Raw genomic sequence first — 72089 nt, 5'->3', positions numbered from 1 at the left:
CTCCATTTCTGTGATTATGTTCCTGTTTGCTTAGTTTGTTTTTGTTTTTTAGGTTCAATTGTTGATAGTTGTGAGTTTGTTGTCATTTTACAGTTCATAATTTTGATCTTCTTTTTCTTCTTATATAAGTCCCTTGAACATTTCATAGAATAAGAGCTTGGTTATAATGAACTCCTTTAATTGGACCTTATCTGGTAAGTACTTTATCTGGTTTTCCATTTTAAATTATAACTATATTGGATAGAGTAACCTTAAATGTAGGTCCTTGCCTCTCATGACTTTGAATACTTCTTTCCAGCCCCTTCTTGCCTGCAATGTCTCTTTTGAGAAATCAGCTGACAGTCTTATGGGCACTCCTTTGTAGATAACTGTCTCTTCTTCTCCTGCTGCTTTTAAGATTCTCTCTTTATCTTTGATCTTGGGAAATGTAATCATGGTGTGCCTTGGTGTGTGCTTCCTTGGGTCCAACTTCCTTGGGACTCTCTGAGCTTCCTGGACTTCATGGAAGTCTTTCCTTTGCCAGATTGGTGAAGTTTTCCTTCATATTTGTTCAAATACGTTTTCCATTTCTTGCTGTTGTTCTCCTTCTGGTACCCCTATACTTTGGATATTGGAACATTTCAAGTTGTCCTAGAGGTTCCTAAGCCTCTCTTTATTATTTTTTTTGAATTCTTTCTTCATTCTGTTCCAGTTGGATGTTTATTTCTTCCTTTTTTCCCCCCAAATCATTGATTTGAGTCTTGGTTTCCTTCCTGTCACTATTGGTTCCCTGAATATTTTGTTTTATTTCACTTTGGGTATCCTTCATTTGTTCTTTCATTTTGTGACCAAGCTCAATCAGTTCTGTGAGCATTTTGATTACCAGGGTTTTGAACTTCCCATCAGATAGGTTGGCTATCTCCTCATCACTTAGCTCTCTTTCTGGAGTTTTGCTCTGTTCTTTCACCTGGACCATATTTCTTTGTCTTGGCACACTTGTTAAGTTGTAAGGGGGCAGGGCCTTAGGTATTCACCAGGGCAGGGCAACCCTCCTGGCAGTGCTGGGGCACTGTCTGTGGGGGGAGGGGCCAGAGAGGGAACAATGCATCTGGCTTGCTCAGCTGTAGCTGAGGTCTACTTTCCGACGGACTCTTTTGTGAGACTGGGAGTTTGTACCACCATGGCAACCCCCACTGTAGTCCACAGTCAGCTCTGAGTCTCAGTTTCCCATTCAGCCAGCCCTGACCACATGGTCCACTGCCTTTCCTTGGGTTGTCTCCATTGGCCCTTCTTACCAGTCTGGTTGATCTGGTTGACTATTTCTTTTTTTTTTAATATTTTATTTATTTATCTTTAGAGGGGAAGGGAAGGAGAGAGGAAGAGAAACATCAATGTATGGTTGCTTCTCCTGCATCCCCAGCTGGGAACTGGCCCCTGCCGGGAACTAGCCTGCAACCCAGGCATGTGCCCTGACTGGGAATCGAACTGTGATCATCTGGTTCGCAGGCCCGCGCTCAATCCACTGAGCTACACCAGCCAGGACTCCTGGTTGACTATTTCTTGAATTTTTTGGTTGTCAGAGTTCCCTGCAGTTTGATTTTCTGGTACTTCTGATTGTTTATTGATTTTAGATTGGTTGTTATCCTCCTTTTGGTTGTGTAGGAAGCAAAGGGTTTCTACCTACGCCTCCATTTTGGTCGGAACTCCCCAGGAGTCTTTTTGTGTTTTTTTCTATGTATTAAGTGATCTGCAAAGTCTCTGGTCTGCATTTATGTCACACACTGCCTGTGACTGGCCCTAGGCTACCTGTTTGGAGCTATCAGTGATCCACAGCTTTTAGCTCCTTCTGCTGGGCTTGGGTGTGTGCAGAAAGAACCAAGCTGCACACCAAGGCTGGCTTTTACCAGCACCACATCCATGGGAGGGTCAACTAAAGTTTCAGAGCTCCCAAGATTTACCTCTACCTGCAGGCTTTTTGTTAGGCTTAATTACCGAAATAGCCTTCAGCTCTTTTCTTCAGCATCCTGGCTTGAGCTCCCAATTGTAGGGCAAGAGGGATTTCTGCAGGTGGGCTATTGCTTCCCCTCTAGGCTGATGCCACATGAAATGGAGTGCTCTGCCAGAGAATGATGGTTTCTGCAATATGGAAAATGACTCAGCACAGGGATCCTGGTAGCTGACCCTTCCACCAGCCCCAGACCATCTTCATGTGTTTCTAGTCTGCTCTGCCCTCCCTCTGCTGGAGCCCAGGGTAAGTGCCTGCAAAATAATTTTTTTGTGTGTTGGCCCTTTAAGAGGATCTCTGCATCTCTGGCCATCTCTCCCTGGTGTACAGAAACCCCACTGCTTTTCACAGCCAGATGCTCTTTTGGCTCCTTTCCTGGCACTGGTCCTCTAGGATGTGGAACCCATCTTGGGGTTTAGACCCTACACTTCTCAGGGTCAACTGAAATATCCCTCCAGAACTTCAGACGCTGCCTGTGGGAGCTCTCTTGTGCTTTCATACTTCCTGCCGGTCTGTCTTGTTGTGTTGTGGTATCTTCTATAAGTCCTTGGTTATGTCTTCTCTTCTGCTAGTGTTTAGTTGGTTATTCAGGATGATTTTTCTATAATGTAGTTTGGTCCTGGGAAACAGTTAGTGTAGTTTTCATCTATTCTGCCACTGTGTTAGATCACAGGTTGTGATTTTTTAAAATTGCTTTTTATAAAGTTGAGAAAGTTCCTTTTATTCTATTTTTTTCTGAATTTTTATCATGAATGGGTGTTCAATAAAATCAAATGCTTTTCCTGCATTAGTTAATATGATTTATTTTCTTCTTTAGCTTAATAATATGGAAGATGACATTGTTGGATTTTTGAATATTGAACTAGCCTTGCATCCTTCAAAAAACCCAAATGATTGTATATACACTGTTTTTTATATATTGTTAAATTGTATTTGCTAATAATTTGTTAAGGATTTTTGTGCTGCCCTAAATAGTGTAGCTCAGTGTTTTGGGCATTGTCCTGCAAACCAAATTGTTGTCAGTTTTATTCCTGGCCAGGGTACATACCTCGGTTGCCTGGCAGGTCCCCAGTTGGGGGTGCATGAGAGGAAACCAACTGATGTTTCTCTCTCTCCCTCCCTTCCCCTCTCTCTAAAAATAAATAAATATTTTTTTAAAAAGGATTTTTGTGCTTGTTCATGAAGGCTATAAGTATATAGATTCTCCATCTTTTTTGGTATCAGACCCATGTTACTTTCATAAAATGAATTGAGAAATCTTTCCTTCTGGAAGAGACTGTGAAGAATCGGTATTAATTCTTCTTTAAATGTTTGATAGAATCTTTGAGTGAAACTATCTGGACCTGAGATTTCCTTTTACACAGTTTAAATTTCAGATTAAATTTACACAGTTTAAAATACCTTAATAGTTATAGGGCTATTCAAATTTCTTGTTTTATAGTGGGTGAATTGTAGTAATTTGTCTTTTTTTAAGAAAGTGGTACATTTTGTCTAAATTGTCAAATTTATGTTCACAGAATTGTTGTAGTGTTCTCTTATTATTTTATTAATCTATGCAGGGTCTGCAGTGTATTCTTTGTTTCATTACTGATATTGCTAATTTCTATCTTGTCTTTTTCTCTTTTTCATTCTTGCTAGATGTTCATTAATTTATTCACCTTTTCAAAGAACCATTTCTTTGTTTCATTGATTTTCTCTTTTGTTTTTTTTTGTTTTCAATTTCATCAATTTCTGCTCTTATCTTTATTATTCCCTTTCTTCTGCTTCCTTTAGATTTTGATCTTTTTCTAGGTTCTTGAGGTAGGAGCTTAGATTACTGATTTGAGACTTTTAATCTTTTTTAATGTATGCATTTAATGTTGGGAACTGCCCTGCCTGATTTCAGAAGCTGAAAACCTCATGGCTAAGGCTGAGTAAAAAGACCTTGGGACCATAAGCCACTAAGGAGACAAAGCTTATCTTCCTTGTAAGGGCGCTGCCTTTGCCCCCTTTCACCTTACCCTGCTTGGCCCCAGGCAGATGACTGGTTAGCCAATGACAGGTAAAATTCCTCAAAGGAGGGATGATCTAAGACAGTCATGGTCATGAAGGGGCCCTCATGGAAGGACTTGGGGGACTATAGAAAAGGGGGTGATGGACCCTCTCTCCTCGGCTTTAACATAGCCTGAGTCCTCATTCTGTCTGCAAGAAGTCTCCTAATCTCTTGGCTGCCTTACTTCCCCTGCCTGACTTAAGCCTGAAACAATGCTGGAGGTAGGTGTGGCCCTGTGCTGTAAGGGGTGGGTGCCCTGGGGTGATCAGGCCTAAGAAAGAATTCATAAAATCCTGTGAAACCTGCTTTGCTAATACCCTCAATATAAATGATAAGGGTCCCAGCAGAAGTGAGTTTGTTTCCTCAAAGTTTTATGGACTTTTAGCTATCTGACCCTGACTCTAAATAAGCCCTCATAGAACTCTGAATGTTATCTATGGTTTGATCACTACTGCCTGACAATGATTGATGAGCTTTAGTATATGCCCCGTATTCCTATGCAAATAAACCCAATAAAAGTCCATTGAGGAATGGGTTCTTGGCCCTTCTTTGAGAGTTTGGCCACCTTTCCTCCCCAAGCAGATCATGTCTTGGTAGACTTATTTTCATCCATGGTGAATGGGGGGGCTCTGCGGGCAAAGCTCCCCCACAATTTAATACTCTGAATTTTCCTCTCAGCATTCCTTTGACTATGCTCCATAAATTTTGATATACTGTATGGTCATTTTTATTCAATTCAATGTGTTTAAAAATTTTTGAGACCTTCTAACCAATGGATTATTTCAAAGTAATCGCTTACTTCACAAACATTTGGAGATTTTCCTGTTATTACCTATTTCTAGTTTGATTTCATTGTGGTCAAAGAACACACTCTATGACTTCAATTATTTTAAATTTATTGACATTTGTTTTATGGCTTCAGATATAATCCATCTTGATAGATGTTCCATGGACCCATGGGCACTTGAAAAGAGTATGTATTCTGTTGTTGGGTGCAGTGTTTTTTTAATAGTTCATTTTCATTGTATTTTTCCATTACTATTTATCCTCCTTATATCCTCTTCCACCTCTACCCACCCCCCACTCCCACAATCGCCACACTGTTCTTTTTCTTTTTTGCTCAACCCCTCCACCCCCCAAGTACCTCTCCAGAGTCGTCAGTCTGCTCTCTAACCCATGAGTCTTTCTCTATTTTGCTTGTTAGTTCAGCTGTAAAAATAAAATCTAAAAAAAGAAAAATTTGACGCTTTGCGACAGCATGGATGGACCTGGAGATCATTATGCTAAGGGAAATGCACCGGTCATAGAATAAGAACCACGATTTCATTCAAATGTAGATTAGATACTACTGGTTGATAGTATTGCTGTGTTCTATATCCTTGCTGATTTTCTGTCTAATTGTTCTATTACTTTTTGAAAGAGTTACGTTGAAGTCTCTAACTATTATTGTGGATTCATTTATTTACTTTTTCAGTTCTATTAGTTTTTGCTTCACATACTTTACAGCTCTGTTATTGGTGCATAAACATTTACGATTGCTAAGTCTTCTTGGTGAATTGGCCCTTTTATTATTATAAAGTGTTCCAATACATCTCTGATAATTTTCTTTACTAAAAGTTTATTTTATCTAATAGTCATATACTTAGTCATGTTTTCCTTATGATTGATTGCATTGTATATATTTTTCCATCCTTTTACTTTAACCTATCTATGTTATTATAGTTGAACTGAGTTTCTTGTAGGTAGCATATCTTTGGTTCATTCACTTTTTAAAACACCACTCTACCAATCTGTCTTTTAATGGACACATATAGACAATTCATATTAAATGAAATAACTGATATGTGTTTTAGTCGACTTGGGCTGTTATAACAAAATACCATAAACTGGAGGCTTTAAACAATGCAAATGAATTTTCTTATAGTTTTGGAGGCTGGACATCTGAGATCAGAGTGCCAGCATGATCAGTTCTGGTGAGTGCTTTCTTTCTGGTTTGCTTCCTGGTTATGTCCTCACAGGAGGGCACAGGGTAGAGAGACAGAATAGTTTTTCTTCTTCTTACAAGGATGCTAATCTTGTCAGATCAGGGCCATACCCTATGACCTCATTTAACCTTAACTACTTCCATGAAGGCTCTATCTCCAAATACATTAGGGGGTTAGAGAACTTCAATATATGAATTTGGGGGGAACATAATTTAGTCCATTGTAATATGGTAGGGCTCTTCCCTGACATTTTTTTCCTGTTTGTTCTTTCTGTTTTTCATTTCTGTTTACTTTTTTTTCTGCTTTTCTGTGGCTTACTTGAACATTTTTTATAATTTGATTTTTATTTATCTATACTGTTTTTGAGCACATCCTTGTATCTTTGTATATCAACTTTAGTGGTTTTGTTTAGATATTACATTATACATACATAATTATCAGAGTCTACTGGTGTCATCATTTACCAGTTTGTCCCTTTATGTCCCTTTTCCTTCCTTTATTTATAATAGCCTTAAATATTTCCTCTACATACATTTAGAACCACAGCAGACAGTATTATAATTTTTGCTTTAACCACTAAACATAACTTAGAAAACTAAAAGACATTTTTTGCATTTATCTGTATTTTTTGCTTACCTTGTTCTTTCTTTTTTGGTATTACAAGGTTCACATTGTATCATTTTCATTCCACTTAGATAACTTGTTTTAGCCATTATCATTATTGCTGGGTAGGTGTGGGAGATCTCCCTTGCCCCTACCCCCCATTTCCTCCACCACTGATATCTTGGGGAAGGATCCTCATTACTGGTCTTAAGAAATGAAACTCTTGGCATCCAAAGTAGACCATTCTTGGTCTACTCAGAAATCACTGCAGGGTGACGTTGGGATGCCCTATTAAAACATCGAAGGAGTGGAAGTTTAGGGTTCCCATTAGGGCTTTCCAGGGTGAGTAGGAGTGGGGCTACAGTTATTTCTATGATGTTTTCCTGGAATAGAGCAGTTATTTTCTAAGTTTTCTGTCTTATTAAGCTGCCTCTGTCCTGGTCTTCAGTTATTGATATCAGCAATTTGTGTGTGCATGTATATCCATTGGCCTTTCCAAATTGCCCGTTTATTCAGCTCCACGTCTGGGATACATGAGTCAAAAGGAAAGCCCAGGGAACTCACCACTGTGTCATTTTCAGATCCTGGCTTCCTACAACGTCTGCCTTCTTATCTCTAACTTTCAGAGTTTTCTTATGTTTGTTTCATACCCAATGTCCAGTGTTTTTAGTTGTACTTAGTGGGAAGAATAGAGAAAAGTATGTTTATCCCATTTGCCCAGAAGCAGAAGTTATTACTATAGATTTTTATGTACAAGTTTTACCAAATTACATAGGTTTTCTTTTATTCTTGGTATTATTTTTAATAAGATTTTATTTATTTATTTTTAGGCAGAGGAGAAGGGAGGGAGAAAGAGAATGAAAGAAACATCAGCCCTGGCTGGTGTAGCTCAGTGGATTGAGCACAGGCCTGCGAACCAGAGGATCAAGGTTTGATTTCCAGTCAGGGCACATACCTGGGTTGCAGGCATATTCCCTGCAGGCCATTTCCCAGCAGGGGACACATGAGAGGCAACCATACATTGATGTTTCTCTCCCTCTCTCCTTCCCCTCTAAAGATAAATAAAATCTTTAAAAAAAAAAGAAAGAAAGAAAGATCAGTGTGTGGTTTCCTCTCACATGTCTCCACTGGGGACCTGGCCCACAACCCAGGCATGTGCCTTGAATGGGAATCAAACCAGTGACCCTTTGGTTCACAGGCTGGTGTTCAATCCACTGAGCCACACCAGCCAGTGCTCCTAGTTTTCTAAGATTTAAAAATCAAACATAAATAAATGTTGAAATTTAAAAAATAGTTTTCTGGCATTGATTTATTTTATTTGTATTTTTGTATTTCCCCTCTTAATTTCTTTTTTAAAAATTTATTTATTTATTTATCTTTAGAGGGGAAGGAGAGAGGGAGAGAAACATCAATGTATGGTTGCCTTTCGTGCATCCCCTGCTGGAAACTGGCCTGCAACCCAGGCACGTGCCCTGACTGGAAATTGAACTGCAATTGTCTGGTTCGCAGGCCTGTGCTCAATCCACTGAGCTACCAGCCAGGGGTTCCCCTCTTAATTTCTTAATAATGGTGGGTTATATTGCAAAACTTTTTGATGTGGAACATCTTTGCATTCCTGGATTAAACCCAATTTGATCATCCTATATTTTCATGTTTTCTGTTGGTTTTATTTAATTAATATTTTAGTTAGGGTGTTGTGTTTGCTTTTACAAAGCATGGACAGAAAACTTGCTTTTCTTGTATTTCATTATTTGTTTTTGCAATAAAAATTCTTATGAGCAATGAGCTGGGTAGATTTTGTTCTTTATTCTCTTTTCTGGAAATATATATATACATATACACACACATATATATCTTAGTATATATATATCTTTATTTTTAGTTTTATTTTATTGTTTATGATCTTACAATTATTCCCACTTTTTCTCCCTTTGCCTACCTCCACCCAGCCCCTCTCTCCCTCAGGCAATCCCCACACTGTTGTCTGTGTCTATGAGTCATGCATATATTTTCTTGAGCTAAACAATTATTTCACCTTTGTTCACTCAGTGAACAAAGGCCCCCCCACCCCTGCCAAAGGCCATCAGTCTATTCCATGTACCTTTGCTTCTGTTTGCATTTTGTTCATTAGTTTGTTTATTTTGTTCATTAGAGTCCACATATAGGTGAGATCATATAGTACTTGTCTTTCACTGACTGGCTTATTTCACTTAATGTAACAGTCTTCACGTCCATCCATGCTGTCACAAAAGCTTAAGAGGGTTGCCTTGGCTGGTGTGACTCAGTGGATTGACCACCAGACTATGAACCAAAGGGTTGCTGGTTTGATTCCTGGCCAGGGCACATGCCTGATTGCAGGCATGTCCCTGGTAGGGGGTGTGTGAGGGGTAATCACACATCGATGTTTCTCTCCCTTTCTTCCTCCCTTCCCCCCTCTAAAAATAAATAAACTCTAAAAAAAATGTTAAGAGGGCTTTCCTTTTTACTGCTGCGTAGTAGTATTCCATTGTATAAATGCATCACAGTTTTTTTTATCCATTCATCTCCTGATGAGTACTTAGGCTGTTTCCAGGTCTTGCCTATTGTAAGTAAGACTGCTATGAATGTAACAGTGTATATATTCTTTTGTATTGGTGTTTCCAGATTCTTAAAATATATTCCCAAAAGTGGAACTGCTGGGTCAAAAGGCAGATCCATTTTTAATTTTTGGAAGAAACTCCATACTGTTTTCTGTTGGGAACAAGAAAAATAGTCTCAGCCCCAAGGAGCCTGCATCCCTAGTAAGCATCCTGTAATTTGATTGCAATCTGTTTAGTTTCAAAATTTTCCTTTCAGTTGAGACAGACCCCACCCTGTTCCCCGCATGCGGGCTCTGTAAGCCAATAGCTAACCGCCACATCTGCTCCTGTGTAACGCTTGCTTGCTTGCCTCTATATAAGGACTTAGCTATAAGCGCTGTGACTCTCGTTTGCAGCCCTTGCGGGCACTGTCGCTGGACACTTTGAGAGTTCACCCCTGCGCAGGTTAACCTTGGCCAATAAACTAACATCTTTGAAACCCTGAAAGTCTCCGACATTTGTTCTCGCGGTTGGTGGATGCAACATTTTCCACAGTGGCTGCACCAGCCTGCATTCCTACCAACAGTGTACTGGGATTCCTTTTTCTATATATTCTCTGCACGAGAATCTTTAAAACATGCATTACCTGACAATTTTAGTCAGGGGCACTGACCTCCTTTCCCTTAGGTTGTCAAATAAAAAAAAAAAACAAAAAAAACCCAACATAACAATAGCTGTCTAGTGTGAATGAATCAAAAATATACCTATTTCTGTGTGCCACAAGATGAAAAAGGTTGGAAATCACTGGGTTAGATAATGAAAATTGCCAGCAAAGGGAAGAGCCAGAATTCAAACTTATGCAATCTGGCTACTACATCCTACTGCTTAAAAATGGCAATACCCTCATACATTGGTAAACACTCTAGTTTAAGAGAACTCTCCCCTATACTAGACTTATGGGGGATCACTTCATAAGTGATGTCTAATCAATTAATGTCTAACTGATTTAGACATAAATGTCCAATTATGGTACACCTGAAACTAATATAGAATGTCAACTGTAATTGAAAATTCAGAAGAAAATGTTAAACTAGCCCTGTCTGACGTGGCTCAGTGAACTGAGTGCTGGCCTGTGGACCCAACGGTCACAGGTTGCTTTCTCCTCAGGGCACATGCCTGGAGGCCAGTTCCCCTGCAGGGGGACTGGGGGAGTGTGGGAGGCAACCCATGCATCTTTCACACATGAATGTTTCTCTCCCTCTTTCTCTCTCTTCCTCTCTCTAATATAAATAAAATCTTTTTTTAAAAAAGAAAATATTAGCCCTGGCTGGTGTGGCTCAGCGGATTGAGCACTGGCCTGCGAACCTGAGTCGCAGGCTTGATTCCCAGTCAGCGCACAAGCCTGGGTTGCGGGTCAAGTCCCCAGTGTAGGGGGCAGGCAAAAGAGGCACCTACACATTGATGTTTCTTTCCCTTTCTTTCTCCCCCCTTCTCCTCTCTAAAAATATATAAATAAAAATCTAAAAAAAGAGTAAATATTAAACTAATCTGCTATCCCTTATTCTGCCAAGCAATTCTTCCAAGTTTGTTTTTAACTATAAATATTCCTGACAGATTAAAATTTAAACTTGTGTGGTCAAAAATATATCTGTATGTCTATTCTAAATATAGTCAGTGACCACAATTTTAAAACCAATAGCAAGGCACACACAGTCTACCGAGCAGTATTATGCAATCATTCATTTTACATTCAATTGCTTGAATGCCCACGTACTGTACCAGTTTCTGGGTATACAATGATGAACTAGAATCACACAAGGTGATCACAGAGCAGAACATTTAAAACTGAAACTACCTCAGACGATCCAGACTGTTGTAATTATACATCACAATTTATTGGATATTACCAATAAAAATAAAACACAAAGAGCATCATTAAATACTCCCCACAACCCGTGATGGGCAGAGAGGACTAACCCCACTTTAAATGAGGAACCAGAGGCCCAGAGAGATCGCAGTTTAAGTCCAGAGTGCCTAAGTGACCCCTTCCGGCTGCCACCAGGCAGAGGTCGGGAAACTAATGAAAGGTAAAGCGGGCTCCTGGTGGCCTGAGCGAGCACAGGGTTTCGTCCGCTTCTCTTCACCCCCTCGGCGCAGGGCTGGACCTTAGGACTAGCTCGACCCAGCCTAGCCTGCGGTGGGCACAGCGAGTCACGGAAGGGCGGCGAAGCCATAAACCCACCAGCGCTCCTCGGCAAACTCTGGGCCAAATGTTCGCACCGCGAGCCCAGCTACCCTTCCCAGCATCCCGCGGGTCCCGGAAGTCCCGCCCCCCACATACGTGCGCTGGCCCGGCCGGTCGCCACCTCCAAAATGAGTGTCCATTTGTGCCGCGCCTTTGTATTCTGGGCCTCGCTGGGGCCCTGTGCTCTCTGTACACACCGAATTCTCACTCGGTTCAGGCTCGCGGGCCCTGCAGCACCGCAGCCATTCTGTGAGGTGGGGAGGGGCCGGAAAAGGCGGAGCTGGGCTGGACCGTGCNGCGCAGGGCTGGACCTTAGGACTAGCTCGACCCAGCCTAGCCTGCGGTGGGCACAGCGAGTCACGGAAGGGCGACGAAGCCATAAACCCACCAGCGCTCCTCGGCAAACTCTGGGCCAAATGTTCGCACCGCGAGCCCAGCAACCCTTCCCAGCATCCCGCGGGTCCCGGAAGTCCCGCCCCCCACATACGTGCGCTGGCCCGGCCGGTCGCCACCACCAAAATGAGTGTCTACTTGTGCCGCGCCTTTGCATTCTGGGCCTCGCTGGGGCCCTGTGCTCTCTGTACACACCGAATTCTCACTCGGTTCAGGCTCGCGGGCCCTGCAGCACCGCAGCCATTCTGTGAGGTGGGGAGGGGCCGGAAAAGGCGGAGCTGGGCTGGACCGTGCAGCCGCCGCTGGAGGGGAGAGGAGACGAGACCAAGTGTGATTGTGGCGGTTGAATAGTAGAGTCCCAGATGTATATATAGGGCAGGGTGGAAATTCTCACAGAGGCAGGAGCAGAAGCGGCTGTCCGCAGTGGGATTTCTTCTTCTTCCCCATATGTGTCTTTTTAAGGGCCAGCTTTTGTTTCATTAAATGTTTTATTGCTTTTAGTTCTCTTTGGTTTCTACCCATGTGTTTCAATTCCTTCCTTCTTTGGGGGGTTTGTTCTGTTCTTTTTAACATAACTTTTCCGTTGAATGCTTAGCTAATTTTAGTTTTCTCTTGACAAGTGTATTTAAATTTAAATTTAAAAGATATTTTTCTCTAAGTTCTGCTTTAAACATATTTAAACATTGATATGTAATGTTTTAATTTCTAGTCTTTATAATTTTTGTTTTAACTTAAATGTTATTTATGGAAATTTTAAACTTATTTGCAATGATTTTAAAGATACAGAAAATTTATAAGAATAGTACAAAGAATTCCTATGACACTTTGTTTAGATTCAAAAACTTTTAACATTTTGCTGTGTTTGCTTTCATTTTCTCTCTGTTTCTGTCTCTTTAATGTTTTTACCTGGTCATTTTGGAGTGAACTACAGACATCATGCCCCTTCACTGCTAAATATTTTGGTGCACTTATAAAGAACAAGGACATTCTTTTATAGAAACACAGAAATGATAATATCGAGGAAATTTAACTTTGAAATTAGTATCTAATCTACAGCGCATATTCAAATTGGACTCTTGTCCTCAGTGAAAATCCTTGTGGTCCCCTAACTCCCTCTACCTTCTGCCCTGAAATCCAGAATCGTGCATTTTAACAAATTGTTTTTTTAGTCATTTTTAATCCGGCGGACTTCTTAAATTTCTTCTGGATTAAGGCTTGGTTCATAAACTTGAGCTTAAATAATTTTATTCTGTTCTTCAAGATTTCTGCTTAATATTGTGTCTATGTACCAGTTTTTGAGAGATTTGTTAGAATCAACCGCAATTTTTAAAAAGTCTTCTACTTGTAGTTCTTTTAGCCATTGCTTTATAAATTGTGAGGTTCTATTGTTGATGTTATATATATTTATGATTACTATATGTTCTTGCTCTACTGTTTATTTTCAATTATAAAAAATATTTTCTTAGCTCTGGCTAGTGTAGCTCAGTGGATTGAGTGCGGGCCTGCGAACCACACGATCGTGGTTCAATTCCCAGTCAGGGCACATGCCTGGGTTGCAGGCCAGTTCCCTGCAGGCCAACTCCCAGCAGGGGATGCACAAAAGGCAACCATACATTGATATTTCTCTCCCCTCCTTCCCTTCCCCTCTAAAGATAAATAAATAAAATATTTTAAAAAATATTTTCTTTTGTCCTTTATGCACCTTTATTTAAACCTTAAATTCTATTTTGTTGCATATTATTGAGATTGTCGCCCAGTGTTCTTTTGGGTCATCTTTGCCACCTGGTAAATCTTTTTCCTCCATTTAATTTCAACCTTTATGTTTTTTCTTGTTTTAAGTGTATTTATTGTAGATAATACGTTGTTCTTTTTATTTTCTCCATTATGATAGCCTCTGTCTTTTATTTGGTAACTGCCGACACATTAAGACTTAGTTTTGCAATTCAGTTCACATTTTGTAATTATAGTATATTGCTTCTTCCTTTTTCTTGCTTTCCATTTACTAGACTAATTGTTTTTTATGCTGGAATAAAAGTTATGTAACCCTGAGTGGTGTGACTTTGTTGGGTGGAGTGTCATGCAATAGACCGAAAGATCTCAGGTTTAATTCCCAGTAGGGGCACATACCTAAGGGTGAGTTCAACCCCTCAGTGGGTTGCATGTGGGAGGGCAGTGAATCCACTCTCTTTCAAAGCAATGGAAAATAAAATGTTCTTGGGGGAGGATAAAAAAAGTATTTTTAATTTACATATACTGATTTTGTTATGATGATTGCTTTTAATTTGACATATGCTTATGTTTGCTTACTGTTATTAATTTCTTAAATATCTTAACTATTGTCTCTAAATTCTGTAGCACACTCATATGCCCTTTTGATTAAAAATGTTATTTAAAAATTTCTTCCAGGTTTATTGATATATGCATGACAAAATTTTGTATATTTAAGTTGTACAATATGACTTTTCAAAGTTTAATCTAAATTAAACTTCAATTAAATTAAAATTTAATTTAATTAAAGTATTTAATTAAAAATTAAATACAACTGTATTTTTTCCATTACTGTTAGCCCTCAGCAGTCACCACACTCTTGTCCGTGTCCATGAGTCCTTTTTCCTTTTTGCTAAATCCCTCCACCCCTTCACTTAGCCACCACCAGCTGTCATCCTGCTCTCCATCTATGAGTCTGTCCCTATTTTCCTTGTCAGTTTAGTTTGTTCATTATATTCCACATACAAGTGAAATCATAGGTACTTGTCCTTCTCTCACCAGCTTATTTCCCTTAGCATAATGTTCTCCAGGTTTATCCATGCTGTCACAAAAGGTAAAATTTTCTTCTTTTTCACAGCCAAGTAGAATTCCATTGTGTAAATGTCCTGTGGTTGTTTTATCCACTCATCTACTAATGGACACTTGGGCTGCTTCCCTATATTGGTGATTGTAAACAATGCTGCAATGAACAGAGGGGTGCTTATGTTCTTTCAAATTAGTGTTTTGGGTTCCTTTGGATATATTCTCAGAAGTGGGATCACAGGGTCAAAAGGGAATTCTATTTTTAATTTTTTGAGGTATCTCCATACTGTTTTCCACAGTGGCTGCACCAGTCTGATTCCCACCAACAGTGCTAAAGGTTCCCCTTTCTGCACATCTTTGCCAGCACTTGTTTGTTTTATTAATGTGATAGTCATTCTGACAATAATGGGACTTTTTAAAAGATGTACAATGTGATGAGTTAATATACATATACATTGTTAAGTGATTACCACAATCAAGTTCATTTGATACACCCATCACCCACCCTTTTGATTTATTTTTCCTTCTTTCACCCAAATGTCAATACCCCCACCAAGTGGCTATTGTTTAGATTTTAAAATCTGGAGTTACACACACACCTTTTCTTTCATACAATTCTGAATTTGTTGATGAAGCACCCTTATTCCTATATTCCTCGCTGTATCCTCCTTGATTGACTCTCTTGGTATCTGAGTGCTTCCTCCAGGACTGTTTTCTTCTTTTTTTAATATATATATTTTCTTGATTATACCATTACAGTTGTTCTATTCCCCCCTTCATTCCCCTCCACCCTGCACACCCCTCCCCCACCATTCTCCCCCCCTTAGTTTATAACCACGTGTCTCAACTTCTTTAGATTCTATATTTCCCCTACTATTCTTGCCCTCCCCCCTATCTATTTTCTACCCACTGTCTATGCTATTTTCTGTACCTTCTCCCCTCTTCTCCTCCTCCCACTCCCCTGTTGCTAACCCTCCATGTGTTCTTCATTTCTATGGTTCCACTCCTGATCTAGCTGTCCTCTTAGTTTGCTTCTGTTTTAGGTGTGGTTGTTAATAACTGTGAGTTTGATGTCCTTTCACTGTTCATATTTTTCATCTTCTTTTTATATAAGTCCCTTTAACATTTCATATAATAAGGGCTTGGTAATTGATGAACTCCTGAATTTGACCTTATCTGAGAAGCACTTTAACTGTCCTTCCATTCTAAATGAAAGCTTTTCTGGATAGAGCAGTCTTGGATGTAGGTCTTTGGATTTCATGACTTGGAATACTTCCTTCCAGCTCCTTCTTGCCTGTAAGGTCTCTTTTGAGAAATCAGCTGACAGTCTGATGGGAACTCCTTTGTGGGTGACTGTCCCCTTATCTCTTGCTGCTTCTAGGATTCCTTCATTTTAATCTTGGCTAATGTAATTATGATGTGCCTTGGTGTGTTCCTTCTTGGGTACAACTTCTTTGGCACTCTCTGAGCTTCCTGGACTTCCTGGAAGTCTATTTCCTTTGCCAGACTGGGGAAGTTCTCCTTTATTATTTGTTCAAATAAGTTTTCCACGTGTGGCTGTTTCTTTCCCCCTTCTGGTACCCCTATAATCCGGATGTTGGAATGTTTAAAGATGTCCTGGAGGTTCTTAAGCCTGTCCTCATTTTTTTGAATTCTCATTTCTTCATTCCTTTCTGGTTGGATGTTTTGTTCTTCCTTCTGGCCCATTCCATTGATTTGAGTCCCAGTTTCCTTTCCATCACTATTGGTTTCCTGTACATTTCCCTTCATTTCACTTAGTGAAGCCTTCATATGTTCCTCTAATTTGTGACTATAATCAACAAGTTCTGTGAGCATCCTCATGACCAGTGTTTTGGACTGTGCATCTGAGAGGCTGGCTATTTCCTGGTCGCTTAGAGTTATCGGTTCTGGGGCTTTGAGTTCTTCTTGAGCCATCTTTTGGGCTGTTCGTGCCTGTTATGAGGATCGGAGCCCTAGGTGTTCACCAGAGCAGGGCAACTCAGTCGCTGAGTTGTGACACTGTACGTGGGGGCGGGGTCAGAGAGGAGCAATGGTGGTCCCGTCTGCCGCCGCCTCCGCTGCCGCTGTGCTGCCACCGCCACCGGGGCCCACATGCTTCGTCTCCCCTCGAGCGAATGTGGGTCTGCAGTGAGCCCTCCGCCACTGGGTTCGACCGCTGGGGCTTGTGCGGTCTGTCTAACTGTGCGCCAATGTGCGACCGTGGCCTCCAGGACTGTTTTCAATGTAGGCCTTTGCGTTCTAAGGCTCTGTAAGCAGAGTAATATCTTTACTGCACCATCTCACTTGAACAGCAGCTGAGACATATATACATCTCTGGGTTCAAGCTTATTTTCCTTCCACCACTGTAAACCATTATTTTATTTTATTCTTGAACCCATCGATGGTGCTGTTGAAAGCCTGATGTCAATGTGACTGTTACTGTGTTGCACGCAATCTGTTCTCGTTTTCTGTGAGCATTTTGAATATTTCTTTTTCTCATTATAATGAACCTGTGTATAGTGAACAGTGTGGAGTTGTTCTTTTTACTTCACTTTTGTACTTTTTCAGCCCTTTATTCTGAGGTCTTTCATTTTTCTGTAGTATAAGTAAATTCATTACTCATGGTCTTCTCAAATATTCTCTCTTTCTTGCTCATTGAGAGACCTCGTCATCCAGACCTCGACCAACACTTCTATCTCTATCCTCCATTTTGCTGAACTTTTTTTCTTTTCAGTGGGCCATTTTCATTTCACCTTCCACCTCACTAATTACCCTTCAGCTCCATCCATCCTGCTACTTCCATCTATGGTGGTTGTCATTTACACTGTTCTAGTTTTAATATTATATTTTATTTTTATAAATTATTGGTTTTGGTCTTGGCTGGTATGGCTCAGTGGACTGAACGCTGGCCTATGAACCAAAGGGTCACCAGTTCAATTCCCAGTCAGGGCACATGCCTGGGTTGCGAGCCAAGTCCCCAGTGGGGAGGGGTGTGTGGAGGCAACCACACATTGATGTTTCTCTCCCACTATTTCTCCCTCCCTTTCTCTAAAAATTAAAAAAAATCATTGGCTTTGTTTTATGTTGTTGATAACTTCTGTTATCTTTTTAAGTATGTTTGTTGTCTGTTTTCAGGTCTTGGTTCACCTTTGTCACAATCCTACATTACTATATGTGTTCAGTTTGTTACCTGTGTTTTGCAGTGGTTTTGCTCTGTTGCTGTTTAATTCTGTGGGTCTGTGTGCTCATGCTCCATGGGGCAACAGCTAGGTGCCAGGGTAATGTGTAATGGGAAAGAGAGGAGGGGTGGGCCCTATGGTGTGTGTCCTTCCAGGTCCAGACCTGGGAGAGCACTCACAGGCGCTTGGCTGTCCTGATTTGCAGCTACTCCATCAGCCAGCTCTCAGGAAAGCACAGCTCGGAGTAGGCAGGCTCTCTGTGCTGCAGTCCACAGCTCTGAGAGTTGGGGCAGTGGTGCCCAGGAGGCAGAAATGAACACCCAAAGCTTCTACGTACCTTCCTAAGTGCTGCTCCATTCCCGTTTCTGTGTCGAGGGGAGGCAGTGATGGTTCAGAGGCAATCATGAAAGGAGTGAGGGTGTTGCATTGGAAAATTGTAATGTCGGGAAGTTGTAACCTGCCTCACCTTTCTTTTGACACTTTTTTCTGTGAGTGCTGACTCTGACTAATATGTAGCTTGTAAATAGACAGCATGTTTATATGAGAATCCTAGGAACTAACGTCAAAAGATACAGACTCCAACCTTCGAGCACCCCAGTTCTAGGAGATTGGCTGACCTTCACCCACAGAGCCAGGATGACGTGGAACCAGATGACAAAACCGGGATCATGCACACTGATCATCACTTGCCTTGTGGGAATGGACTGTACTTGTACTTGTGGGAATGGACTGTACTGTACTGTACTATGTACTCCACTGTACATAGGCCATTTTTCAACACCCTCCTTGATCTCTTTGTTTTGTTCCCCTTTCCCTCATAAAAACCTCTGCCTCCACCGAGAGGGGGAGATGTTCTCAGACATGAATCCCCCATCTTCCAGATGGTTGGCATCTGAATAAAACCACTTTCCTTTTCACCAGCACCTGCCTCTGCAGTATTGGCAGGCAGCTGGACCTGCATTCGGTTACGAGGGTGGAGTTTAGAAAGGTCTCCATGCAGCCAGGTTCCCGCTGTAGCTTCCATCCCAGATGCAGACCTACCCACCACCTGTACACACGCACATTCAAGATGCAATTCTGTGTTCCTGTAAGTTCTGAACATTTTGTATTGTTTTTACCGTTGCTAGTTCCCCAAATCCTTGTTTCCCTTTGGGAAACTAATTTAATTAATTTTGGGTCAGGAAGCCGGGGGCCCAAACCTACCTATTTGCCATCTCAATGGGAACTGGAAGCTTTATTTCTGGTGCGCAAAGGACAGAGTGACAGGTGACATCCAATAGCTCATAGTTGGAAGCTTCTGATCCCTGGAGTCTTACACAAGTGGCTTCAAACTAATGTGTTCTTGTGCCTGTTCCAAAGGTCTGTGTTCCTGGTGCCAAATGGAGTGGGCATTCTGATCTGTCTGTGTTCCAGGGACAGGACAGAGAGGAGACTTGGAGACTCATGAGGTAGCGGTGCATGGACAGTAAGTAATATGCTTTTGTTGAGTACTTACACGGTGTTCACGACTGAGCCAGTGCTGGGGGCACCTGGAGGGTGTTTTACTTCACACAGTTCAGAAGAAATGCTTTCAGCTGGTTCTTTCCAGGAGGATATCGGCTAATTTGGGGGGAGGCTGTGTGGTGGGACTCATTAATACTGCTAGTCAGGGCTGTCAAAGTCATTTTCACCGGGGGCCACACCAGCCTTGTGGTTGCTGTCAAAGGGCTGACTGTAATTTTAGGACTGTATAAATGTAACTGCTCCTTAACAGTTAAGTGAGCGCTCGGGGCTGCCACTGGGTAGAAACAAGGTGCGAGGCTGGATAAAAGAAGGTGGAGGGCTGGCCCGCAGGCCTTGTTTCTGCCACCTGTGTGCTAGGTGGTGTTAACCTGGGGTCTTGAAGATGTATTTGGCTGTGTCTTTTTTTCCTGTAGTTTAGAAGCGTTCATACGCCTCGCGAATTCTTCCCGGTTAGTATGGGTGGTGTCCAGGCCCCTCAGAGCTCAGCCGTCCTCTTTCCTCCCGTCTCCTCACTGGCCTCCACTTCCACCCCGCTCCTCAGTTGAGCTTGTCCGAGACGGCAGTGTTTCGCCCTAGGTATACAGCAGATCCTTGTCCAATTGGTTGTGCCCTTTATGTCTGAAGTTTAAAAAGGCAGAGGGTTTTTCCCTTTATAGGCAGCCATCCAGCGTTTCCTCCCCGCAGTGCTCAGTAGCTGCTGTCACTGAAGTGCCATTGCCAGGCTGTGCCCTGACTGGAGTGAGCCCTTCAGTGCCACAAACCAGGTTTGTTGGTGGGCCCAAGGGTCAACAGCTGTTTGTTTGTTTGTTTCAAATTATAAGAGAAAGTTTATTTAGAAATCTGAGAGGCAGAAGTGAGCCAGCTGGGCTGCGTAGGGTTAGGAAACAAGTTACAGAGGTGGAGGGGCCCTTGGAGCTTAGGAGAGAGAAGGGCAAAGGCAATGCGTCTGGCTGGGAAGAAGGAGGGGAAGGGAAGGGTGCAGGTGTGCCAGGGGGGTGGGGGGAGGGAGGGAGACTCAACAGCCATTTAAAACCAGTTTTTTCCCCATGGGAAGATGAACTCGACTTTACCCTATCTTCGCTGTTTCTTTGAAATGTGCTAGGTTTAGATAAATGTGGAATGTCAGCTGTATTACAAAGCAACATTTTAGATTGTAGAAATGGTCTGTTTGGTGAACTGTATTTGTGTAGGTAGAACAGTAGGCATTAGAGTTTGTAGGCCTGCACAAAAAGAAATGGATAAAAACCTGTTGGGAAACCTGCCCAGAGGCCCAGTGACCCCTGAGGGCCCTGAGCTCCCCAAAGAGAGAGGGGCAGGGGCAAGTCCTTTGTTCTGAGGACTTATATACTTGGTGGGATAGGAGAAAAAAAGTTACATATTGATTAACGGGTAAATGTGGTGCCAGCTTTCCTGGGGGAATGTGACTCCCCAAACTTAGGTATGTGTGTGGGTCTGTTAACCGGAATCCTTATCTTGCTTCAGACCCCGTTTGTTCCTCTTGTTGTCAAACAAATACGTGACAGGAGTCAGTTAATTAAAATTGGGGCAGTTACCCAAAGTTATTTATGGGCTCTTTCTGTAAGCATCAGGGACTCCCTGGTAAAACAGATAGTGACCAGAGAGGTAGACAATAAACCAAAGTTGTTTTATGGGCTCTTTCTTTGGGCACCAGGGACCCTCTCCTGCATTCCAGACCCTGGGATAAAAGCACAGTTTGAAGGCTTTCTTTCCCAGATAGTGGAAATGCTATATAGAATTTCAAGGACTTCCCTCCTTCCTTGCTAACATAGCGTTACTTGCGATGTTGGAACACCTGGCAATATTATCAGAGGAGGCTCAGGATTGCTGAGTTATTGTATGAGACATGTCTCCTTCCTCCTCTCTGCCTCAGTTTACTGTTTGTTCTACCTAAGTGGTAAAAGGCGTTTCCTGGCAACCAGGATGCTAGACGCTGGCCAGTAACAGCAGGGCCGTCTCAGAGTTCTTTCTGCACTGTCTCCTGCCTCACAACCATGAGATGAGAGGGTTGAGAAGCAACACCTACACAGTTGTGAAGACTCTGTGAAGATATGTTTAATGCTGTCAAGCTGGCAAGCAGTGTATCATGTCCTACATGCTTCCACAAATTTAAGTGAACTAGATTCCATGTTCTAATTTATTACTCATTATTGTCTTTTGAGTGTGTATCTTTATCTAAACCTAAAACCCCAGCTGAGTTGTACAGAGTGGGCATTTCAGGGTTTTTTCCCCTTCAAAATAACTTTCTCTTTTATGCTGAAATTTTATTGCAAATAAACAAGTAGTAACTGGAGACCATCTAGTATTCTTTGACCAAAGCCTTAAAATTCTGTCACATATCCAAATTTCTCTGTGCAAAATTAGAACGAAAATAAAATCAGTTAATAAAACATTACTTTTGTGTAATGCTTTGAATTTTCCAAAGTGCTTTCATGGACATCGTTTTACTTGAACTTATTTTCCCCTCTTATTTTCTCTCTTAATTCTTTTAAAGATATTTTATAGGAGACTGATCTGTGTGACGTGGGCCCAGTTCTCACTTGAAAAGGCCAGTGGAAAGCAAGGTCCAGTACACAGGACCCACGCCCATGGATAGGTTCTCCCGTGGGGAATCAGGCCTGCATTGGAGCTAGGCTGCTATGAGACTTGCTTTTTGCTAAAATTCCCTCACCCTGAATTGAGGCAGCAAATATTTACTGCATATCTTTAAAGTAACTTCCTAAAATCCATGCTAAACCTTCCAAGGACGAGTGTAACCAGTTCAACCACTTTTCCCTTTGCATTTGCAAATATCCTTCTTCTGTGATGTAATTAGCAACATCCTCTCCTTTGTTTTCTGTAAAAGGTAACCACCTAAAACGAACCTGTGGATAGTAAATGAGGGCCATCCTCAACGTAATGTGCCCAGAAAAGCAATAAAAGCTTGTCAAGGCAAGGGTTGGTGCACTCTCCTCTTGAGAGAGTGGCTGTGATGTCCCTTTTCCTCCACAGGACTTGGTAGTCTGTGTGAATTTTTCTCACAGTCCTGTGGACACTGCAGGCCAGTGTCTGCATCAATATTCATTTATTTATTTACTTTTAGAGAGGGGAAATGAGGGAGAAAGAGAGGGAAAGAAACATCAATGTGTGGTTGCCTCTCATGTGCCCCTAACTGGGGACCTGGCCTGCAACCCAGGCATGTGCCCTGACTGGGAATCAAATTGGTGACCCTTTGGTTCACAGGCCAGCACTCAATCCACTGAGCCACACCAGCCAGGGCCTCTCCTCTAATTTACCAAGACTTTTATTATGCCTATAATAAGATGCCTTCAAAATCAATTTCTCTAATTTTGAACCCACTACTGTACTCAGTACTCATGTATGCCATTATTTAGAAGCAAAGCAGATAATATCGATGAAATGACTCAAAGCAAGAGACCTGATAGGACTTTAAAACTGATTAGATCCAATTTCTGGTTTGGACAGTTAAGTGAACAGTGGTTTTATCCACAGACAGAAAACATAGGGGAAGGGCGTTTGCGGGAGGGATTTAGGGCATGTTTTCATGAAAGGTCTTTGGAGGCCAATTTACACTGTTTTCACACTGGGGCCTCTTCACCTTGCTCCAGGATCTGTTGTGTTCACATCCGTTGGGAAAGATAGGAGAGCGAGAAGATGGTCCACCTAACGGATAAAGAAAGAGCAGCCAGGCTCGATGGGGTGGGTCAGGAGGGAAGGAGGTTCAAGACTCAAGACCGAGTAACAGTTTATCAAATAAATATCATGAAATGCCAGCTGGCATATGAAGGAGCAGCGAGAGGCCCAGGGCATCAGGGTCACAGTCCATTCCGAGTCCTGACGGATTGAGACCATTGCATAGTTGGAAATACGATCACTTCCAAAGGAAGAACATGGACTGTTGTTTCACACTCTGGTCACGTCTGGCACTAAGGGATGGCTGGAGCAGTGATCTGGTAGATGGGCTCGTAGGTCTGTTTCTTTGATCAAATTCTCATGGCTGGTAGCAAGATAGAACATGCTTGTCATAGACAACCAGCATTAGAATATTCTGGGGAACTGATTTCTGGACTCCCCTAGACCTGCTGAATTAGAGTCCCAGGGGCTGGAGCCTGAGAATTTGCATTTAAGTCTACTTCCTAATAATTCTTATGTACACCATGGATTAAGAAGCATGGGTAAGCAAGTTGGATTAATTATGAGTTATTTTCATCAAGGAAAAATTATACCAAATACAAATTAACTTCAGCAATTGGACATTTCCACGGTTTGTGGATACTGATGATTACTTTATCTAATACTTCCTAGTTGCTCTACTATTTCTCAGCATTACTTCTATATTTACAATTTTTTATTGGGGTATAATTGACATAGAACATTATATTAGTTTCAGGTATATAATGTACTGATTTGATATTTATATGTATTATGAAATGATCACCACAATAAGTCTAGTTAATATGTCACCATACATAGTTACAATTTTTTTCTTGTAATGAGAACTTTTAAAATCTACTCTCTTAGCAGCTTTCATATATGCAATATAATACTATTAACTGTAGACACCATGCTGTATGTTACTTCCCCATGACCTGCTCATTTTATAACTGGTGGTTTGTACCTTTTACATTTGCCATTCAAGTTTATTTTTCACAAAGTCGTCTTTCTGATGGTGCAAAGGAAATATTTTTGTTTTTCCTTATAGTTAAAAATTTCTAAGACACGCTTAGCTTTAATAAAAATGTTTCCAAAGCACGTTCAAAAGGTGGCCAGTAGACTGACAGTCTGAAGAACTGACCTGTAGGTCAGCGGAGTATGATAAATATTCATTAACATCTGTATTACAAAGTCCTTCAGGCAGAGTAAGAGGAAAGACACCACCATTCCCTGGAAGAGCATGTACTCCAATTGTGTAGACAAAAGACTAAACACACATTTGAATTGTGGTGTTCAAACTTTTCCAAAAAAGGGTAAGGCCCTTGCCATGGTCTAAATATTTGTGTCCCCACCCCCAAATTCATATGTTAAAACCCTAATGCCAATGTGATGGTATGAAAACTGTGGTGCCTTCAGGAGGTGATTAGGTCCTGAGGGTGGGCCCTCATCAATGGGAGTAGTGCTTTTATGGAACAGACCACACAGAGAGCCCTCGCCAGGGCGCAGTGCCAAGGTTACGGCTGTGGACCAGGAAGAAGGTCCTCACCAGATGCGACCATGTTGCACTGTGATATTGGACCTCCCAGCCTCAGAACTGTGAGGAATAAATTTCTGTTGTTTATAAGCCACCTGTTCTCTGGCATTTAGTTACAACAGTTCGAGTGAAAAGTCAGCTCTCTCAGTAAAAAATATTTGAGCACTTACATACATATGTTTATAAATTATAAGTTATGCACATGACTGCTAACATAATTTCACTATATGCACTATAATGCACACAAATAGAAAGTTTAAAAGTTGCCAAATAAGTAGAAGTGGAAATTCTAATATTTTCTTCCTATCCTAACGATCTTTTGTGTGCTTCCTGCAGTGTGCACTCTCCATGGAAACCAGCGCCTTAGAGAGCAGTTCCTGCCTGCAGGTTGCCAGCCAAGTGCCACATTTTATGCTGCAGACAAAAAGTACTTCAGAGTAGAGAAATAAGAGCAAACCTAGACTACCAGAACCGGTCAATTCATTGAATAAAATTCAGAAAACAAAATATATTCACATAGATTAAGAAACCAGGAAACATTTGCTTTGAGTACATGTAATAGCTTCTTCTAAGGGAGACAAAGAACCTGGGACAAAAGTAAGTATACAGAGGGATCTACTTCCTCCGAAGACTATTGCCCTGCCCTCCAGCGGGTCTTTGCTGACATCTACAGGCCACAGTTTGTCAGATATTTTACTGAAGGATCGATCATACAGTGCGTGCTTGTTTTCTTAAAAATGAAAGTATAATTTAGTTTTTATGCATTCATTTATTTCTCTTTGTCAATGACTTTTTGGTATTGGGAACATTTCTCTTTACTACTTTATGGATTTGCTGTCTTGAATTATACTGGAAATATGAATTGTATTTTAAAAAGATTAATTCAACCAAGCTTTGTGGCAAAGAAACTGCGCCTGTGTTCTTCATTCTGTATCTCTGACACTGTGAATAGGTCCTGGTGAATGATAGAGAATGTCTTCTGAACAGTTGAAATATACTCTAAAAATCTCAGGGTTGAAAGGAACTCTGTGACAAACCATTTAATAAATTTAAAACCAATTAATATTCAATGAATTATTATGTTAGTGAAAAGAAGCTTTATATAAATGGCCAAAATTATCCTTTAAGCAAACCAGTGTGGACATCTGAGTTGAACTTAATACTGATTTATATCTGGAAGACGCCTCAGACATTGTCTCAACACCATTCTATTGCAGACAAGGAAAAGCTAAGTCTTAGTGACATTAGAGGAATCCTGTGCAATGCGACACCACTTCTTGGGGGGAGTTATTTTATATGAAACAAATTATGTGTGATTATTGTTTTTCAGAAGGAGTTTTTACAGGTTTGCTTGTTTTTAAGTAGCAGGGCTCTCTTTGCTATCTAGAAAGTATTCAAGCCCTTGTCTTTCTTCTGGAGCAGTTAGTAGGAATTCCTAGGCTTCGCTTCTTTTCTATTCTCCCAGAATTTTTGGAGGGTGGCAGCAGCGCTTTGGAATAGCTGTTGGTTCCAGGGCCCAGAGAATTCCTACTCTTCCTCTATCCTTTTGAAGTTTCATTTTCCCCTTTCTTTCCACCACTTAGGAGTTCTGTCTAATTAGCCACAAGGTCCTAATCGAAGTACTGAATTTAAGTTTTAAATCAATTTTGTGTTTTTTTATAAATAGTGATACTTACTTGTTACCAAAATTTTAAGCAATATAGGGCAAGTACAAGTTAAGAGGGAATAATCGTCTTGAGTTTCTCCACTGAAGCAACTATTATGAAATTATTCTTATTATTTTAAGGGGTGACTATTATTTCAACTATCCTCCTCTGCCTAGATATAATAAAGGATAGGTATACAAATAGATAAAAAGTAAATGGGATGAAAGGTGAATTTTTACTCAAAGTTAATAGGATAAAATAAAATAACCTAAAAGAATTCTTGAAGTTCTGGTGAATGTTTCTTTACTGTTGATACTAGTTTCTAAATTATTTCTAAAGTTTGAGAACAATTAAAAATTTTAGATACTAGTTTCTAAATTATTCCTAAAGTTTGAGAAAAATTTAAAAATTTGAACCTATTGAAACTCTTACAAATGTGCCCAAGCCAACATGTACATAAATGTTCATTGCAGCAAAAGCTAATGAAACAAAAACAAAAAAAACAAAAAACAAAAAACAAACAAACAAACAAACAAAAAAAGCTAATGAAACAAAATGAAAGCAAGTCAAACAAACACAAACAAAACAAACAAGAAACCAACCCAAAATCTGTCAGTACTGGAAAGGGTTATGCTCAAGTCATACAACAGCACACAATACAGCTCTACATCTATTAACATGAGTAAACACTGAAGAAGGAGCAAAAGTTGTAGGAGAATGAATATACAGAATTAGGTAACATTATAAAGCTTAAAACTTTATATATAAAATAACACTTTATAATGTTTTAGGGTTCTCAATTGTTTAGTGAAACTTTAAAAATGTGCATAGTAAGGATAAAACTGACTTTATCCTGTGCAGTTACATCTGGGGAAGGAGAAAAGGAAATGAAAGGGTTCAGAGGCACCTACTGCATTTTAGTCATTGATTTCTTTTTTTTTTTACTTCAAAGTCTTTTTTTTTATTAAAGATTTTACTTATTTATATTTAGAGGGGAAGAGAAGGGGAGAAGGAGAGAAGTATCAATGTATGGTTGCCTCTCATGAGTCCCCTGCTGGGAACTGGCCTGCAACCCAGGCATGTGCCCTGACTGGGAATCGAACCGCGATTGAGTGGTTCGCAGGCCCGCGCTCAATCCACTGAGCTATGCCAGCCAGGGCCTGATTTCTTTTAAAAATATTTGAACAAGACAAAACATTAAGGTTAAATGAGTTTGGGTATTTGGATAATGGATGTTTGTTAACCTTTCCTTATATTTAAAATATTTAAAAATCACCCTGGCCGCTGTGGTTGGCTTGGTGGGAGGAGCAGTGTACCATGTACCAGGGGTGTGCCCACTTCTGGCCCAGGATGGCTGTGAATGCGGCCCAACACAAGATTGTAAATTTACTTAAAACATTTTTTCTTGTGATTTTTGAGATTTTTTTGTGATTACGTGTTGCAAGTTCACATAAAGTAAACCTATATACACTTGCTACTTGTACACATGTGCAGCTTCAGTTTTACTGTGCTGTGTGTGTCTTCCAGTGAGTTATCTTTACAGCGCAGAACTGACACCATCAGACGTTGCATGTGCTCATGGTGACTCAGTGAGGCAGCGATTATCAATATTTCAACCTACCGTTGCAATGTTAGAAGTTTAATGTTACTTAGAAGTCAGGTAAGCCTCTTTTTTAAATTAATAAAGGTACTTCCACGCCTCACACTTTGCCTGCCATTCTTTTTTAATATATTTTATTAATTATGCTATTACAGTTGTCCCATTTTTCTCCATCACTCCCCTCCACCCTGCACACCCCCTTTTACCCACATCCCCCCTTTAGTTCATGTCCATGTGTCACAAGTTCTTTAGATTCTACATTTCCCGTATTATTCTTGCCCTCCCCACTGTCGATTTTCTACCTACCATCTATGCTACTTATTCTCTGTATCTTCTCCCTCCTTCTCCTCCTCCCACTCCCCTGTTGCTAACCCTCCATGTGATCTCCATTTCTATGGTTCCGCTCCTGATCTAGCTGTCCTCTTGGTTTGCTTTTGTTTTAGGTGTGGTTGTTAATAACTGAGTTTGCTGTCCTTTCACTGTTCATATTTTAGATAAGTCCCTTTAACATTTCATATAATAAGGGCTTGATGATGATGAACTCCTTGAATTTGACCTTATCTGAGAAGCACTTTATCTGCCCTTCCATTCTAAATGAAAGCTTTGCTGGATAGAGCAACTTTGGCTGTAGGTCTTTGGATTTCATGACTTGAAATACTTCTTTCCAGCCCCTTCTTGCCTGTAAGGTCTCTTTTGAGAAATCAGCTGACAGTCTGATGGGAACTCCTTTGTAGGTGACTGTCCCCTTGTCTCCTGCTGCTTCTAGAATTCTCTCCTTCATTTTAATCTTGGCTAATGTAATTATGATGTGCCTTGGTGTGTTCCTCTTTGGGTCCAACTTCTTTGGGACTCTCTGAGCTTCCTGGATTTCCTGGAAGTCTATTTCCTTTGCCAGATTGGGGAAGTTCTCCTTTATTATTTGTTCAAATAACTTTTCCATTTGTTGCTCTTCCTCTTCCCCTTCTGGTACCCCTATAACACAGATGTTGGAATGTTTAAAGATGTCCTGGAGGTTCCTAAGCCTCTCCTCGTTTTTTTGAATTCTTGCTTCTTTATTATTTTCTGTTTGGTCATTTCTTTCTGCCTTCTGGTCCACTCCATTGATTTAAGTCCCAGATTTGTTTCCATCACTATTGGTTCCCTGTGCAATTTGCTTCATTTCACTTAGTGTAGCCTTCATTTTTTCATCTAACTTGTGACTAAAATCAACCAGTTCAGTGAGCATCCTGATCACCAGTATTTTGAACTGTGCATCTGATAGGCTGGCTATCTCTTGGTCGCTTAGAAGTATTGGCTCTGGGGCTTTGAGCTGTTCTTCTGCTTGAGCCATAATATTTTGGTCTGTTCATGCCGGTTATGTATGAGGGGCGGAGCTTTAGGTGTTCACCCAGTAGGGTCAACCCAGTTGCTGGGTTGTGACTGGGGGTGGGGTCAGAGAGGTGGTCAGAACTATGGCCTTTGTTCCACTCTCTCTCAGATTTTGGTCCCTTCTGCCACTTCCCACAAGCAAACTGGGCCCTTCTGGTGCTGGTTTCCGGGTGGGTGGGCTTGTGTACATTCTAGGACCCTGTGAGTCTCCCCAGCAAACTCTCCTGTGAGGCTGGGAGCCTCTTCCGGCACCGCAAACCCTGCAAGGTTTTCCAATTGGTGCTTTTAGGCTTTATTTCCTATTGCTGGGGCCCTGGGTTGAGCAGTCTGTCTCACTGATTGTTTTTAAACCTGCCTGGTTTATCTGCGCACAAATGTGTATCCTGGGTCAGCCAGCCACCTTGCGAGCCTTATGGGGTTTCCATCTGCACCCACCCAGGTTGCCAATCATCTCCTCCTCCTGCCGGGACCTCTCTCCACCACCGCTGACTCCGCCCCTCTTACTGGTCTGGATGATGTTTCATTGTTGTCAGACTTTGGTACAGTTTACTTTTCTGTCTGTTCGGTTGCGTTTTTGTTTCTAAATCTTTGTTGTCTTTAAATTTGGTTGTGCGAGGAGGCACCCACGCCTCCACGTTGGCCATGCTCGCCATTCTTTACAATTGGCCCTCCACCTCATCCTGCATCAGCAGCCTGGAGGCCCGTGAGAGGGCCCAAACCTTACTATTTTCCTGTCAATTAATTTTCATATTTAAAGTAAGTAAAGTCCCTTATCTATTATTATTTTTTTAATCGCAGCATGGCTTCTACAACATCTCAAAAGAGAAAATAATCCCCCAAACGAAAAATTACAGATGAAGGAAGATTATTCAAAGAAAAGTAGACAGATGACTACTTTTCGTTGAGGCAAATAGTGAGGCACTCTGCTTAAATTGTAGGGAATTTGTGCAAGTTTTCAAAGACTATAATTTGAAAAGGCATTAAGTGCAAAAACATGTTACTAAATTCAGTGTGTATGAATAATTGTGTTGTAAAGACAAAATAGCAGAACTGAAAAAAGTTTTAGTCTTCTCAACAAAAATGTTTTCAAAAAGTTGCAACTCGGGTGGATTCCATTGTAAAAGCTAGTTATGTGGTAGCATATTTAATAGGAAAAAAGTCAGAATCATTGTATAAAAAGTGTGGCAGATATAATTTACCCTGGAAAAAAGGGGGATATTTGTAAAATCAGTTTGTCTCACCAGACTATAACCAGGCGAATTGAAGAAACTAGAAAATCTATTGAAAGAAGTTGGGAGAGTAAAGCTGCTCATTTTTTTTTAAACAATGTTTTGTTTTTTGGTTTTTTTATAAAGATTTATTTATTTATTTATATATCTTTAGAGGGGAAGGAGAGAGGGAGAGAAACATCAATGTATGGTTGCCTTTTGTGCGTCCCCTGCTGGTAGTTAGCCTGCAAGGAACCGGCCTGCAACCCAGGCATGTGCCCTGGCTGGGAATCGAACCGCGATTGTCTGGTTCGCAGGCCCGCGCTCAATCCACTGAGCTATGCCAGCCAGGGCTAAAGCTGCTCATTTTAAATGTTATGCTTTAGTGATGGATGGTAGCACTGATGCTACAGATATGGCTCCACTTGCCAGTTTTATTAGAAGTATTGATGATGAATATGTCACTGAAGAGATGGCTTCTTTAGTGACATTAAAAGACACAACTAAATCAACAGATTTATATGAAGCAGTAAAAAATATGTTAAAGTGATTTTCTTTGTCCACTGTCAATGTATCTGGTATAGTGACTGAAGGTGCATCGGCGATGGTAGATACCTGAGAGGGTCTTGTAAAAGTAATAGAAGACGATGCAGTTGCTGCCCAAAACTCGTGTTTGATGAAGTGTTCTTTCATAGGACCTCAAGAAAATTTTTGCACAAAAGCTTTATAAATGGATAACATCGTGCAAATCATCATCAAGACTATGAATTTCATAAGAGCCAAGGGACTGAGTTATCACTGCTTCCAGGAATTCCTTAAAAGTATTGATGCTGACTATGGCAACATCATTTACTTTTTGGAAGTAAGATGGCTAAGTTGAGGCCAAAAGTTGAAAACATTTTATGATTTGCAACATGTTATCAAGTCATTTATCAAAAAACAAATTTGTACCAGAACTGGATGATGAAAACTGGCTTTCAGATTTAGCATTTTTAGTGGACTTAACTGCTCATTTAAATGAGTTAAACATGCATCTTCAAGGTGAAAACCAACTTATCAATACCATATTTCAAACCATAACAGCATTCCAAATGAAACTGAAATTATGGCAATCTCAAATTAAGGCAAACAATTTTATGCATTTTGACATATTGGCTAAACACAGTTCTGTGAACAGCAAAAAATATGTGGCCTTGCTTTCTGATTTGATATAAGAATTTGAAAATACATTCCAAGATTTCCAGGAAAATAATCAATATTTTGCTATCTTTGTGACTCCATTTTCAGCCAACATACACAGTACCTGCCAATTTTCAAGTGTAATGCATAGAGCTGCACTCCAACATTCAACTTAAACGTAAACTTGATCATATCTCTTAACTTCACTTTTATAGACCCTATCTTCCCAGACACAAATATCCCTTGCCTCACAATCACATCTTATTCATGTCATCACTATTGGGCAGCAGCTACATTTGTTAGCAACTATTTTCAAGGATGAAACACATTAAGAGTAAAATTAAAACCAAAATATCTGATGAGCCCCTTGAGAATTCACTGAGAACTGCACCTACTTCTATCAAACCAGATACTGATGCACTAGTTTCTCAAACACAGTGTCAAATATCCCACTAGTCTTATGTTGCACTCTTTTATTTTTATAATAAAAATATTTTAAAATCAATGACATTTTATTACTTAGATATGTACATTTTCTATATTAGTGATCACAACTTGGGACTTGCTCAATGATTTTTAAAAGATTATCAAAAGGGCCGCTGCATATTTAGGGTTATTATGTGAGGACATTTTTGCTTGTCTGTGGTGGCAGATATCATGAAAATTATAAATGGACATTTTTATTGCTCACTCAGTTTTTGTTAGTGTTCATGTATTTAATGTGTGGACCAAGACAACTCTTCTTCCAGTGTGGCCCAGAGAAGCCAAAAGGTTAGACACCCCTGCTGTACACCAAAAGGTTAGAAGTTCAATCCCTGGTCAAGAACCTTATGGGAGGCAACCAATCAATGTTTCTCTTTCATGTTGGTGTTTATCTAACTCTCTCTTTCTCCCTTCATCTCTCTTTAAAATCAATAAACATGTTTTACAAATATTTAACAATAAAATATATTAAAATTTAAAAATCAAAGAAATTGGCAAACTGATGGATTTTAGAAATATTAAGCATATAAATAATTATTGTTATTTGTCCAAAGAACTAGACATAGTCCTGTTGAATTTTAATAGAATTAATTAAAACTTATTCTATTATCTGTAAATGGATTATGAGAATAAGAAATTTAATCAAAAAAGCAGATATGCTATAATTAGCAGCATGAAGGACCTGGAATACATTTTGTGTGGTTACAACCCCTATTAAACATTTCCAATATACATAAAATACAGGGAGAAATGGCCATGACCATAACCCACTACTCCAATACAGTTTTGCTGTTTGCACCTCTCTTTTCCCTCCTCGATGCAAATGCTTGTTTAAAGTCAATGTATATCATTCAATGTGTTCTGAGAATTGTCCTTGTGAAAGACGTCTATTTAGGTTATAGTCACACAATACTATATTGTAGTAATACGACATAATTTCATGTATCTGTCCACTGATGGACATCCCCAACTATAAACAAGCTGCAACAAACACCCCTAGGCATACTTCCTGTGTGAAAATACGAGGGATTCTTTAAGGCTCTGGGGGATGTAAATAGAATTGTTGGGTTGTAGCATATTTGCACCTTCAAGTGTATTCAACCTTGTATGCGTGAAATACATAGTTGAAAGAAACGGGAAAACTAACCCTTCTACCCAGTGTGTATGCAACTCCCCACTTCTACACATCTCTCCAGCAGCTCTGGGTAGCATCAGGCTACCTGCTCTGACATAATGGCTATTTTTCCACACTCTCTTCCAACAGCTTTGCCTTTTCACATTCAGACCTTTAATTCACTTAAAATTTATTTTTTGTGGCAGTGAGAGGTAGGGATCTGATTCCCATCCCCCCTCCAACACGAGGAGATGGAGATAACCGGTTTCCTTAGCACCATTAACTGACATGTCTAGCAGCTCTCAAAGTGTGGTCAGGGGATCCCTGGAAAAGAGAGATCCCTGGGATTCTTTTAGAGGTCCCACAAGGTCAAAACTCTCTGTAATACTCAGATATTATTTGCCTTTTCACTTTCATTTCTATGAGTGAACAGTAGAGGTCTCCAAAAGATAGAGTGACATGCGATGACATCACTGTTCTAACAGTTAATGGATTGTGTGCTGTGAATTATATTGTCTAGAATTCTCTAAGGTGATGAATTTAGGCCATAAATATGCACATTTTCGGCCATTCATTTAGTTCTTCAGTACTTCAACTGTGCTCTAACTAGCTCTCTTCAGTTATGTCTGCCATAGTCTCTGCAATCACATTATCTCCCGAGAAACCATTATCTTTAAACATTTTATTTACTTACTTTTAGAGACGTGGGTAGGGAGGGAGAAAGGGAGATTAACATCAATCAGTATGTGAGAGACACATCAATCAGCTGCCTCTTGCACTCCCGCAACTGGGGGCCAGCCCTGCAATGCAAGCATGTGCCCTGACTGGGAATTGAACTGGTGATGTTTTTGGTTCAGAGGTCAGCACTCAATTCACTCAGCCACACCAGCCAGGGCAAAAATCATTATTGTTAAATTCCAAAGTTTTTCTGCTTTTATAAAGAACACAAGAATTAGGTTTGTCTTGTTTTGCTACAGTATCAAAATATTTTCAGAAACATTTTTAATTTTCAAATTTTATGTGAAATGTATTCTTTTAAAACTGAATAGCATTTTATTCTAAAATAAAAGGAAATTTATTTTTTCTTGTACTTAGGAATTAATTGTTGGCTTAAAAAAGAGGAGATTAGAAGATATTTTCTCAAATTTTGGTCAAGATGAAGGTGTAGGTAAACACAGCTTGCTTCCTTGTGCAACCACATCAAATTTACAACTAAATTACAGACCAACCATCACTCAGAACTGCCAGAAATTGAGTTAAATGGAAGTGCGACAACTATGGAACTAAAGGAATGACATCAATCCAGAAGGATCGGCGACGAGGGCATGTGGGGATGTGGAATGGACAGGTCCCTACACCCACGTGTGGTGGGTAAAACTTGGGAGAAATATCTCAGGAGTGAGGCAGTCCCATGTCCCCCAGCCCAGGGTTCCCGTGCCAGGAAGGTAAGCCCCCATAACTTCAGGCTATAAAAACCAGCAGGATTCAAGTAGGTGAAAAAAACTACCAGACTCCCTGGCAGTTCCTTTTAAAGTGCCCATGCCAAACTTACTCAGATGCACTCCCTCGGAGCTCCAGTACCACCACGGTAGCAGCTTGAAAGGCACAAGTGGTTTGTGGGGAGGAACTGAAGTGCCTGGCATCAGGGTAAGAGCTAAGGGACAGCTTTCTCCCAAACAAAGGACGGCAGAGGTAATTTTGTCTTTTCTGAGCTCTCCCTGCAGAGAGCCACAGAATAGGCAGGTGGGTACCATATCTGAGATCCATCAGCCTGGCTTACACTATTTGCTCTGCCCTGGTGTTTACCTGAGGCTCCACCCTACTCAGTTATGGCCCACTCTCAGCCCTCCTACCTCTGGCTAACCAGCTCCTGGCCTGACAGTAGCAGCAGCCACCTTTGCATCACAGTTTGGCTCCACCTGGGAACTTCAGGCCCAGCACAAGCAGCAGCCATCTGCAGATTGCTTTGTAGCCCACACTGGGTTGTTCACACTGAGTCAGGTAGTGGCTGATCCTGACCTGCACCACCCAGGAAACCTTAGAGCCTGTGCACACAGTGGACAGCTACAGATCACATTGGAGCACCCCCACCCTGCCCCTGCAAAACTGGTTCTCCATGGAGGGTGGGTGCTGGTGGTCAGTGGTCACAGCCAGTTGTTGAAGATTACTGGCCTGGGTAAATCCCTCCCATTGACCTGCCAACAGCAATCAAGGCTCAACTACCAGAGGAGGGTGTACTCAGCCCACACAGAAGGTATACCTTGAGTACCCAGCTTGGGTGACAGGGAAGGCTGTGCCACTGGACCCTATAGGACACCTACTACATTAGGCCACACTACTAAGACAGGGAGTCATAGCAGCCCTACCTAATCCACAGAAACAAACACAGGGAGGCTGCCAAAACGAGGAGACAAAGTAACATGGCCCAAATGAAAGAACAGATCAAAACTACAGAAAAAGAACTAAGCAAAATGGAGATGAGTATTCTACCAGCTGTGCAATTCAAAACACTGGTTATATGGATGCTCAAGGAATTGAGTGACTACTTCAACAGCATACATAAAAAAGAGCCACAAAGAATGAAGGATATACTAATGGAAATGAACAATTTATAGGGAATCAATGGTAGAGTGGATGAAGCTGAGAATCAAATCAATGTTTTGGAACATAAGAAAGGAAAAAAACAAAACAAAACAAAACAAGACAAGCAGAACAGCAACAGAAAGAATCCAAAAAAAATGAGGATAGTGTAAGGAGTCTCTGGGACAACTACAGCATACTAATATTCCCATGATAGGGGTGCCAGAAGGAGAAGAGAAAGAGCAAAAAATTGGAAATCTATTTGAAAAATTACTGAAAGAAAACTTCCCTAATTTGGTGAAGGAAGTAGACATACAAGTCCAGGAAGCACAGAGAATCTCAAACAAGATGGATGCAAAGAGGCCCACTCCAAGAAACATCACAATTAAAATGCCAAAGGTTAAAGATAAAGAGAGAATCTTAAAAGCAGCAAAAGAAAAGCCAGTTACCTACAGGAGAGTTCGCATTACACTTTCATCTGATTTCTCAAAAGAAACTTTGCAGGCTAGAAGGGATTGGCAAGAAATATTTAAAGTCATGGAAAGTAGAGACCTATAGCCAAGGGTGCTTTACTCAGCAAAGCTATCATTTAGAATCAAAGGGCAGATAAAGAGCTTCCCAGACAAGAAAAAGCTAAAGGAGTTCATCATCACCAAATCATCATTATATCAAATGTTAAAGGGACTTATTTAAGCAAAAGAAGATCAAAACTCTGAATAATAAAATGGCAATAAACACAAACCTATCAACAACTGAATCTAAAAAAAACCGAAGTGAACAAGAATAACAGAGACAAAATCATGGGTATGGAGACAGTTTTTATGGTTGCCAGATGGTGGAGGGGAGGGAAAAAATGTGTGAAGAGGTGAGGGGGTTCAGAAGTACAAATAGGTAGTTGCAGAAAGCCATGGAGATGGAAAGTACAGTATAGGAAATGGAGTAGCCAAAGAACTTATATGCATGACCCAAAGGCATGAACAAAGGTGGGGGGATTGCCTGAGGAGAGTGGAGGGTGCTGGTGGGAGGGACAAAAGGAGAAAATTGGGACAACTCTAACAGTACAATCAATAAAATATTTTTAAAAATTAAAAAAAGATTTTCTCAACCCATGTGTATGTTGCCTATGTCTGAAGATACTGAAAAAGATGAAGCTGATGTATCAGCAAGCTCTCTAATTCAGGAAAGGAGAAATATGTTCCAAAGAAATTGGGTAGAACTTGAAATATAAAAACTGTATAAAGCTGTCTTTCCTCCAATGTTATAGATTTTTTTGTCCTAGATGCTTTTATTTTTTATTCATTTTTTAAAATTTTCAATATATATATTTTATTGATCATACCATTACAGTTGTTCTATTCCCCCCCCTTCATTCCCCTCCACCATGCACACCCCCTCCCCCACCATTCCCCCCCTTAGTTTATGACCACGTGTCTCAACTTCTTTAGATTCTATATTTCCCCCACTATTCTTGCCCTCCCCCCTATCTACTTTCTACCTACTGTCTATGCTATTTTCTGTACCTTTTCTCCCCTTCTCCTCCTCCCACTCCCCTGTTGCTAACCCTCCATGTGTTCTTCATTTCTAGGGTTCCACTCCTGATCTAGTTGTCCTCTTGGTTTGCTTTTGTTTTAGGTGTGGTTGTTAATAACTGTGAGTTTGCTGTCCTTTCACTGTTCATATTTTTCATCTTCTTTTTCTTATATAAGTCCCTTTAGCATTTCATATAATAAGGGCTTGATGATGATGAACTCTTTGAATTTGACCTTATCTGAGAAGCACTTTATCTGTCCTTCCATTCTAAATGAAAGCTTTGCTGGATAGAGCAATCTTGGATGTATGTCCTTGCCTTTAATGACTTGAAATACCTCTTTCCAGCCCCTTCTTGCCTGCAAGGTCTCTTTTGAGAAATCAGCTGACAGTCTGATGGGTACTCCTTCGTAGGTGACTGTCTCCTTGTCTCTTGCTGCTTCTAGGATTCTCTCCTTCATTTTAATCTTGGCTAATGTAATTATGATGTGCCTTGGTGTGTTCCTTCTTGGGTCCAACTTCTTTGGGACTCTCTGAGCTTCCTGGATTTCCTGGAAGTCTATTTTCTCTGCCAGACTATGGAGTTCTCCTTTATTATTTGTTCAAATAAGTTTTCCACTCGTGGCTGTTCTTCTTCCCCTTCTGGTACCCCTATAATTCGGATTTTGGAACGTTTAAAGATGTCCTGGAGGTTCCTAAGCCTGTCCTCATTTTTTTTTGAATTCTTGTTTCTTCATTCTTTTCTGATTGGTTGTTTCGTTCTTCCTTCTGGTCCATTCTATTGATTTGAGTCCCAGTTTCCTTTCCATCACCATTGCTTTCCTGTGCATTTCCCTTCATTTCAATTAGTTTAGCCTTCATATGTTCCTCTAATTTTTGACTATAATCAACCAGTTCTGTGAGCAACCTGATCATCAGTATTTTGAACTGTGCATCTGATAGGCTGGCTATTTCTTGGTCGCTTAGAGGTGTCAGCTCTGGGGCTTTGAGTTCTTCTTTAGCCATCTTTTGGGCTGTTCGTGCCTGTTACGTATGAGGATCGGAGCCCTATGTGTTCACCAGAGCAGGGCAACTCAGTCGCTGGGTTGTGAGGCTGTATGTGGGGGTGGGGTCAAAGAGGAGCAATGGCTGTCTCGTCTGCTGCCTCCTGCTGCTGCTGCCGCCGCAGCTTCCATCACCAGGGCCCATGCATTTCGTCCCACTGCACAAGAGTGTGCCACCACCGTCAGCCCTCCCCCACTGGGTTCGCCCACTGGGCCCTGTGCGGTCCATCTCACTGTGCGCGAATGTGCGACCCAGTCAGTCTGCCCCGTACCCCGACTGGGTCTGCGGTGCTACCCCGGCTGCCTGCGTGCTGGGGTCAGGGGATCTTTCCTGCCTGACCCTGCTCTGCTGCTGGCTCCGCTCCTCTTACCGGTCCCGGTTGAAGGGTTCGTTGTTGTTGGACTTCCGTATAGTTCAATTTTCTGTTCTTTGGCTGCGTCTTCGTTCTCCAGACCTTTGCTGTATTCAAACTTGGTTGTGGGAGAAGGCACAGTGTTTCCACCTATGCCTCCATCTTGGCAGAAGTCCTCTAGATGTTAATAATTTATCTTATTGTACCTTCTGAAGAGAACATTTAAAAAAAACTAATTGATTCCAATTAAGTTGCAGCATCATTTTGGGTCCAGTCATTCAGGGTTCAAGGAAAAAGGAATTAACAATTTTATATGCAGATGTGACAAACTCTTTAAATGCCTCCTACAGGATACGTTGGCATGTAGCACTGTCTGGAGGAGCCCCTGCAATGGTGGAGAAAGTAAGAAAGCCTCATCCAGGTGCAATGATGAACATCTGCTGGACGGAAGGTCAGGAGGGGAGAGACTTTGCTGCCGGTTGCCAACCATGCAGCAACCTGTCATACTCGAGACCTACCTGCAGACACAGTGTACCTTTGCCTTAGGAATGGCCCTGTCTCTGGATGTGCCCTGACATGCTGTTTTGCTTGCACTGATTTGTAATCAGCACCAACTAGTCGAAGAGAATTTTCTATGGACGCTTGGCAACAAATATACAGGGGCGTTCAAACAGTAACGGTGTTGTATAACCTTTTCTGAATCTCACGGTTTCTTCTGTAACAGCCGTGTTGACAATTGTGCTGATGGTGCAGAACCAAAGCTGGGTAATAGGGCTGGTGCCTTAGCACCACTCAAGCGAGTGGCATCAGCTCTATCGGTGGTCATTGTATTCTTTACCACCACATCCTCACAAGTTTGAGAGTCAGTTTCAGTAGAAAATGTCCTTGATGAAGCACTAAAAGTATTGTTATTAAATCTTAACTCTTGAGCACATTTAAAGAGCCGATCTGTGATGCAGTGAGAAGTCCCCAGGTGGCACTTCTGCTGCACATTGCAGAGTGGTGGCTGCTAGGAAAACACTTTGAGTTGTAAGCAGAACTAGCTGCTTTTTTCCTGAAACACATTGTTTTTCCACTTGGAAAAACAACTGACAGAAAACTGGTTATTCAGACTTGGGTGTTTGGCAGATATTTTCTTGAAAATGAACACAGTGAAACTGTCTCTTTAAGGAAAGCAACTGATTGTGTCTGTTGTCAATAGTAACATTTAAGCTTTCGAGTGCAAATCAGAATTTTGGTTAGTTTAGACCTGTTACTGTGTGATATCAAAAAACGTTTCATATGAGATCAGAGGAAATATTAATGACTGAGATTTCTGATGTATGAAGTGTTAGCATTTAAATATCTGCATAATTCAGTGACCTGACATTTTCTAATGACCAATGCACAATGTTACAGAATCATGCAGGTGAAATATCCTTTCGAAGTGCAGGGCAGGCCAGTAGATTTTAATGACTTCCTGTCATTTACTCCTTGGACCAGAAACTTTAGCCTCGCCCTAGATTCTCTCTCTCCTACCTCTTCGTTTTATTACTCAGTATTTGGTGTAAATTCCAGCTCCCAGGCAGCCTTAAGAATTCCTCTCACCTTCATTTCTACAATATTACTGATGCCTTCAGTCAAAGCTTTGGTAATTTTACTCTTTTATAACAAACGTCACATCTCTGTCACAGTATCTGAGGCATTTCTTGACCCTGCCACTGCCCACCTCTCTCCTCGTTTCCTTTTATTCTCCAGTTCGCTGGTCTAGTTATTGCTCTTTATTAAAAACATGCCAAGTCATGCCTCTCTGCCTTTACATTGTGAGGTTTTCTCTGCCTGGAATGTCCCTCTTCTTCTGCCTACTTTGAAAATTCCAAGTTATGTCTATCAAAATTCCATTCACATGGCTCTTTCTCCAGAAGTTTTTCTTGACCTGACTCATACCAGTATGAATTAAGCACTTAATTTTTATGGATTACTTTGTATTTTTTCTATTGGAGTACTTACCATTCTGTAATGTGTCAGCTGTCTGTGGTAATTCCTTGTTATGAAATTACCATTTGGTTTGATGATGTTTACCTATACTGAGCAATCCCATAAGAAGCCTGTGAAGCTCTCTATTGGGTTTCCTAAAACCGTATCATTGGGAGATTATGCATTTAATTACAAGCTTTCTTTTTTTAGGGACTTAAGAAATATATTTCTGGTCTTATCACCATATTAGTTATTCTTTGGATTTGTTTTATATGATAGCCACTATTAACGCCTTTTTGAGTTGGTTGATTTCAAGTTACAATTGTGGCCCACCTCTAGCAAACCTAAGATTATGTTATCTACAATGAGCCTCATTTTAGACTTTAGTTGAGGAGACTTGCTTCATGAGAACTGAAGTCGTGCGCAGTTTCCCCGTACTGATAGGGAACTTCGAAGCAGCATGGGAAATACTGAGGTGCAGAACCTGCAGCTTGAGCAGGTTGCTGTTTGAAAATTATTATACAACTGCTGCCTCTGGATGATAAATCGGCGGGAGATGCTTGGTGCTTGAGTAGGTTAGGGAAGCTGTATGAGTTTTCTTTTCTAACATGTATTATTTTCTCACTGGAAAGGGGTCATTGTATAATCTTCAACTTCCACAAGAACGTAATTATTTCTTCCATTGTTTAATATGAGAAATGTTCCCTTTCTGAGTAAAAATAGGGGTACTTGAGAAGTGAGGTATCCAGAACCCCAAACTCTAGGCGTTTAGACAGTGCAGAAGCTGCACATTTCTTGATTTTTTTAAAAAAGGGTCCTGAGAAGATGACCAGGTGTGTAACAGGGTGCAGCCAAGAGGAGGGCCCCAAACAGGGATTTGGAATGGGGTCCAGAACTCAAGGTGTCCAGGAAATATTAGAAAGACATACAGGATGTCTTCAACCCACAGCTGCGCCACAGGTGTGAGCTGGGGGAAGGGACACATGGAGCAGGGCCATTGAGAGTTGTTTTGCATAGCAACAGCTCTGACATGGTCATTTAACATATCCACAACATTTAACTGGTTTCATAGATATGTTAAATAGCTGTGGCCATGCTTTGAGCCAGGGGGATGGAAATGACTTCCACCCAAGAGGTAAGTGGAAGGCAACTCCTGCTGGTTACAGCACCTGCGTGAGAGCTTGGAGAAGATTGGCTTTATGCCATGGGGCCACGCCTGCCCAGACTCACCATGGCAGCCCAGTAAAGCTGGAAGGATTCGGGAATGCTGGCAGGTGTAGCCGATTGTAGGAGGAGTCGGAAATGGGGCTGCAGAGGAAGATTGGCGCTGGGATTTAAACCCATACTCAGCAGCCATTGAGGAGAAGACCATGCACTTTTGGCAGAGTGGGGACCCCCTCAGCCTTGGTAGAAAAGGACCACATGGTTTGGGGGTGCTCTCTTTGGCCACATGGCCTAGGAAGCAGGAGAGACTTTGCCTGGAAGAAGGGTGAAAGGGCTCCTGCCAGTAAGTCATGAGAAGATTCCATATGACTTCAGACTGAAATCCAAAGCTGTAGATCCTGACGGCCACACAGCTGATGGTGCTGGGAGCCTGAATCTACATCTTTTCCTGAGATATGGTACCCCAAGTAGGGCAGAGGGAGAAGGAAGCATTGTGTGCATCTGTGTGTAAAGGACTTCGATATTTTAATGAAGATATTAGGTTACTACTTTAAGTCTGTATAGCTTTAAATAAACATCTCCTTTCCTTTTCACAAATCTCTGGCATTGAGAGACATCTTTCCTCCAGCGGTGGACAAGCAAACCTAGTGGGAAGTCCTTTTGTTACCCAACAGAGGTGCAAGGGTGGGGCAATACTTGGCCCACCAAGGGATGCCAAAAAACTGCTACAGAAAACAGAGGGCCCTCCCAAGGAGGGTATACTAATATCTACTGGGCTCTCCTGTCCGCCACCAGTTGGAAAGACATCTCTCAATGCCAGAGATTTGTGAAAAGGAAACAAAATGTTTATTTAATGCTATTCAGGCCTAATGCCTCCATTAAAATATCAAAGTCCTTTAGGGTATACACCTACATACACACACACACACACACCCCGCGCTCCCTTCTCCCGCTGTCCCAACTCTGGGTACTGTTAATCAGGAAAAGAGCACACGTCCGTTTTTCCAGGCAAGATCTCCAATTAAGCCAAAGTCATGTGGCATCTTCCACTGGCAAGAGTTCTTTGTACCAAGTTCCAGTCAAAGTCTCTCCTGCTTTCCAGGCCACTTGGCCAAAGGGAGCGCCCCAAAGCCGCGTGGGCCTCTTCTACCAGAGCTGCAGGGGTCTGCACTCTGACCAAAAGTGTGTGTCTTTCTCCTTCACCTGGCCGCAGGGATCTCCATTCTGGAAAAGCTGCGTGGTCTTCCCTTTCTCCTGGTCTACCTGGGCAAGAGGAGGTCTTAACTCTGTTGAAACCGCATGGCTCTCTCCCCTCACCTGGGCAAGAGGGGGTCCTCACTCTGCTAAAGCCACATGGCTCTCCCTCCAATGGCTACTGCATCTGCCTTTTTCCAAAACAGCAAGGCTCTTCCCCTCACCTGGGCAAGTACGGCCCCATGTCCTAGAGCCAATCCATTCCAAGCTCTCACGCAGGCACTGTCTCAGAGGATCAGCCCCCAGTTACATCCTGGGTAGAAGCCACTCACTTCTCCCTGGCTCAAAGCTTGGTACAGCTATTTAACATATCTATGAAACCAGTTAAAAGTTATAGGTATGTTAAATGACCATTCCAGAGGTTAGCTGCAAAACTGTTGTTATGCAAAACAACTCTCAATGGCCCTGCTCCCTTTGTCCCTTCCCCCAACTGACACCTGGGGGTGGTGGTGAGGACATCTTAATAATATTTCCTGGGCACCCTGAGCTCTGGACTCCATTCCAAATCCTTTTTCTGGCCCTCCCCCCACCTCGCTGCACCCTGTATCACTTTTGGTAATAGCATATCGTACTCCTCTTGACCCAGTTCTATAACAGGTGTACAATTTCCACTAAAGAAAATGTGGTTCAATCTGTATGTCTTCAGAATAAAAAACTTAAAGGTCTGGAGTCTGTTGCTTATTTTACAGGATTGGTGTGACTTTCTACAGATATTAAAGGAAACTTACCTCCTTTGGAAGGTGCTGCTAAATTAGAATAAGTTTCTCAGATGGAGGATATTAGAAAGTAAAAATCAATTGTTACCGAACAAGGGTCCAAGGGGGGGGGGGCAATACTTGGCCCACCCAGGGATGCCAAAAACTGCTTCAGAAAACAGGGGCCCCTCCCAAGGACAGTATACAAATATCTATTGGGCTCTTCTGTCCGCCGCCAATTGGAAAGACATCTCTCAATGCCAGAGATTTGTGAAAAGGAAACAAAATGTTTATTTAATGCTCTTCAGGCCTAATGCCTTCCTTAAAATATTAAAGTCTTTAAGGGTATACACCTACACAAACCCACACACAGCACTCCCTTCTTCCACTGTCCCAACTCTGGGTACCGTAAATCAGGAAAAGAGCACACATCCGTTTTTCAGGTCACTGGCACTGTGAGCTGTGTCGCCTGTCCAGGCAGGATCTCCAATTAACCCAAAGTCGTGCAGCACCTTCCACTGGCAAGAGTTCTTTGTACCAAGTTCCAGTCAAAGTCTCTCCTGCTTTCCAGGCCACTCGGCCAAAAGGAGCACCCCAAAGCTGCGTGGGCCTCTTCTACCAAAGCCGCACTCCACCAAAAGCGCGTCTTTCTTCTTCACCTGGCCGCAGGGATCTCCATTCTGGCAAAGCTGCATGGTCTTCCCTTTCACCTGGCCAAGAGGGGGTCTGCACTCTGCTGAAACTGCGTGGCTCTCCCTCCTAATGGCTACAGGGGTCTACATCTTTCCAAAACAGCGTGGCTCTTCCCCTCACCTGGCCAAGAGGGGGGTCTTCACTCTGCTAAAGCCACATGGCTCTCACATAGGCACTCTCTCAGAGAAGCAGCCCCCAATTCCAGCCTGGGTAGCAGCCACTCACTTCTCCCTGGCCCAAAACTTGGCCACAGCTATTTCACATATCTATGAAACCAGTTAAGGGTTATAGATATGTTAAATGACCATTCCAGAGGCTAGCTGCAAAACTGTTGCTATGCAAAACAGCTCTCAATGCCCCTGCTCCATTCGTCCCTCCCCCCAACTGACACCTGGAGGGCGGAGTGAGGACATCTTAATATTTCCTCCAATATTCCTGTACACTTTGAGTTCTGGACACAATTCCAAATCTTTTCTGCCTCCTCCCCCCCTTGGCTGCACCCTGTATCACAATGTCTCTCAGGTTCAGTAGAGGACCTGTTTTTTAGATTACTATTAATTTATATGAATCCAAGGCAGGAGTCTCAAATACACCCCAGGGAAAAAAGAAACTAAACTTTAAATGTTCATAATACTTAAGAGAAATTTTAGGCTGGAATAAAATTAAAGTGCAGTGTCAGTGAACCTGGGTTCCACTGCACCCTGTATTTAAGAGGATGCAGAGGAAAATTCCAATCTGTTACTTACATAATCTGGTTCAGGAAGTTAAAGAAGTTAGCCTTCAGAAAATGGAACACTTCAATGATTTTCCACTTGGAAAATTGTTTTAAAAATTAAAAACTGTATATCCTGGCTGGTGTAGCTCAGTGGATTGAGCTCAGGCCTGTGAACCAGATGATTGCGGTTCGACTCCCAGTCAAGGCACATGCCTGGGTTGCAGGCCAGTTCCCAGCGGGGGACTCACGAGAAGCAACCATACATTGATGTTTCTCTTCCTCTCTCCTTCCCTTCCCCTCTAAAGATAAATAAATAAAATATTTAAAAAATTAAAAACTATATATGTATTATAAAGCCTTGGTTCAAACTAGTCCCATTTGTTTATTTTTTCTTTTGTTTCCATTGCCTGGGGATATATATCCAATAAAATAGTGCTACCAGCAATGTCTGAGATTATGATGCCTGTGTTTTTTTTCTGTGATTTTTATGGTTTTGAGTCTAACATTTAAGTCTTTGATTCCTTTTGAATTTATTCTTTTTTTACTATATTTTATTGATTATGCTATTACAGATGTCCCATTTTTTCCTTCCCTTTGTTCCCCTTTGCCCTGCACCCCACCTGCCCCAAGCATTCCCCCCATTTTTTCCTTCCCTTTGTTCCCCTTTGCCCTGCACCCCACCTGCCCCAAGCATTCCCTTCCCCTTAGTTCATGTCCATGGGTTGTATATATAAGTTCCTTGGCTTCTACATTTTCATACTATTCTTAATCTCCCCCCATCTATTTTGTACCTACCATTTATGCTTCTTGTTCCCTGTACTGTTACCCTCATTCTCTCCCCACCCCCTCCCACTGACAACCCTTCATCTGATCTCCATTTCTGTGTTTCTGTTCCTGTTCTAGTTGTTTGCTTAGTTTGTTTTTGTTTTTAGGTTTCGTTGTTGATAGTTGTGAGTTTTTTGTCATTTTACTGTTCGTATTTTTTATCTTCTTTTTCTTAGAAAAGTCCCTTTAACATTTCATATAATAAGGGTTTTGTGACAATGAACTCTTTTAACTTGAACTTATCTGGAAAGCACTTTATCTGCCCTTCCATTCTAAATGAAAGCTTTGCTGGATAGAGCAATCTTGAATGTAGGTCCTTGCCTTTCATGACTTGGAATACTTAGTCATATTCCAGCCCCTTCTTGCCTGCAAGGTCTCTTTTAAGAAATCAGCTGACAGTCTGATGGGAATTCCTTTGTAGGTAACTGTCTCCTTTTCTCTTACTGCTTCTAGGATTCTCTCCTTCATTTTAATCTTGGCTAATGTAATTATGATGTGCCTTGGTGTGTTCCTTCTTGGGTCCAACTTCTTTGGGACTCTCTGAGCTTCCTGGACTTCCTGGAAATCTATTTCCTTTGCCATATTGGGGAATTTCTCCTTCATTATTTGTTCAAATAAGTTTTCCCCTTGTGGCTCTTCCTCTTCCCCTTCTGGTGCCCCTATAATTCGGATGTTGGAATGCTTAAAGATGTCTTGGAGGTTCCTAAGCCTCTCCTCATTTTTTTGAACTCTTGTTTCTTCATTCTGTTTTGGTTGAATGTTTATTTCTTTGTTTTGTTCCAAATCTATGATTTGAGTCTTGGTTTCCTTCTCATCACTGTTGGTTCCTAGTATATTTTTCTTTATTTGACTTTGCATAGCCTTCACTTCTTTCTCTAATTTGCATCTGTAGTCAATTGTTTCTGTGAGCATCCTGATCACCAGTATTTTGAACTCTGCATCTGATAGGTTGGCTATCTCCTCGTCACTTAGTTGTTTTTCTGGAGTTTTGATCTGTTCTTTCATTTTGGTCATATTTCTTTGTCTCAGCACAGTTGTTATGTTGCAAGGGGTAGAGTCTTAGGTATTCACCAGGGTGGGGGCAACCCACTTTGCTGTGCTGTGGCACTGTATGTGGAGAAAGTGTCAGAGAGAAAACAATGCTACTTGCTTGGTTCTTGCCCCAGCTCTAGTCACCTTCGCTGCTACCTACAAGCAAATTGGGCTCTTCTGGTGCTCATTCCCAGGTAGGTTTGTGTACATTCTAGGACCCTGTGGATCTCTTCACAGAACTCTCCTATGAGGCTGGGGGTTTCTCCTGCTGTTGTAGCCCCCACAGGTTTTTACAGCCAGAGGTTTTAAGGCTTTAGAGTCCCAAGCTGGAGCCCTGGGTTGCGCAATCTGTCTTGCTGTCTAATTGTTCCTCCTGGCTTTTCCACATGAAAATGTAGGACACCCATCTGCCTGCTACCGCCTTGCCAAGTGTCCTGTCTGTTCTGGCTGCCACTCTCTGCTCCTTCTACCAGTCTGGATGAATGTTTCTTCTTTGTATCCTTGGTTGTCAGACTTCCTCACAATTCGATTTTCTGGCAGTCTGGTTGATTTCATTTTTAAATTTGTTGTTGTCCTTCTTCTGGTTGTGCAAGGAAACAAAACATCTACTTACATCTCCATCTTGTCAAGAAGTTGAAATTACATAGATTTTTAAAGGAATAGAAATCACACTTATAATGATGATAAATAACTCATCAACATGAAAATAAATCCTCTATGTATGTCTATAAGAGATGCACTTTCAGCAAAATTTTACTTTTTAAAAATTTATACTTTTAATTAATAATTTTATTTACCAAAATCTGTATTATTTATATTGTTTTGGTCAACTGTGTATTTCTAATAATTGTAATATTATCTTAATCCATATAACTGTGTCAACACTTAGAACAGGAAATACATTAATTTTTTAAAGAACATAGTTTGTTGCAAGGAAGCATAATAGATGGATTAAGATTTCCAAGAACAAATATATGAGGGGAATCCCCAAAACCCAGAATTTATTTATAAAAAATTGTGTATTTCTTGGATCTTTAAACTTCAGTCACCTTCAAAGTGCTCTCCATTTGATGCAATACATGTATCAAGATATTTTTTCACTGCTCAAAAGAGTCTTTGAACTCGATTTTGATGCCTTTTAGTGCTTCTGCCACTGTTTTTTGTTTCGCCTCTTCCACATTGGCAAAACATTTCTCTTTGAGGACTTTTTTCTTTAGGGAAACAAAACAAAAAACATAATTGCCTGGAGTGAGATCTGGTGAATAGGGAGTGTGGGGCATGGGGGCCATTCTGATTTTTGGTCAAAAACTGCTCAACACTCAGCATGGTGTCGTAGGTGTGCTGGTAAATCACCCATCATGAAATGGGCAAACACACTGAGAGTCTTCAAAAAAATTTCACTGAAGCCAAATACCACTTCTCACAAGAACACCAGCTGGTACACGATACAGATGGGTTCCTAGAACACTCACCTAGTGGGGGTAGCCTGTACTACAAGAGGGTAGCCACCCTCCAGAAGATAATTCTGATTTTTGGGGGGGATATGTACCCCCTCATATATTATTGAATATATTAGGATGTAGCCAGGGTTGAGAACTGAAAAGAAAAACAGCTCTTAAGAAAGAATTCATTTGTGGATTTTTTTTATTCTTACCCCAGGATTTTTTTTATTATCATTTTTAGAGAAATAGAAACATCTATATGAGAGAAACACTGATCAGTTGCTTCCTGTATACACCTGGACCAGGATGGAAACTGCAACGTTTTGGTGTGTGGGATGATGTTCCAAGCAACTGAGCCACCTGGTCAGAGCTGTTTGTGGATTTTAAAACTTAATTATGGGTGTCAAAAATTATGGTATTTAGATTCCACTGGATATGTGACAGACTGATTAAAACTTGTATTTGTATATGTTAATTGTTAATGTAGATAATATGTTGAAATTATAGACCTTGCAATTATTTAAATCCATGCTGAGAGTTTCCGGTCACCCTAAGCTGTAGGAGGTGATCTTTTATAATTCTCTTGCAAGAGATGTGAGGGGAAGACCACTGAAACAGTCTGCCCACTTCCTGTGTTGCCCTGACAGGAACACGGACATACAACTGAAGAAGAGACTTTGTTGTCAGCAGAGACTTGAAGAAGGAAACACTAAAGGAGAGACACACTAGCCTTGAAGACTTGGCATTCTGTAGGGCCTGCCCCACACCCCAAATCACCAAACCCCAAAGCTCCCTTGAACTCACAAGACTGTTCTTAAATTTTCAGCCATTCTTCTCCACAGCAAAGAACCAAATTTCCTTTCCCTTATATTTGAATCACTTCCCCCTTTTTACTTGAAGATGAGGATATTATCCTCTTCTGCTACCTGTGAGGAGAAAATCACCCCTGAGGCCAGGGTGGAAGGTGGGGTGGTGGTTTCTGAGGTCCTAGAGTAAACCATTAAGCCTAAAGTAGTATAAATATTTTAATGCTTGACCCAGATAGAATCTGGAAACAAGGAGGAAAGAAAGGCATAAGATTGGACAACTACACTTCTAGAAGTCTGTCCTGCAGCAGTGGCTCCTGCTAATGAACCCTGTATCTAGGGATGATGCCAGGTTTCTTTGACTCCAGATTTGCTCCTCATATAGACCTGGGGTAGATATCTCTTTGACTAACCAGTCACACAGTTGTGCAGCACCACTTACACATGCATACATGCTCAAGGCACTTGTTCTTAAGTATGGTACCTGGTTTCCTTCTATTAAATCACTGGTGAAAAATATGGAAAATGCAAGAATAGAATTCTTGAAGTGGATCTTGTGGTGGAGATAGGGAGGCACCATATCTCAGGTGCCTGGATGCCCTTCTGGCCACTGTCCAAGCTCCTGACTCTGTGAAGAAGCTGGGGAGACCTGAAGGCACACTGGGCACAGGGAGCTCAGCCCACAGGGGCAGGCCATCACTGGCAGAAGCCTGATACTGGGCACTGGGACTCCTGGAAAACCTGAACTGCTGACTGCAATTCTCCATCTTGACTGCTTCTAAGACTGACAACCAAGCTGTTTCCACCAGGCCCTTGGCTCACTTCCTCTGACCAAAGCAGCAACAGGAACTCACTTGAACTTGCTGGCTGGCCCCCTAGGCTGTGGCTTCTAGGCCACACCTACTGCCTGTCAGGCTCACACTTGCCTGTGATGATCATACTCCGTCCCATCCTCTGTACCACACAGTGAGTCACCGTCTCTGGCCCTAGCGTAAGAGTGGTGGCATATGTGTACCTGACTTATTTAGAGTGAGAAACCCACAAGTCAGGATGAAGAGGCCTGGTATCCTCACTCTCATTCTACTTGTTTTTCGTCTATATTACTGAAAGTCCACTCTCAAAACCATAACACCAAGTAAGGGTAGACCATCAGTTACATCCATTATAAGGATATATATTATAAAGAGATTAGGAGATGGCTTATGATTTTCTTTGGCCTGGAATCCTGGTCTTGCTTAAGGCACCCTGGGTGGCTCCTGATTTCCCTGGTCTAAGAAGAGATTCCCTTCTCCCCATGTCCCTCTGGATCCCATCCCCATTTCAGGCTGAAGGATGCAGATGTGAGACCCAGAGGGTGGTGTCTGAGACAGAAAACCACTATTGCAAAAACTAAGGCCACCTCAGGTTAATGGGAAGGAACGATACATCCAAACAAATGTGAGAACTGAAGGGGAAAATGCACCACCCGAAGTATCTCTTGAGACCTGATTCCTTTAATGATTCCACCAGATCAGGAGTGTTAAGGTAATCTGTGATGCTGTAACCAGAAAAGACACCGGCCTTTGGGCTGCCTGTCACTACCAAATCCAATAAGCAATGACAGCGATTGAATCTTTATCGGTGCTTTATTCAGATGGCTGGTGATCTGAAAAGATGGTGGATTCATACCCTAACAGACCATCTTCCCTTCTCTTTCCTGGCCAGAATTTTATAAGGTGGGGGTGAGTGGATAAACAAGGTGTGGTGAGGGCTTTGAAATTCAGGTAGGATTAGATGAGTGAAGCTTCAGCATCCCTATCCTGGGCAGTTAGCTGTTCCCAGGGGAGGGTGGTGGTCTGGTCTCCCTGGAATACAAAAGGTCCGGATGTCCCCAGGCGGTAACCTTCTAGCAGTGCCCTAGGAAGCCGTCTGTTTTCCCAAGAGCTAGGATGGGCTTTAACTGTAGTTTCTGAAACAAAAGTTTTAACATACACATTACTCGCTAGACTTGTAACTTTTTACCTTAAGCTAAAATTTTCCAAGTCTTAAGTCTCCTATCTGAGAGGTTTTCTTAGGCTCCGCTGAGAAAGAAATGCCAATCAGCCATAAAGTAGGCAATAAAGAGCTTTATTGGGGTTTGTGCACCCGGGTGAGGTTCCCCGGTCTGCAGGATGAGGCCGGGGAAGTCACACCCAAGCAGGGAATGTCATCGGGTTTTATTTTTTAAAAAAGATTTTATTTATTTATCTTTAGAGAGGAGAGGAAGGGAAGGAGAGAAGAAGATAAATATCAATGTATGGTTGCCTCTCATGGGTCCCCTGCTGGGAACTGGCCGGCAACCCAGGCATGTGCCCTGACTGGGAGTCAAACCGTGATCTGTGGTTCAATCCACTGAGCTACACCAGCCAGGGCTCCTGGGATTTTATTTTCATTGGCTCCCCGTGAAAGCTGGGGATTGGTGCCCTCTGAACAAAGCAGCAATACAGCATTGGTGGTCTCTTCCTCAGACTCAGGTTACTGTGAGGATGTCCGTCCGCCTTGGCAAAGTCCAGCCAGAGCTTTCTCCTATCCCCGTCCACCCTAACACTATCAATGTGGGTTGTGAAAGAATTCACAAAGAGAAGAAAGTGCAGAGAGCAGAGGCTTTAAAACAAATTTTCAAAATTTTAATTGTTGTTTAAGTACAGTTTTCTGTCAGAGAGCAAAGATTTTTTGTTTACTTTCCCAAGAAAGGGAAAGGGCTGTGTGCGGAGATGTGCGCCTTGAGGGGTCGGTAATGGGGTGGTTGTACAGCAGGTTGTTTCAGTTAGGCTGCGACTTGTTTCCATATTATCTCTGGGTGCAGGGTCAGGTCCGGGTCGTCGTGGTCGGGTATGTCCTGTTTTGTAAGTTCCTAGAGCCTCGGTGCCTTGGGGGCGCTTCTAGTAATTTTCTAGTCCGGAGGATTAAGGCTCATAAAACAATTAGGGTCAGTCGTGCTTTATGGCGTTCAGCTAGCTCTGGGAAAGGGCCTGAAAAGGGGACCTTTGTCCTGTTAAGGAGCACTCAGAGTACACTTCCTACAAGTAAAGGGTCTTGAACGGTTTAGGCTGACATGTCCTCTATTTGGTCAGGGAGGAGACCCATTTTCATTGCTCCTGTACCTCACAGGGCCCCAAGGAGGTACATTCCGAATGAGGAATCTAGAGGTCCAAACCCCTCCTCATTCCTCGCGCTGGGTGATTCCTGGGGGACACAATTACCGCCCCAGACCTTACTCTGCAGTGGCGTCTCCTGCACATTCTGCAAGTATATGCAGAGAGCCTCTGGATGCCTTCTTCCTCCAGGCAGGCGCTCCAGAACACTGCATACAAGCGTTTCCCATTGAACCTGGGGTTTAGAGATGCAATGTCCACTTCTGTTGGGGTCTCAAGGACCGAGTGAGGGCTCGCGAGAGAAGCATAAATCGCCATGCACCATCCCCCCACCTCCGGGCTGATGCACCTCACAGCCAAGGTCCAAGGCTTCGCTCAAACCCTCTGGCCCCACCCACCTCAGGTCTTGAAGCTATCTATGATTGGTCCCGCCTAACGCCACTCAGGGTTGGGCGTGGTGAGTGCGTAGAAACGTCAAGCGAATTTACAGTTTAAATCCCAGCGGGGTGGTTCTCCGTGCTGAGTGGGAGGAGAGGGTGGGGCCAACCTTCCAAAGTCCCTCCCTGGCTAGAGATTGCCAACCCTTGGGCATCACCCTGAGGTTTTCTCGGCCTGTCCACGCTATTCCCACGCCTGGGACTGTGACCTGGTACTTCATCTTGCCTCCTCAGACTGAGACCCCAGCCTTGACCTGCACCTGGTAGCCAGATGGGGCGCAACTCAGAAATATCCCTAGTCAGCGTCTGCGCTATTAGGGTGGTCAGTGTCGCGGGCTGTGAAAGAATTCGCAAAGAGAAGAAAGTGCAGGAAGTAAAGGGATTTTACATTTACTTCCCTAAGGGAGGGAAAGGGCCGGGTACATAGAGATACACCAGCCGTGAGGGGTGGGGCTTCGAGTTTCTATTGGATTGTAATTGGATTACAAAAGTGGGGGGTTGTTGTTGTGTAGCCCCTGGGCTGTTGCGGTGTTGTAACTGGAGGCTGGAGTTTGTTCCAATGTTATCTTCTGCCTTTGGCTGCAGGGAGCGGGTTAGTTCTGTTCTTGCTTTCTAGTAATTTTCCATCCTGGGGGCACAAACTCAGGAGAGTAAAAAGGCAGTCATGTTTAACAAGGTCAGGCCTGCTCGCAAGTGATGCCACAACAGCAAATGGGGAACGACTTTAATGCTTTTACTCGTGACCCCGGGCAACCTTTCCTGCACTCCAGGGTGGGCTTCTGACCTTCCCACCCCTCACAGTGTCTGGTCGCTGGGCCAATTATTCATTTGCAGGGAGGATGGGGGAGGGGAGAGGTAGACTGGAGGAGGAAATAGGTGCAGAGTCGGGAGAGGAGGTGGGATTAAGTTGGGGGCCGGGGGTAGGAAGTGTTCCTGTGCCAGCATTTTCCTCTCAAGTATAGTTTCCTCTCAGCAGGACTCTGATGGCTTCTTCCCTTTCCAGCGGGCCAAGAAAAGAGCAGGAGGGGAATTTCTAGTAGCGCCGTTCGGTTCTTTCCATGCTGCGGCATGAATCAAGAACTTAGCAAGTAAATTCACTCTAGCCTACCTGATAGATGCGGATCTTGAGTAAGTGGAATCTTCCCCACTGGCAAGTGGCAAAGACTCCTTTATCCCCGAACAGAATAACCTGAAAGCATTGGTCGTGGTCCTAGGTCCACTTCCAAACCTCATCCACGACCCTGAAAGACTATATATATATATATTGTATTAGTGGAATGTCATAAATTATAAATATATGCAGTATAATATTATATAAAAAGCATATAACAAATATTTTATATATACATAGTTAAATAGTATAGAAAAAGATAGAATGAAAAATACCAGCCTGCCCTGGCTGGTGTAGCTCAGTGGATTGAATGCTAACCTGAGAACCAAAATGTTGCCAGTTGGATTCCCAATCAGAGCACGTGTCTGGGTTGCTGGCTAGGTCCCCAGGAGAGGTTGTGCGGGAGGCACAGCACACATTGATGTTTTCTCCCTCTCTATCTCCTTCCCTTCCCCTCTCTAAAAATAAATAAATACAATCTTTAAAAAAAAATAAAGAAAGAAAATACCAGCCTGCATCACAGATAGTGAGCGTAAGTATAGTTTTATGGAAAATACATAACGGAAAAAAAAGAAAAAAATATATATAACGGTCTTTTAAGTTTGGAAAACACTGATTCCTACCCGTGAAATGAACTCCTGGAGAAACACAGAGGCCTTCTCTGAGCGCCCCTCCTCTCCCTTACACTCATCTATAAGGAAGGGAACACTGAACCAGTGACCCTCCTTCAGGCAATGGCCCGTGATGGAAATGGGTTTTGCTCTCTCTTTGAAAATAGCTGCTAGTTGGGGGTACCATACAATGATTAATTAACTCATTTTTCAGTCACATTGAATGCTTCTTTTTAGTCATCATCTATAGAAAGAATCGAATTCATTGTTGAATGTCTTCCCACAAAGGGAACTCAAAGCCCTGTTTGCTACACCACCCGCCAGTTGTACCAAATACTTAAGGAAAAGTAATTCTAATCCTAGACAAGTTTGTACAGAAAATAAAAGAGGATATATCTCCTCATTTTATGAAGCTAGCATAACTTTTATACTAAAAGCATGACAAAGACATTAAAGAAAGAAAAATTATGTCAGTCAGACTCATGAATATAGATACAGATCCCTAAACACAGGTTCCCATGAGCTTTCACACAGGGAAAATGAATCCACTCAAATAAAAGGTATCATTGATTTCTTGGGAAAGCTGAAGATTGTGCAGTAGCACTTCCTTCCCAGAAAAAGCAAGGAGAAGATACGAGGTTGGCAAATGTAGGTTTACAGTTGTGAGTACAAGAAACAGAGTTTATTCTTGTATTATTATTGATTAATTATTGTATTATTTATTTGTATTACAACTGTTAACCTCCTTTAGCCCAACCCTGTAGAAGAGAAAAATATATGCATAGCTTCCTTCAGTTTTCTTCCTTCCTTCCTCCCTTTCTTTTCTTCTTCTTGTCTTTAACTTGGAGTGGTGGCTTGTGGTTCTTGGTTACTGAAGAGGAGCAGCCAGTTGGATCCCCTGTGTTCTGAACCATGTCTGCCCGCAGGGTGGGAATACACTCCATCTTAGCTTCGTTTCTCACAAAGAATTGTTTCAAATCAGATGAAATTATTACTTGATCAACTCAGAAAAGCAAATGATAGAACATGTTGGAATAACAACCTGTTCTATACCAGTAGTTTTCAAAATGTGGTCCCTAAACCAGCAGCTATAGCATCCCCTGGAAATGTATTAATATGCAAATTCTCAAGTCTAACCCCAGACCCACTGAATCAGAAATGGTGGGTGTGGAGCCTAGGAATCTGCATTTTAACAGCTCTCCAGATGATTCTGATGCACTCGAGTTTGGGGCCATCTGCTTTGATTAAACAGTGACTTCTTGCAAAATTCTCTAGACAAAAATCAACAACATAGTAAAATCTCATAATTTTTCTCACTTTCTAATAGCTCTGGATTTTCAGTACAAATAATTCTTTAACAAAGTTTTGATTTAACTAGGGAAATATAACAGAGGTAGGTAGGCTCCCACTGAGGCCCAAATGGAGACTCATCTTACTTGACTTTTCCTAAAAATATTTTATTTATTTATTTTTTAGAGAGAGGTGAAGGGAAGGAGAAAGAGAGGGAGAGAAACATCATTGTGTGGTTGCCTCTCGCGCACCCCGTGCTGGTGGCCCAACCTGGCCCATAACCCAGGCATGTGCCCTGACTGGGAATGGAACCTGCGAACCTCCAGTTTGCAGGCCGATGCTCAATCCACTGAGCCACACCAGCCAGGGCTTACTTAACTTAAAGAAAAAATTTTTTTTATTATGGGTTAATTTTTAGGCTCAACATGGAATCACCCTCCTTATGTCCCCACTCCCTGCTTGGTTCTGTCATCCAACAGTCCCTCACACTTTGTTTAAGAAAAACCCAGGAGAACCATTTTATTCTGTATGTGAGAGAAAAGGGAAATGCTGATGATTCTTTTTGGGTCTGACAAAAAAATCACAAGTAATTTTACCTTTATGTAGATGAAGATGTTAACATTGTCACCAGAGCATTAAATTATTAAGATGAGTGGTCAAAATTACAGATTTTTTATAGATTAAGGATCATTTTAAAAGGTCTGTTCAAAGTCGTGGAGGTCTAGAGGTTTGACAAATTATCTTTGTTAAAAATATTTATAAAGACAGATTTATGTTAAAAAATACATTTGTTGTTCACCCCTGCTTTTGGGGCAGAAAAGAACCTTTTTTTCTTCTTATTTGGCTGAGAATTTTGTCACCAGCATTTCAAAGCTAAGAACTAAAATTTAATTATTGGCATTGAATTAAAAAGAGGCAGACCCTTTTAGAAAGTCAAATTTTATAATGTGAAATGGAAAATGCTATGATAGAGGAATAAATGGAAAATGCTATAATGCAAGATCTTTTAAAATTGAATTTATTGGGGCTATATGGTTAATAAAATATATAGGTTTCAAGTGTACAATTGTATGGTATGTCATCTGTATGTTGTATTGTGTGTTCACCATTGAAAGTATAGTCTGCGTCTGTACCATTTATCCCCTGTTTACCCTCTTCTATCTGCCTCATTCCCTTTCCCTCTGTAGTTGCCATGCTGTTGTCTGTGGTTTGGTTTTGGGTTTTTTTGGCTTAATTCTTTCACCTATTTCACCCAGTCCCCCAATCTCACTCCTCTCTGACAGCTGTCAGTCTGTTCACTGTACCTATGAGTGTATTTCTTTTTTTTTAAAGATTTTATTTATTTATCTTTTAGAGGGGAAAGGAAGGAGAAAGGGAGAGAAATATCAATGTATGGTTGCCTTTCATGAGTCCGCTGCTGGGAACTGGCCTGCAACCCAGGCATGGACCCCGACTGGGAATCGAACCCCGATCGTGTGGTTTGCAGGCCTGCGCTTAATCCACTGAGCTACACCAGCCAGGGCCCTATGAGTGTATTTCTATTTTTTTAATTTTGTTCATTAGAGTCCACATATAAATGAAATCATATGGTGTTTGTCTTTCTCTGACTGGTCTATTTCACTTAAAATAACACTCTCTAGGGTCCATCCATGCTCTCATGAAAGGTAGGATTTCCTCTTTGATGACTGGGTAGTATTCATTGTGTAAATGTACACAGATTTTTTATCCACTTACCTACTGATGGGCACTTGGGCTGCTTCCAAATCTTGATTATTGTAAATAGCATGGCAAAGAACATGGGGGTACATGTATTCTTTGTTTAAAATTGATTTTAGAGAGAGAGGAAAGGGGGGAGAGACAGAAAAATATCTATTGGTAGTCTCCAATACACACCCCAACTGGGGATTGAACCCGAAACCTAAGTATGTGCCCTCAATGGGGATCGAACCCACGACCTTTTAGTGTATGGGCTGATGCTCCAACCAACTCAATCAGTCTGCCAGGGCTATTCTTTTGTTTCAGTATTTTGGGTTTCTTTGGATATATTCCTAGAATTGAAATCACTGGGTCATAAGGCAGTTGCATTTTTACTTTTTTGAGGAAACTCCATATTGTTTTCCACAGTGGTTGCAGAAACTACATCTTACCAATAATGCATGAGAGTTTCTTTCTCTCCATATCCTCACTCTTGTCATTTGTGGATTTATTGATGATAGCCATTCTGACAAGTGTGTGAGGTGATATCTTATAGTTTTAATTTTCATTTCTCTGATGATTAGTGACATTGAGCATCTTTTTATACATCTATTGGCCAGCTACATGCCATTTTTGGGAAAGTACCTATTCAAGTCCTTTGCCCATTTTTTAATTGAAGTTTTCATTTTTTGTTTATTTGTTTGGTATTGAGTGGTTTTAATTTTTTATAAATTTTGGATATTAACCCCTTATCAGAAGTATCATTGGCAAATATATTCTCCTATTCAGTGCCTAGTCTTTTCATTTTGTTAATGATTTCCTTTTCTGTACAAAATGTTTTTGTTTTGATGTAGTCCCATTCGTTTATTTTTTTCTGTTGTTTCCCTTGACCCAGGCTATGTATGAAAAAAGGTATTGCTTTAAGAAATGTCTGAGATTTTATTGCCTTAGTTTTCTTCTAGGACTTTTATAGTTTCAAGTCTAACATTTGTCTTTAATGCATTTTGCATTATTTCTCATGTGTGGTGTAAGCAAGTGGTTTGATTTCATTTCTTTTGCATGAATCTATCCAATTTTCCTAATACCATTTATTGAATAAACTGTCTTTATCCCATTGTATGTTCTTGCCTCCATTGTCAAATAGTAATTGACCATAAACCCATACAGGTTTATTTCTGGGCTCTCTATTTTGTTTAGCTGATCTGTATGTCTGTTTTTATGAGAGTAGCATGCTGTTTTGATTACTATGGCCTTGTAGTATAGTTGGATATCAGGTAGTGTGATTTCTCCAATTTTATTCTTCTTTCTCAAGATTGTTGTGTCTATTTGGGGCCTTTTGTGGTTCCATATGAATGTTTGGAATATTTGTTTTAGTTCTGTGAAATACGCCATTGGTATTTTGATAGGAATTGTGTTGCCCTATAGATTGCTTTGGGAAGGATGGACATTTTCATAATATTAACTCTTCCTATTCATGGACACAGTATGTGCTTCCACTTATTTGTATCTTCCTCAAGTTCTTTCTTTAGTATCTTATAATTTTCTGAGTACAGATCTTCTAGCTCCTTGGTTAAATTTACTCCTAGGTACTTTATTCATTTTTTTACATGCAAGATCTCAATGGGGAAAATTAAAAACACTGAAAGATGTTGCCAAAGTCCTGTATAAATGGAGAGATATATCATAATTAAGGTCAGGAAACAGCAATGTTACAAAAATGTGAGTCTTTCCCAATATGATCTATAGGTTCAATGCAATTTCTACAAAAATCTACACAGGGTGTTTATGAAATTTAGACAAGAAACAGCAAGATACAGTGAAGACAAAGATGAAGTTGGGTGCTTCCAAAAATATAACAAAAGAGTATAATGTCATTGTAACAAGACTGTGCACTATTGATGGTGGTAGGATGTGTGGAAAACTATATCAACAGAATAGGGTGGAAAAGCAGCAGCAGGCCCCCTTGAATGTGAAGAGTGGATGTTAAAGATTGGGTAAAAGATGTACTATTCAATAAATGATGCTGGAATCATTGTATATACATTCATCATACATAAAAATAAATTCCAAGTGAACTAGGAACCAAAATGTTGAAGACAAAACATTACAGGTTTCAAACAAAAATGCAAAACAAATAACTGTGACTTCATGGGAGGAAATATTGATTAAACATGACACAAATTTTTTTAAAAAACATAACAGCAAAAGAAATTTGGCTATTAAAGTCAGAAACTTTTATTAAAGTACACTCTAAAGAAAAAAGACTGAAGAGCCACAACTAGATTTATTTGCCTCACACATAATTTACATAGGATTATATCCAAAATATTTAACAATAATCCAGGAGAAAAATGGTGAAAAGGTGTGAATAGAAATTTCATGAAAAAGGAAATATAAGTGACCAGTAAGTATATTTTAGAATTATGTACATTTATAGTAGTTACCAGAGAATTATGAATTAGAACTGCCTTTGAAATCTCACATTTTAAAATCACTGCCCAGGATGACTTCCAGAGCTATTAGAAAGCCAAATCCCCTGAGACTCTGCCCACCCAACTCTCCGGCCCACCGAAGCTGTTAACAGAGATTTTTGCATGTGAATGGCTGGTCTTGGCTTATGCTTTACAACTTCCTAAATCCTCTCAAATGAGCAACAGCTAGCTTCAGTGAGCCCCCAGCCCTGTACCTCTTGCAAAGGTACCCCAACTAGGCATTAGCAATAGCTAACCTAAATTCACAGCTTGGTTTTGCCCGAGAATCTCTAAGCCCAGCAGAAGTAGCAGCCATCTCAGATTGCTTTATAGCCCAGGCAGGGTGACCTGAGGCAAAACACAGGTAGAGGCTGAGGTTGGCCTGCACCACCTGGGAAACCCCAGAGCCTGTGCACCCAGTGGACACCTACAGACCATGTTGGAGCACTACCACCCTGCCCCTGCACAGCTGATCCTTCACAGAGGGTAGAGGTTGGTGGTCAGTGGTCACAGCCAGTCCTTGAAGATGACTGGCCTGGGTAAATCCCTCCCCCTCCATTGACCTGCCAACAGCAATCAAGGCTCAACTGCAAGAGGAGAGTGTATTCAGCAAACATGAAGGGTGCACCTCAAGGACCCAGCTGGGGTTGTAGGGGAGGCTGTGCCACTGGACCCTACAGGACACCAGAACCTTAGGCCACGCTAACAATACAGGGAGTCATAGCACTTCTACCTAATACACAGAAACAAACACAGGGAGGCTGCCAAAATGAGAAAACAAAGAAACATGGCCCAAATGAAAGAACAGATTAAAACATCAGAAAAAGAACTAAACAAAAATGAAGATAAGCAGAGTTCAAGACACTGGACATAAGGATGCTCAAGGAACTTAACGAGGATCTCAATAGCATAAAAAAAAGATCCAGTCAGAACTGAAAGATACATGAATTGAAATAAAAAAACAACAGTAGAGTGGATGAAGCTAACAATCAAATCAATGATTTGGAACAGAAGGAAGTGGGAAAAAAAACAACCAAGCAGAACAACAAGAAGAAAAAGCAATAAAACAACAACAACAACAACAAGTAACCAAGGATAATGTAAGCAGACTCTGGGACAACTTCAAGTGTTCCAAATGAACTAATGAAAAGATGTGAATAGGAATTTCATGAAAAGGAAATATAAGTGACCAGTAAATATATTTTAAATTTTATTTTAAATAAATTAGAACTGATGAAGAGCTTCCTAGGCAAGAAAAAAACTAAAGGAGTTCATTATCACCAAACCATTATTATACAAAATGTTACAGGGGGTTATTTAAGAAAAAGATCAAAACTATGAGCAATAAAATGGCAAACACATATCAACAATCAAATCTATAAAACAAACTAAGCAAACAAGAACAGAGAGAGAATCATGGATACAGGGAGGATTTTCAAGATTGCTAGATAGGAGGGGGATATGGGAACCGGTGAAGAGGTGAGGGGATTAAGAAGTATAAATTGGTAGTTACAGAATAGCCATGGAGATATAAAGTACAGTATAGGAAATGGAGCAGCCAAAGAACTTATACTCATGAGCCATGGACATGGACAGTGGTGTGGGGATTGCCTGAGAGAGTGAGGGGTACTCGGTGGAGGGGGCAAAGGGGGAAAATTTGGACAACTGTAATAGCATAATCAATAAAATATAAATTAAAAATAATTTATATTTTTAATTTATAAAAATCACTGGGCAGACAAAAATCTAACTGTTTAACTGTAACCGGAAAAGACACCGGTGTCCGGGCCGCCTGTCACTACCAACCCAATAAGCAATGACAGTGATGGAATCTTTATGGGTGCTTTATTCAGATGTCCAGGGATCTGAGAAGATGGTGGGTTCATACCCCAACAAACCATCTTATCTTTTCTTTCCAGGCCAGACCTTTTATAAGGCAGGGGTGAGGGCTTTGAGATTCAGAAGCTGCAACATTCCTGTCCTGGACAGTTAGCTGTGCTCAGGGGAAAGTGGCCATCTGTCTGTCTGTCTGTCTATCTGTCTATCTGTCTCTGGAACACAAAGGCCCGGATGCCTCCAGCTTGTCCCCAGGCAGTAATCTCTATCAGTGCCCCAGAGGGTCGGCTGTTTTCCTTGGAGCCAGGATGGGCCTTATCTGTAGTTTCTGAAACAAAAGCTTTAACATACACATTACTTGCTAGACTTGTAACTTTTTACCTTAAGCTAAAATTTTCCAAGTCTTGAGTCCCCTATCATAACATTCCCAAGTTCAATGCCAAGGTTGGGGGTTAGCTCCCTGGTCAGGACACATACAATGATTGAATGCACAAATAGGTGGGACAACAGATTGATGTCTCTCTCTCTCAAAAAAATAAAATCAATACATTTAAAGAGAAAGAAAAAAAAGAAAGAAGCCTGGTTTGCCCTTTAGTCAGGAGAGTACTGATTCCATTGTAAAAATGCTAAAAAATTCCTGCGCAATTTGCTGGGAACTCTGACCAGTGATGTTGGAACCTGACTTGTGCCTCCTCTGGAATTGGCACTAGTTAGAATTAAAGAAAATTAACTAAGGCCCAGCTCCACGGGGAGACGGCATGAGTATCAAGGGTCGTGAGCCAGAGTCTGATAGCGAACACACTGAGGCAGATTTCAGATCCCAAGGGAAATGGATCTGAGGGGTCATGGGAGCCCCAGGCATAGGGAAGTGAGTTGGGCACGCACTTCAAAGGGTCCTCGCAAGATGATAGAAGTCGTTATTAGAAACCAGATGTGGCTTTAGGCTCTCTGAGCAGCACCATGGCAGTGGGCACAAACAAGTGCCTGACGAAAGGTGGCAAAAAGGGAAAAAAAGAAAGTGTTTGAACCATTTTCTAAGAAAGATTGGTATGATGTGAAAGCACCAGCTATGCTCAATATATGAAATGTTGGAAAATCACTAGTCATGTGTTGTAGACCGCTCTGTCTGGTTCTAGGAATTGTATCTCAACCCCTTGTGGCTAAGGGCGGGGGAAGACCTTTGGAATGCGAGCTGCAGGAGACAAAGCTTGTCTCTGGTAGCAAATGCTGCCTCACTTTCCTCTCCTTGCCCTCAAAGCTTGGTGGGAAGTCAATGACGGGTAAGACCCCTCACAGGGCGGGGGGGTGGGGGGAGGGAAACCTAAGCCAGACCCAATCACTTGAGAGGCTTTCATGGAAGGACTGGGGTGGGGGCGACGGCGCTGCAACAAACAGCAATGGACTCTCCCCGCCCCCCTGCCCCGGCTTTGACATAGCCTGAGTCCCCGTGTCCTCTGGGAGAAGTGCTTCCTGGCTACAATCCTCTTAAGCCTGAATACCTGTTGGGGAGAGGTGCAGTGCAACTCCTTGCCTTGCTAGAGCATGTCCTGGGGAAAAATCTGGCATCACAAAGACTTGCTGATAAACCTGTGAAATCTGCTCTGCTAAGAGTGCTTTCATGCATATGTTAAGGGTTTGAGCAGGAAACCCTAAAACTCTGTTCCTGACAGACTCTGACTCATACTAAGCCTTCAGATTTCTTTTTTTTTAATATTTTTAAAATTTTTATTTATTTATCCTTAGAGGGGAAGGGAAGGAGAGAGGGAGAGAAATATCAATGTATGATTGGCTCTCGTGAGTCCCCTGCTGGGAACTGGCCTGCAACCCAGGCATGTGCCCTGACTGGGAATCGAACGGCAATTGTGTGGTTTGCAGGCCCATGCTCAATCCACTGAGCTATACCAGCCAGGACCAGATTTCTTTGAAATGTTATCTACTGTTTGATCCTTGCCGCCCTGTATTCCTGTGTATTAGAACCCAATAAAAGCACCTAGAGGAGGGAGCTCAACGCCTTTTTCCACCGGGAAACTAGCCACTGCTCACGGCCTTTTTCCTCTGGGAAAATGGCCACCTCTCCTCCCCAACCAGATCACATCATGTCTCAGTCATGATTACTCTCATCTGTGGCAGCTGGGGTACTTTTGAGGAAAGTCGCCTCCACAGTCATGGGAACTCAAGGAACCAAAATCACAGCAGATGGTCTGAAGAAGGGTCATGTATTTGAAGTGAGCCTAGATCATCTGCAAAATGATGAAGTTGTATTTAGAAAATTCAAGCTAATTACTGAGGATGTTCAGGGAAAAAACTGCATGACTAATTTCCATGGCATGGATCTTACCTGTGATAAAATGTGCTCCATGGTCAAAAAAGGCAGACCATGACTGAAGCCCTCATGTTGATGTCAAGTCTACCAATGGGTACTTGCTTCATCTGTTCCACGTTGGTTTTACTAAAAAGTGCAACAATCAGATTCAGAAGACCTCCTCTGCTCAGCATCAACAGGTCCTCCAAATCCGAAAGAGGATGATGGAAATCATGACCTAAGAGGTACAGGCAAACAACTTGAAAGAAGTGGTCAATAAATTGACTCCACATGGCATTGGAAAAGACGTGGAAAAGGCTTGGCAATCTATTTATCCTCTTCATGATGTCTTTGTTAGAAAAGTCAAAATGCTGAAGAAGCCGAGGTTTGAAGTGGGAAAACCATGGAGCTTCATGGTGAAGGTAGCAGTTCTGGGAAAGCTGCCGGGGATGAGACAGGTGCTTAAGTTGAAGGAGCTGATGGATTTGAACTCCCAGTCCAAGAATCTGTTTAAAATTCTGGCATTTAATGGTGACAAATAAAAAGGCCTATCTGTGACATTTAAGAAAAAAGAAAAAACCAGATGTGGCCTCTAGAAAAAAGGAAATATCATGTCACAGATGAGAATATCCAGATGTTAACACCTGCTGGCCAGATCGGAGCTGGGGCCCAGCTGGGGGTGGGAGAGGTAAAAGGACCTGGGGTGACTTGCTCCCCAAGTCACTGGCCAAGGATGTAATGGTCATTGCACAGACTGGTTAAACATGGGGTTTTGGGGGGGAGAATGCTACAGCCCCCTCGTTTTTGCTCCTCCCTTTATCCTGGGCGACTTAGGGAGAGGAATGTGTGCTGGTCCAGTGTGTATCACTACATTTTTATGTCACCTAAGGAAAAAGAGTGTATATGCTTTTATCAATGTGTGTATCTGTTCTCAAGTTTCTAGCATTCTGACCATAGTGGACACTGATTGTTCAGTTTCAGTAGTGGTACACGTCTCATGCCAGTTCAGAGAAAAGCAGGTTATGGTAGAACATAACCAAAAAAGCTTTGCTCAAAAAAGCATGCTACGTATCACCTGGCATTTACAAAAAACAACCTCAGACTGGACTAGTAGTGTTTGATCTTCAGCTTAACCACTAATTTCCTCCAGCCCCTCAGTTTCAGACCCATACTATGATTCTCTACTACCACCTAGTGGAAATTCATTCATTGCTTAACTCACATACACACCTAAATTCATTCTTTTTATAAAATGTTCAAGCTGCGTAGAACAGTGTAGGGTAGAAGGTATCTCTTTGTCATTTCTCCCCACCCTGCTCCCCGTCTCCCTCTGCTTCCAGCAGGAACTCTGCCATGTCCTGCTGGAACATTGCCAGGGCAATTAGGTGTTCGGGCGTGTGGCACCAAAAGTTCTGAGGTATCCACAGAGGGTTGTGTTGTTTTTAATTGTCTGCTTCTGATAGAAGCAGATGCGGCATTTCCCCTTAATGCTTTGGGTAAGCACAGCAAAAACAATGGTGACCAAAAGATTAAGCTCCTGAATTTAAAATTTACTTTTGAAAGCTATGATAGAGACAAGATGGAAGAAAGGCCTAGATTAGTAAACATCTGAAGTCAATGCGTATGCATCATAACAGATTTGGGAAGGACTTTTGATGACGGTGGAGCCAGTTTTCTTCGCTGGGAGCTGACACAGTCCGCAGGCTGTGGAGGGGAGTGTCGGGCGTGGCTGGGGGCACCGCACTCTCTAGTTCCTTTCCACCGTCACAAGTGACGGGTGCGCCCCCAGCTTGGACGCTTTTGGCATAAAGGGCAGGACCAGAGATGTATAGTCTGTCTTATTATAAATTTGAACAAAATAAAATATTTCTGACAGTTTTTAAACTGTCTTAGCTTAATATTCAGTGGAATGGATGGTCATCCATGCTGGAGAAGGAAAGGTCTTGGCAAGGAAAGAAAGAAACACGGAGATCATGAGCCTGGGAGCAAGAGACCCTGGCACCGAGAGAGGGTCATTGTTAATGACTCTGGGTGCTGGGTGGAGAGGTGACTCACAGGGTTGTGAGGCAAATGAAAACCAGCTCAGTTCCTTAGTTCGGTTTCTTCCAGAAGCAGTTCCTGACACAAGAACAAGTGAAAGTAGTTGATTTGGGAGGAGATTCAGAAGTGCAGGAAACTTCAGTGGCAATGGGGGAGGGTTGGGGAAGGAGGGCAGCTCACACAGGACAAATGACTGGAGGTTGATCTCACAGGGAAACCCTGGGAAACGAAGTGGGACCCGGGCCTCAGAGTTACCACAGCTGAGGAGTGAGGCAGCTGCTTCCTGGCATGTGAATTCCCTGTAGTGTCCAGGCTCTGCGAGGCGGGCAGAGTGGCCTCCGTGGCTTTGAAGAAAGCCTTCAGGAAAGACATGCAATTGCTGGTGTAAGCCAGCGTTCACTGCAGTAGTAAGGCCCAGGGACATGGGCAGGCACTGGGGGCGGCGGCCTCCTCTGGTCTGTTTCCAGTCGGGAAACCACTAGATGGGCTTGGGCCTGTGGTCTCTAAGATCTGTTATATTCGCCACCAAAATTGAAGGCGTTTGTAGTGTCATTTTCTTCAGTTGTGTCCAAACCTTCAGTAAAGTCTTATTAAATGTTACAGTCTTACCTAGCAGTTCCTTACTTAATAAGGACTAGGCCTAGGTGCAAATACAGGAGGCAGTATTGGTTTGCTCAGGGCTGCTGTAACACAGCGCCACAGACTGGGAGGCTTAAACAACACAAATCGATTTCCCCAGAGTTCTGGAGGCTAGAAGTTTGAGATCAAAGTGTCAGCAGAGTTGATGTCTTCGGGGTCTCTTTTCTGAGCTTGGAGACGATTATCTATCTTCTCCCTGTGTCTTCCCATGGTCTTCCCCCTGTGCGTGCCTGTGTCCTAATCTCTCCTTACAAGAACACCAGTCATATTGCATTAGACCCTATTCTGGTTGTAACTTAATTACCTGTCTAAAGGCATTATCTCCCAGTACAGCTACATTCGGAGGGATTAGGGGTTAGGACTTCAACAAGACATGAATCTTAGGGGGGTAAGGGAGTCCAGTTCGGCTTATAACAGAGGACAGTAGGGCAAAGGGGAAATCCTCCTCCTGTGTCTCCTTTTCTTTTCCCTCCCAAAGGTCAAGGTGAGGGAGGACAAATGGCGTCATGGGGTTTGGGTGGTTCTTCGACTCAGGAGTCGCGAGGCTCCAACGTGAACAGTAAGCGGCAGCAGACCTGAGAACTAGCCTGGAGCTGGATCCCACGAGTGTCAGGCTGCATTTTCCCAGGCTAATTTGCAACCAGAACTCCAGGTATAATTTTGGTTCACTTTCTGCTCAGGCATTTCCTAAAGTTATTTTGAAAAACTATAAACATCTTCATACATATTAAAAAAATTAACTCTTATTTTGAGATAGTTGTAAATCCACACGCAGTTGTAAGAGACAGTACAGACAGGACACGGCCCTTTGCTCAGTTCCCCCCATAGTGACATTTGCGAAGCTGCAGCACAATGTCACAACCGCGACATTGATGTCGATACAGTACAGACACAGAACATTTCCTTCACATCAGGTAGCCTTCCTCTTGCCCTTTTATGGTTTCCCTACCTTCCTCCCACTCCTACCACCTCCTTAACTCCAGACAACCACTGACCTTTTCTCCATTTCTATACTTTTATCATCTCCTGTATGTTATATGAATGGAATCACACAGCACGTATGGTCTCTCCACACGGCACTCCAATAGGGTTTAGGCAGGTGAGCTTCATTACTTCCGGAACTCTGGTTGCCTGTTCACTTCCAACTGACACCCCAGAGAGGCCCCTGTTACTGGAGTGGGAATTCTGATTCCCCAGTAGGCCCCTCGCTGGAACCCCCTGCTGGTTGGGGCAGGAGTGCCTCTTACTCCTCCTTACATGGGAGCAGAACTGACTCCACGATGGGGGTGCGGGTCCCAGGTGTTGGGGTTGCCTGGTTAGCTCTGGGTTGTGATAAAAGTCCCAACTGCCTACTAGGCATTGTGTGACACCACCCAAGAGGGGTGGGGAACAGGTTCTGCAGCGTTGGGAGTGTGTCTAGACCTCCACTGACACCTTGGGGACTGGGGGAGGGGCCCATTCCCACTGGGAAGGGATGAATATTCTGGCTCCCTACTCACTTTCCCTGGCAGCATCCTGGCACGCACACGTGTGTGTATGTGTGTGTGTGTGTGTGTGTGCATGCATGTGCGCTTGAGTAAGGTCTTTACTGCCGGTGAGGGTGGGTGGAAGTCTAGGCTACTCAATGGCCCTTTGCTGGTGGGAGTGCAGTGAAATTTTTGCGGGGTTTGGCTGAAGCAGAGCAGAGCAGTTGTCTAAAAGTTTTCCATCTGTCTTGCTAGGTGGCCTCCCTCCCTCCCGCTTTATTCCCTGTGGCTGTTGGTGTTTCTGGGCTGCTGGCTTCTTGCACTCCAAGTCTGAGAGACTTGAGGCAAAGAGAAAGCGTCGTTCCTTGGGTCCTGAAGTCTCTAGCCAGTCTGTCTTCTTGCCACCTTTCTGAGTTTTCCTGTATTTGTTTTACAATTATGTTCAGGATCTGTAGTTGTACTTAGAGGAGGAGGAGGAAAAAGGACATCTACTCTATTTATTGGAAGCAGAAGTTTCCTCTCTATAACATTCTTATTGTAAGTTTAAATATGTGTAAGTTTCTGGTCAACACTGGCATTTAAAAAATAAAATTGCTACACCATTTAAAAAATGTATCCAAGATTTTACACATGCCCTCATCTGTGTCATAAATATAAACATGTAGACATTTTGTATTGTTTCTTTTTCCCAATTTCATTCTCAACTTACCTATCAGAATTTATCCTAAATTTAAATTCCCAATTATTTTTTGTTTGATCACCATATTGTACTTCTGTGCAATAAACTCAATAAATATAAAGTTTCTATGAATTTTTTCTATGAAAAAAATTCTAAGAATTAGAATTCTAAGAATTAGAATTTTTTTGTTTGACTTACTACAATTAGGTACAGTACACAATAGTTTAAAAACAGTATTAATTTATTACACATTTTATAAATAATTGACAACCAAAAAGTACTTTGGCAGTGAATCTTTTAATTGAATAGATGAGGCTTTTCCAATTAGCTTAATGTATCTGTGGATGAATAATATTTGTTTCTAGAGTAAGACAAAATTTAGCATCAGTTCACATTCTTCTCTTATATACATATACTTGGAAACTTTGTGCACATAAGTAAGTAGATGGTAACGTGGGATTTTTGTCATAATATTTTTACTTAACTGTTTGAAATACTGTGGAATTATATTTCCTAAATCATCAAAAATTACTCTAAATGATGTGATAGCTGACGGCTTGGTTAAGTCCTCTTTCTATTCTGTTGGAAGCAAAGAACTGGGAACTACCTTTTTGCAAGCAAAAAGGATTTGAGTGGGTGAGAGAAATGGGTAAAGTGTATTTTTTTCTTTTAGTGTAAATAAATTGAATAAAGAAGACTGATCTACTAAATTAGGGGGCAGAAAGGAAAAAGATGTTTGCACTATCCTTGACTTAATGACCTGTTTGGGTCTCTGTTCTAAAGCCCACAGACTCCACACATGAAACTTTTGATCTCATTGTATGGTTTTAAATCAACTTTATTGAGGTATAATTTACATAAACAAATGGAAACATTTAAAGTATTTGGGTTGATGTCTTGATAAATGTGTACAGCTGTGACCACCACCCCAATGAACATGCAGGACATGGTTGTTCCCCGAGGAGGTCTCCTCAGTCGAGTGCGAGTGTGGTCTCTCCGCTGAGTCCTGAGCCCTCCCCACTCTCCACAGCCACTTCTTTGCTTTCTATCACTGTAAATAAAAAAAAAGGTTCTTCGTCCTTAGACTCACTCTCTGTCCCAATTTCTGGGATGCAAACCTAAATGTAAACATATGCATTTACTATAATTTAATTATCATAACAGGTGCTTTTATTTGTTTAAACTATTGGCTCCTGTGGCCTTGAAGCTGGTAAGAACAGATCTCTCATTGATCTCAGCCCAAGTCCGAGAAAAGCTCCTGTGAAGCTCTGAGGACGCTGCGGGGCATTGACTTGGTTACTCCACTTACTCCCTTCGTAAAATTTAAGTTTCACCTCTCAAAAAAAACTTGTAAGATCAATAGTTATTATGCTGCTCTGTAGTGTCAACCTAAATGATTTTTATGATGTTGAACTAATTTAAATTTAGTTAATTAACAAGTGACTTTTTTTACCTGCAAAATTCTTAAAAGACATAGTAATTCATAGAGACAAAGAGAAAAATTACTGGGTCATGAACCTTTTACATATATGTCTCATCTATATTTACTTTTTGAAAAACTCAAGTTGAAGTGGTAAATCCAATGTGGCATATACATTAGTGTATTTTATCAATAAGGTTAGTCACATTTTAACACTGAAGTAGAAAGCTTTAAATATTGTCTTCTAGGACTTCCGCCAAGATGGAGGCATAGGTGGAAACACTGTGCCTTCTCCCACAACCAAGTTTGAATACAACAAAAGTTTTGGAGAACTAGGACACACCCAAAGACCAGAAAACGGAATTATATGGAAGTCCGACAACTACGAACCGTTCAACGGGGACGGTAAGAGAGGCGGAGCCAGCAGCGGAGCTGGGTCGGGCAGGACAGATCCCCCGACCTAGGCGCGCAAGCAGCCCGGAACCAGTCGGGGTGTGGGGCAGACTGACCTCGGTTGCACATTCGCGCACAGTGAGACGGACCACGCAGGCCCCAGGGGGCGAACCCAGTGGTGGAGGGCTGACAGCGGTGGCACACTCATGTGCAGTGGAACGAAACGCGTGGGCCTGGTGACCGTGGTGGCTGCGGTGCCAGTGGGGGCTGCGGCGGCAGGCGGCAGAGGGAAGCCATTGTCCCTCTTTGACCCCGCCCCCACATACAGGGTCACAACCCAGCAACTGAGTTGCCCTGCTCTGGTGAACACTTTAGGGCTCCGATTCTGCTACGGAACAGGCAGGAACAGCCCAAAAGATGGCGCAAGAAGAACTCAAAGTCCCAGAGCCGATAACTCTAAGCGACCAACAGATTGCCAGCCTCTCAGAAGCACAATTTAAAACACTATTTATCAGGATGCTCACAGAACTGGTAGATTCTAGTCACAAATTAGAGGAACATATGAAGGCTAAACTAATTGAAATGAAGGGAGATGTCCAGGAAACCAATAGCGATGGAAAGGAAACTGGGACTCAAATCAATGGAATGGACCAGAAGGAAGAACGAAACATCCAACCAGAAAGGAATGAAGAAATGAGAATTCAAAAAAATGAGGAGAGGCTTAGGAACCTCCAGGACATCTTTAAACGTTCCAACATCCGGATTATAGGGGTACCAGAAGGGGGAAAGAAACAGCCACGAGTGGAAAACTTATTTGAACAAATAATAAAGGAGAACTTCCCCAGTCTGGCAAAGGAAATAGACTTCCAGGAAATCCAGGAAGCTCAGAGAGTCCCAAAGAAGTTGGACCCAAGAAGGAACACACCAAGGCACATCATAATTACATTAGCCAAGACTAAAATGAAGGAGAGAATCCTAGAAGCAGCAAGGGATAAGGGGACAGTCACCTACAAAGGAGTACCCATCAGACTGTCAGCGGATTTCTCAAAAGAGACCTTACAGGCAAGAAGGGGCTGGAAAGAAGTATTCCAAGTCATGAAATCCAAAGACCTACAGCCAAGATTGCTTTATCCAGCAAAACTTTCATTTAGAATGGAAGGACAGATAAAGTGCTTCTCAGATAAGGTCAAGTTCAAGGAGTTCATCATCACCAAGCCCTTATTATATGAAATGCTAAAGGGACTTATATAAGAAAAAGAAGATGAAAAATATGAACAGTGAAAGGACAGCAAACACACAGTTATTAACAACCACACCTAAAACAAAAGCAAACCAAGAGGACAGCTAGATCAGGAGTGGAACCATAGAAATGAAGAACACATGGAGGGTTAGAAACAGGGGGGTGGGAGGAGGAGAAGGGGGGAG

At 41.9% G+C, this 72089-nt stretch overlaps 1 pseudogene; it reads left to right on the top strand.

Moving 5' to 3' along the window:
* Positions 1-62679: 62679 nt before the first annotated feature.
* LOC118991556 (40S ribosomal protein S3a-like) lies at positions 62680-64590 on the top strand (annotated as a pseudogene).
* Positions 64591-72089: the final 7499 nt, after the last annotated feature.

Source organism: Sturnira hondurensis, unplaced genomic scaffold, assembly GCF_014824575.4.
Source record: "Sturnira hondurensis isolate 20B ecotype Veracruz unplaced genomic scaffold, ASM1482457v3 Scaffold0007578, whole genome shotgun sequence".
Lineage (NCBI taxonomy): Eukaryota > Metazoa > Chordata > Mammalia > Chiroptera > Phyllostomidae > Sturnira > Sturnira hondurensis.
The sequence above is the reverse complement of the archived record's forward strand: the minus strand, read 5'-3'. Positions and strand labels throughout refer to the sequence as shown.